General features: G+C 43.4%; 10 protein-coding genes across 16 annotated transcripts in view; 4 read left to right on the forward strand and 6 right to left on the reverse strand.

Moving 5' to 3' along the window:
- Positions 1–1,623: 1,623 nt before the first annotated feature.
- LOC114445667 (cornifelin homolog B-like) lies at positions 1,624–3,932 on the reverse strand. 2 transcript variants are annotated; one of them, XM_028420756.1, is made up of 4 exons: positions 3,563–3,932; positions 3,245–3,359; positions 2,845–3,005; positions 1,624–2,224 (listed from the first exon to the last, which is right to left on the reverse strand). In XM_028420756.1, exons 2-4 carry the CDS (start codon positions 3,348–3,350, stop codon positions 2,102–2,104), a joined length of 390 nt encoding a protein of 129 aa, XP_028276557.1. In that variant the 5' UTR covers positions 3,351–3,359; positions 3,563–3,932; the 3' UTR covers positions 1,624–2,101. The 2 variants fall into 2 exon arrangements, with proteins under 2 accessions (XP_028276557.1, XP_028276558.1); XM_028420757.1 differs by having other exon boundaries at positions 3,245–3,424; positions 3,563–3,772.
- Positions 3,933–5,018: 1,086 nt separating this feature from the next.
- On the forward strand, positions 5,019–8,138 carry LOC114446455 (uncharacterized). Its single transcript, XM_028422097.1, has 3 exons — positions 5,019–5,150; positions 7,387–7,482; positions 7,627–8,138. The coding sequence occupies exons 1-3, from the start codon at positions 5,039–5,041 to the stop codon at positions 8,136–8,138; spliced, it is 720 nt and encodes a 239-aa protein (XP_028277898.1). The 5' UTR covers positions 5,019–5,038.
- A 736-nt stretch (positions 8,139–8,874) lies between these two features.
- LOC114445663 (heterogeneous nuclear ribonucleoprotein A/B-like) lies at positions 8,875–12,777 on the reverse strand. The gene is made up of 9 exons (XM_028420752.1): positions 12,646–12,777; positions 11,626–11,870; positions 11,363–11,531; positions 11,092–11,250; positions 10,872–11,003; positions 10,628–10,730; positions 10,409–10,546; positions 10,078–10,167; positions 8,875–9,838 (listed from the first exon to the last, which is right to left on the reverse strand). The coding sequence occupies exons 2-8, from the start codon at positions 11,844–11,846 to the stop codon at positions 10,097–10,099; spliced, it is 993 nt and encodes a 330-aa protein (XP_028276553.1). The 5' UTR covers positions 11,847–11,870; positions 12,646–12,777; the 3' UTR covers positions 8,875–9,838; positions 10,078–10,096.
- A 2,577-nt stretch (positions 12,778–15,354) lies between these two features.
- On the reverse strand, positions 15,355–16,988 carry btg4 (B-cell translocation gene 4). Its single transcript, XM_028420755.1, has 4 exons — positions 16,594–16,988; positions 16,106–16,243; positions 15,727–16,006; positions 15,355–15,639 (listed from the first exon to the last, which is right to left on the reverse strand). The coding sequence occupies exons 1-4, from the start codon at positions 16,764–16,766 to the stop codon at positions 15,409–15,411; spliced, it is 822 nt and encodes a 273-aa protein (XP_028276556.1). The 5' UTR covers positions 16,767–16,988; the 3' UTR covers positions 15,355–15,408.
- A 1,350-nt stretch (positions 16,989–18,338) lies between these two features.
- Positions 18,339–28,471, reverse strand: slc25a14 (solute carrier family 25 member 14). 2 transcript variants are annotated; one of them, XM_028420754.1, is made up of 9 exons: positions 28,336–28,471; positions 27,624–27,731; positions 26,946–27,084; positions 26,435–26,529; positions 23,501–23,586; positions 23,320–23,415; positions 23,067–23,191; positions 22,767–22,980; positions 18,339–21,872 (listed from the first exon to the last, which is right to left on the reverse strand). In XM_028420754.1, the coding sequence occupies exons 2-9, from the start codon at positions 27,685–27,687 to the stop codon at positions 21,831–21,833; spliced, it is 861 nt and encodes a 286-aa protein (XP_028276555.1). In that variant the 5' UTR covers positions 27,688–27,731; positions 28,336–28,471; the 3' UTR covers positions 18,339–21,830. The 2 variants fall into 2 exon arrangements, with proteins under 2 accessions (XP_028276555.1, XP_028276554.1); XM_028420753.1 differs by lacking the exon at positions 28,336–28,471 and having other exon boundaries at positions 27,624–28,328.
- Positions 28,472–33,107: 4,636 nt separating this feature from the next.
- gpr119 (G protein-coupled receptor 119) lies at positions 33,108–34,468 on the forward strand. The gene is made up of 2 exons (XM_028421387.1): positions 33,108–33,555; positions 33,724–34,468. The coding sequence occupies exons 1-2, from the start codon at positions 33,108–33,110 to the stop codon at positions 34,395–34,397; spliced, it is 1,122 nt and encodes a 373-aa protein (XP_028277188.1). The 3' UTR covers positions 34,398–34,468.
- A 1,739-nt stretch (positions 34,469–36,207) lies between these two features.
- On the reverse strand, positions 36,208–44,422 carry LOC114446005 (dual specificity protein kinase CLK4-like). 2 transcript variants are annotated; one of them, XM_028421386.1, is made up of 13 exons: positions 44,379–44,422; positions 39,754–39,859; positions 39,583–39,671; positions 39,226–39,373; positions 38,863–38,929; positions 38,664–38,777; positions 38,414–38,580; positions 37,580–37,674; positions 37,376–37,505; positions 37,200–37,282; positions 37,021–37,100; positions 36,486–36,576; positions 36,208–36,396 (listed from the first exon to the last, which is right to left on the reverse strand). In XM_028421386.1, the coding sequence occupies exons 2-13, from the start codon at positions 39,782–39,784 to the stop codon at positions 36,232–36,234; spliced, it is 1,260 nt and encodes a 419-aa protein (XP_028277187.1). In that variant the 5' UTR covers positions 39,785–39,859; positions 44,379–44,422; the 3' UTR covers positions 36,208–36,231. The 2 variants fall into 2 exon arrangements, with proteins under 2 accessions (XP_028277187.1, XP_028277186.1); XM_028421385.1 differs by lacking the exon at positions 44,379–44,422 and adding an exon at positions 40,700–40,859.
- A 4,896-nt stretch (positions 44,423–49,318) lies between these two features.
- On the forward strand, positions 49,319–52,723 carry LOC114446513 (rho GTPase-activating protein 22-like). Its single transcript, XM_028422159.1, has 9 exons — positions 49,319–49,379; positions 49,979–50,092; positions 50,173–50,380; positions 50,461–50,593; positions 50,673–50,746; positions 50,927–51,048; positions 51,138–51,345; positions 51,474–52,406; positions 52,489–52,723. The coding sequence occupies exons 1-9, from the start codon at positions 49,328–49,330 to the stop codon at positions 52,721–52,723; spliced, it is 2,079 nt and encodes a 692-aa protein (XP_028277960.1). The 5' UTR covers positions 49,319–49,327.
- A 1,411-nt stretch (positions 52,724–54,134) lies between these two features.
- Positions 54,135–60,055, reverse strand: LOC114446697 (putative monooxygenase p33MONOX). Of its 2 annotated transcripts, none has more exons than XM_028422435.1 (9): positions 59,914–60,055; positions 59,060–59,161; positions 58,831–58,896; positions 57,403–57,578; positions 57,208–57,322; positions 56,921–57,048; positions 56,650–56,753; positions 56,384–56,568; positions 54,135–55,638 (listed from the first exon to the last, which is right to left on the reverse strand). In XM_028422435.1, the coding sequence occupies exons 3-9, from the start codon at positions 58,853–58,855 to the stop codon at positions 55,427–55,429; spliced, it is 945 nt and encodes a 314-aa protein (XP_028278236.1). In that variant the 5' UTR covers positions 58,856–58,896; positions 59,060–59,161; positions 59,914–60,055; the 3' UTR covers positions 54,135–55,426. The 2 variants fall into 2 exon arrangements, with proteins under 2 accessions (XP_028278236.1, XP_028278235.1); XM_028422434.1 differs by having other exon boundaries at positions 54,135–55,641.
- A 2,426-nt stretch (positions 60,056–62,481) lies between these two features.
- The window catches only part of pof1b (POF1B actin binding protein), an 18,038-nt gene continuing 12,771 nt past the window's right edge, over positions 62,482–67,748 (forward strand). For 2 of the 3 annotated variants that reach the window (XM_028421345.1, XM_028421346.1), the window contains exons 1-2: positions 62,482–63,133; positions 65,633–65,710. In XM_028421345.1, the coding sequence (XP_028277146.1) occupies positions 62,687–63,133; positions 65,633–65,710 (525 nt within the window). In that variant the 5' untranslated portion in view covers positions 62,482–62,686. The remainder of the gene's footprint in view (positions 63,134–65,632; positions 65,711–67,748) is intronic. The other variant, XM_028421347.1, reaches the window with a different exon arrangement.

Here is a 67,748-nt window from a genome sequence, read left to right on the forward strand (position 1 = left end):
CACAGCTGAGCACACTGACGACAAACTACATTTGTTAAGACTTGCTGGAAGACAAGAGCAGCTCGTCCCGACAGAGGCCGTCCATAAATTTAGACATATCTGAGAGTCACGTTATAAACAACAGTCTGAGCCAGTTCAGTAAGAACATTTCAGCTTATTAGCAAAATACTCCGATTGTTCCAAGATGACAGAAGAAAAAGCCCAGTAACAGTTCAATAAAATAAAAAAAAGACCAGGCCTCATAAAGTCAACAAAAAGCATAAAAGGATAAATCCACAATAAAACAATCATTATATTCTATGGTTCTGTTCGAATGGAGCTCATTTATTCAATATTTCAAACAATAAAAAACACCTCTCTGACAACCGTCTCCTCCTCATCTGGCTCGTCCGTGTGGCCAAAAAAAAAACTTGCGACAAAAATTACTCCCGCCAACACTGGATCAAACCCAGCAGGGAGGGGAGCGCCAACCACCTGATTAAGCAAACATGGAGGAAATGAGGGAAGCAAAGGGGTCCATTTTCTCCAGAAAGAATGGGAGGGGATGAACAGGGGGAGTTGTAGGTGGGATAAGTCGTGTACATATGTGTGGGTGTGCGGGGAGGTGGAGGCTGAGCAGAGTCACAGATTTTAAATCAGTTCTTTGGCCTTTAACGGGTGCAACAGAAGCCCAGTATGAGAGAGAGGAACAAAGAGGGCAGCAGTGGCCTCGACCAATTAACATTCCTGCAGCCTTTATGAGCCGCCTGGACCCGCCCCTTCACTCACACCTCATAAAAGTCACAAACATCAATTCTTGCAAACCATAACTGTCATTATAATCCCATTAAAAACAACCCACTGAGCAATTTACAGTGAACACCGGGGCCAAGTTTGCCAAGCAGCAGGGAAAGGATCGCCTCGTCTGGAAAACGCAAACCCGACTGAACAAGTGGGAAAGTTTATTGGGAGTAATTTGACAAAATATGACATGATAGTGACTCCACGAGCTCAGTGTCCAAGGTGAACCTCTTCTTCTCCGTCCTCTTTTACATCCAACAGGTCTCGGCAAAGATGCAGCTGACCGTACAACACATCCACTGACATTCCAGACTAAATCATGATATGACCACTAGAGGGCAGTAAAAACAAGCTGGCCGATACGTGCCTAAAATGCAGCCGGTAAAGCTTCTTTAGCTCCGTCAAAATATCTCACCAGGAAGCCGCTAACATGGCCGGTCGACTGTTTGATGGCAGAAAACATGAAGAGGGCATTCAGACGTTAGGGTTAAATTAAAAACATCAAACTAAAGTGCACACAACCTCCAATAACACTGCGGCTCAAAGACAAAATATATGTTATATGCTATGTTATACAGACTCTATATAATATTACTCCTAAAAAAAAATGGGGGAAATCATTTTGGTAAAATCTGCTAAATATCAGTTTGGTATTGGAAATGTTCTCTGTATTTGTTTAATTTGCACATTTTAAATTTGTGTCTATGCAAAGAGTTTTTACATAAATCAAAATTATTTGCTTGGAAGAGCAAATTCTGAAAACAAAAAGCCAAATTACTTTTCGAAAAAATTACTGAGAAAGAGGAAAAAAGCTTTACTGCTCAGACTTTTATATTTTAAATGTGTTTTTATTGTATTTTTTTTTCCTCATCCTGCCAGGAGCTACAGAAGCTCCGATCATTACCCACTATGACCTCTACTGTGACAAACCCATGACTTATTGTAAGAGTAGGACTCCCTCTAGTGGCTGTCGTGCTGTATTTCACGTGAATTACAGGTGCCTCTATGTGCCTATTGTTTTCTATACATTTGTTCTTTGCTATAAAATAATGAATAACATGATTAATTAAAAAAATTGTAACCTGTACATGTTTTATATTAAGATATAAAAAAAAGATAGAAGTTAGAATAATATAAAATCATAGATAACAGCAGTACTAAGCCACAAATCATCGTTATGAACAGTCAGTAATGTTATTAAAGCAGAACTACAGGCAGGAGATTTCAGTCATATTATTGTATTACTCTTCCCTAAAGGGCTTCAGACTGCAGACCCACTGACTGTGCCAGCCCTGGTGGGTGGAGGTGACTGTGAGTGAGGTCATGAGGTTTTGGCGCTGACCAGAACGATCTGGATGTTTCTTCTCTTCATCTCCCTGGACATCTGACACCAGGTGCAGGCTGTGCAGAAGGTGGAGTACACACAGTCCTTGCACATTGTGCCCTGCAGGACAAAAACAGCGACATCGGGCCGACAGGCGGCCAATCTGATCAGTTCTTTCAAGTTTTAAATAAGTTAAACAGGCTTATTAGATAAAAAGAGGAGAAAACGCTGTGTCTACAACAGAATGAGCTGATCCTTATTTAAGGATTACAGACTGAAAAATGAGAATTTATGAAACTGAAAAACTGAGTCTGCCTCTTATTTCCCTGCAAATAAAGGGTCTTGGTCCTGAACCGGTCACAGTTATGTCTGCAAAAGATTGTTTGAGAAACAGTGACTTAACCCTAATCCTAAACCAAACCACCCAAAGCAAACGTTTCTACATGTAAGGAGTAAAAAACCTGCCTGTCAGAGCTCTGAATCTGAACAAACACAGACATGATGAAGATGCTGGCATTTCAATTTGTACCAGACGCTGGCATCATGACAATAGAAATTTAGACTCAGTGCTGAATGTTGCTGGGTAGAAAGCTGCGAAGCTGCAAACCCTCATGTCAGGTTTGTATTGCTACTGATCAGAACTGTTGCTGAAGCAGATTATACTGATTCCCTACAATTCCCTATTTTAATCCAGATAAATCTTCCCTGGGGTCTGGACAGACAGGAAACCATGGCCTTACTTTGATGCCGTAGCGCTGTCGCATGGAGGCCCGCATAGACATGGTGACCGCTGGGGTTATGCCGGTGCGGAAAAGATCCAGCAGGGGGAGACAGAGACACTGGCCATAATCCTTGGAGGTTTTACAGGCGAAGCACCAGAAGCACCAGAAAGCAAAGCAACCTTCAATAAACAAACAAAAAAAACACGGAAATCAAATGATAGGCAGGACGCTACTGAGACGACACGCAACTACAAACATGACACAGTGTTGGCAAACACAAAAGAAGATATGAGGAAGTTTACACCTAACCAGTCACTGCTCTCTCCCATGACAGTTCTTGTGTGTGCTCGTTTTAGACTCAGCTAAAATCATGTTACATGTTTTAATTGTGTTTATCCTGTATGAGTAAGTAACTTACACTCAGGCGCATTTTCACAGCAGTCACAAATCCCAGACCCCCACTCGTCAGAGTCCTGGGAGACCATCACAGGCTGCGGCTGTCTGATGACCATTTTGGAAGACATGGTGGGATTCTACAGGAGGATGCCGGTGTGATTTATTAATGCACACACACTTTACTGCCAAGGATTCCCGATTTCTGTTTTAAGTTAAGCAAAAACAAGCAAACCAGCAACAAAACGGTCAAAACAAAGTGAATGGATTGTGAGTAACTACATTTTTCAAATGTATTTTCAGCATGTATTGAATATAACATTTACCATTATGAGTATCTCACCTTTGTGTTTGATGATGAACGAGCTCAGCGCTGTGCGTCCCATCGGCTGATGCCGCGCCGAGAATCTGTCATTTCTTCAGGGAGAAATAACTCCCGAGAAAACAAACTGGACGTACCAGTTCTCCCGGCAGTCGTCGTTGTTTTAACAAAGTGCGTTTATTTGTTTTTTTGAGCCAGCAGAAAGACAAAATGAGGGCGAGGCCTCGCAAGACGTCAAGATCTAATGTGGAAACAATTTTCAAAGGCTGTAGGTGAGGCAGGGTGTGTGAGGCCATGCTGTCACTCATTATCAGGCTGTTTGTGTGGCGGCAAGTGGCAACAATTTATAGTCATGGTTAGACAATTAAAGACGCATCAGATAAAGTAATTGTTTACACTTTTGTTCACTTCACTTCACTCTGTTTGCACCTGCATACAGATCTTTCTCTAATCCTGCAGATTATCATGATAATCTCAGGTAAACTCAGGCAGCACAACAATTCATCTTAGTCTGGAGCCCCTGTCTTATATAACATAGAAGCTACTGTATATGAAAAATGTAGATTTTTCCATTAGCAATAAACACAAAAGTAACATTTTCCCACAATATTCATAGAAAAATTTCCCAAATTTCCCCAAGGGACCTTCCCAAAGGGATTAATAAAGTATATTCTATTCTATTCTATTCTCTAAAATGGAAGAAGCCTCTAAATAAATCCAAGTGCAAGAGCTGTGTCTTCTGTCAACTAGTGAAACAACTCATCTTAGTTACAATACAATACAAGCCCTCACATGAAAAGTCTACTTTGTCTGTTGTTGGACTACAGGCCATCTTAAGTTACATCATAAAACCTGCTTTATGAGAATGGGAGTCACAAATATAAAAAAACTAACATTATGATGATGCACAACGGATGCCACAGTAAAGAGCTTAGCAAACAAACACACAATAATGGGAGGACATTCTAAATAAATTAACCATCAGACATTTAGAGCCTGGATCAAAGAGCGGAGCACAAAAGAAGCAAAGGTCAGAAGCCGCCGCTCCCCGCGTTCCTGTGGTTCCCAAAATATTCGCTTTACATCATCTCAAATACAACAAGTCAGGCAAACATTTCATCAGACTATTTTATGACCCAACTCATCATCGAGTCATCGTATCGTTCTTCACTTTACTGGGAGCAGTTGTGTTTGTCTGTCCACGGTCCGGTTCAACAAAACACGTGTCGATACACCGAAGGTCCGGATGACACAGCGGACGCCTCGCGTCTTATCGGCTGCGTCTTTCAGTTTGAGACTAAAACGCCAAGGAAGCAGCTTTTAATATATTTCAAAGCAACGGATTGGTCCCTTACTCTGAACTGGCCACCGATGTTTGGTGCTTCCCTTTTGGCTTCATGTCTCAGCTTAGTTTTGACATGACGGGGAATCTTTGAACTGTACTGTTGTTCCTTGCAGTGCAAACGCCTAACTTTTATGAATATAATACAAAGAGTCATGACCTCATTTTATGGCTCTCAAGCAATTCTTTCCTCTAGCTATAGCAGAAGTCAGCCAAACAGAAGTAAACAGCGACTTGATGCTGACGACTATTTTCTACAGGAGGATGGTGAGTGAAGGACTTTTAATATTGCACCTAATAGTTATAATAATGGACAGTTATATACCCCATTTAGCTTTAACTAAATACACAGAGAACCATAGAACCTGGCAGTTCTTAACACTGTAGCTACTGTACTGTGGTCCATTCCCATTACCTTTGACATACTGATGGCCACTATGAGCCAGCACAAACCGAGCAGGTTGACCTCGATCCTTTCGAACTTTGCTCCAGTGAGTTCTGTGAATGGATGGACGGAGCATGTGAACAGCAGCTTTCAGGGGCCAACGCTCACATGATTGAGTGAAATCCTTAAATATTTGAAATAGCAGTAACAACAGTCTCGTGCGCCTGACCTGGACTCACAGTTGTGCATGTGCAACATCTGGGAGGACGCTAACATGCAACAAACTGCATCTGGTTTTCTGTCAAATTCTCTCATTTGAGATTTTTTAGTCTCTTTTGTGTCTCACTTGCACAACCAGTGGTGGAAAGTAACTAAGTATTTGTACTTTGTTACTGTACTTAAGTACATTTGTATGTATTTCTACTTTACTTAAGTAAAAATAATAGTGCATACTGTAGCTTTACTCCACTACAAATTTTAAAATGTCTGTAGTTACTTGTGCATTTCTGAATACAGTTGTGTTCATACAGCTGTGCTGGACTGATGTGAGGTCAGACTCTGCATGGAGCTGGTGTCACGCTGCCAGCTGTGTTTCTATAATGAGCCTCAGTCATGATGCCGGTGCTCTGGCTCAGTTAGCTAACTAGTTAGCTGCTGTCTGCTAACACAGGTCCATCCATGAATGTCTGATGAACATGAATCATAACATGAATCTACAGCAGGAACACTGACACAGTAAACATGCTGAATGCCTGTTTGTTATCAGCAGCCTCTCTGTTCACTTGATGCCCACAGCCTGCCTCATGACACACAGACCTGTCCACAGCTGCTTCTGGACTGAACATGGACATTAACTACACATGCTCCATTTTACTTTGATTATTTTAACCTGTTCAGATCCTTTGCAATGGAAATCAATCATATATATTCAGTGTGAGTACTTTTACTTTTAATAATTTAAGTACATTTTAAAGTAACTTAAGACTTTTACTTAATTGCTGATGTAGCACTTCTACTTTTACTTAAGTACCAAGCTTCAGTACTTCCTCCACCACTGTGCACAACACAAGCTCTCTACTGCAGCTCTCTGCCTCAACGATTACAATACAGAAGTAAAGTCACTGACATATCATTGCATGCAGTCAGTAACATCCTGAACAGTTATTTTGTTTGTATTTTTCTGACAAATGACCGGTCCAGTGACACACGTTTTGAAAACTTGATGTCCATCCTCTCCCTGCTCTGTCTGCAGCAGATTAACTTACTGAACTCTGGGGTGAGGACCAGAGAGCAAACAGCCAGCACAGCAGCAGCCCTGCACACCAAAGGTTACAGTCCAACATCTGTCAATACATCCAAACCCCCCCCCCCAACACACACACACAAATAGTCTTTCCCAGGTGACCAAGTTCAGCAGCGAGTCAAACAAGTACAGAGGAAGATTAGTAGTTATGTTCTCAAAAAAACAACTGATCTGTTATTATGGATTATGGTATATTAATATTATTCATGTCACATTACACAAAATCAGTTCATCCACTGTTATTATAGAAATGTGCAACTTTGACTTTAATTAGGAGGTTTTACAATTTTAACTCTACATGTACTAGTTAAACATGGCCTCAGCTTTATTGGCTGTTAATACTGCATCTGGCCCATTTTCAGTTTTTGTACCTGATAATCTAACTTAAAATAAGCTGAAATACAGATGAGACAGAAGAACAGAGAAAGTGGGTCAGACACAGAGAGAGAGAGAGAGAGAGAGACTGACAAACAGTGGGTCAGACGGAGGGAGCGCAGTTAAGTGGAGTCAGTCCTGAGGGGAAGAGGAGAAGAGAGGAAGCAGTGAGAGAAATGAGGGGTGCCCACTGAAAGCAGGTATTACCCAAATCTACTGCAGTCACAGCTGTCTGCGTGATTTCCATTATGCACATATTTGTGCTTTTTGCTTATATGTTTTCAGAAAACGGCAATCACTGACCATTTTTAAATTACTTTAAAATAACATACTAGAGCATTTTATGTAATGCCTGAAACAGGTTAACACCAAGGTGCTGAGCTGAAACTTTTCCACTTTGTCTTCATTTTACGTTTGTTTTTCATTTTTTCTGCCATCAGGAGTCCCGGGTTTTATTTGCTACTGTGTGGCTGAGAGGGGCAGATCGTACTCCTGTCCACACCTTTGCTTCAGAACAACAGCTTCAGCAGCCACTGGTTAGTTTAACTAAGCTGGTTCATGAGCATTGCGTTGCAGAAGAGCTCTGCCTCCCTCAAGTGGAGGCCTCAGTGAATTATCGTAAGTCTTTTCATAGAGTCCAATGCTTTTAAAAATCTGCATCAGTACCTTCTATATTGCAGCAGCAGAGACGGTGACCCACAGGTACGGTGGGATGGAGGGCAGCAGAAATCCAGAGACCATGCCTGCGGTCCAGGCTGCGTCATCAGCCGTGTCTCTGCATTCAGACCATGAGACAGACTCTTTCCTCACCGCAGCCCGACTGCTCCGCGGGGGATGGCTGGGAGAAGGAAACAAAACAAAACAACAGTTTGTTTATTCCAACACCCCAGTGGGTCGCCCCAGCCGCTCCACATCAGGACAACATCTGGTTCTGAATTGTGCTGAGACTTTTCTCAGTGGCTCCAGGACCGGGCTAGTCCTGGTCACAAACAGCAAGAAGACGGCCAAGGACCACGAGACGGGCTCTGAAAAAAAGACAAGTGAACATAAGCCGACACCTGCAGGCACACTCTCAACTAAGAGACAAGCAGACAGGCGGACAGGCGTCCTGTGGACTTCTGGTTGTCGCAGCACATGTCAGCAAATCAGAAGATTTAAGGCCCCATTACTGCCAGCGATCGCTGAGATATAGACCCTGTTCAGTCCAATCACAGGTTTCCTTAAATAAAAGTTCAAATGGTTGTTAAACAACAAGTTTTTGTTTTGTGCATTATTGGGATCTTAAAAATTTGACACATACAAACTGGTAAATTCAATAAACTATTAAAGATTGCTTTTTGAATGTGGGAAAACTGACGGGCTCATTTGTGTCATATTAAATAAATGAAGTAAAACTCAAACAATAATATTGTTCACAGCACATAAAATATTTTTTAAAAAGACTTTGGTCCAACTCAACTTTCAAAATAGATTGTTAACTTCAGCTAGCTTTACCGTTGATTATGGAGGAAAAACAAATAAATTCGATAAATGTCAATGACGACGTTAGAAAACAAAAACATATCGAAAAACAATTTGACTAAACAACTCGGAATTTTTACATTTTCGTTCGTGACAAACACAAAAAGACACAAACACCTGAAAACAGCAGCACATGCTAGGTCCTCACCTGCCTTTGATTAGCATGATTCGCTTCTTCTACGCTTGACATTTCAGGTTAATCGAGCCTAAATTCAAACAGCGCCACATTCCTATTGAGATGCGTTTTGTGGCCAGAAAGGGTATTACATCATTTACCATATTAGAATGAAAATGTCCAAATAGGATTTAAACAAAACCTGAACACATGTGGATCCTCAAACACAACTCTATAGAGAATTTTCTACAAATGAAGCCTAATGCTTTTCGCAACACACTTTTTGAGTTTGGCAGATTGATACAATTCTTTATTGATCCCAAGGAGGGAAACAAAAAAAAAAAAACAGGATTCAGACTGCCATCCTGAGGTTTAAAATTGGACTTGTTTTTTTATGCTTTATGGTACATTGTATCAAACACTAAAAAGCCAGTTCTATTCTTTAAAAACTTAAATCATTAACTGTAACTTTAATTATTAATAATACAAAAATTAGTACAAACAAGAATGTTTTACCAGACACACCGTCTGGTGACAACAATCGTCTGTAAACTGTCTAGAAAACGGAAAAGACATTGACATTTAAAAAAAAAAAGAGGAAAAAAAAAAGAACCAGTGGCACTAACACTATAAACAACAATCTTTACCCCTCACCAATACATCATCAGTATGCCTTCAGATGTGAGCCAATAGAGCGGGCGTTTCAGACATGAAACTACAGCCTGGAGTCCTAAAACTAATCACACCAGACTTCATATAACAAGAAATAATAATCTGCTTAAATCCAAAAGTCTTTAATCCTAGAGCTATTCAACATGGTTTTTATATCTTCTACCCCAGAACCTGGAAGCATCAGAACAAAAAAAAATTACTGAAAACTGTTTTTATTTGTCAAAAAAGCTCATTTACAGGAACAAGATTTTCAACCTGTAAAGCCAGCAAACACGTAAAATACAACCCTTACAATACATTAGAATCAAAACAGGTACCAAAAAGTACAGTAAAAATTACACTTCCATTGGTGGAAATGTGAAGCGGGGGAAAAAAAAAAAAAAAAAAAAAAAAAACAAAAAAAACACCAAAGGGAAAATAAAACCTAAAAATGATAGGATAAAAAAAACAAAACAACGGAAAAACAAAAACATGGAAAAGTTACATTTTGGAGGTTTTCTGTACAAATGGTCGTCTGTCATAAAAGAGGTCGTGTCAGGCCCAGTGTCTCCGTCCAGCCGTCGGTCTCACTGGATCATGGAGTCCTGAGGAGTGAGAACACATTTGAATTATGGTAATACTTCCTACACCAAAGGCCAATTTTAAGAGACGTAAAAATGAATTTTTCTCGGTAGTTTCAAAATGAGTTCAGAGACTGAAGATGTAATCTTGATGTGATGTAAATAAGATTAAGGCAGACTTTTTAAACCTGCTGTCAGGTTTTGTGGAGCAGGTTGGTGAATTTCCACCCTGGGTTTATCTGTTCCACTCTTTCCCGACATACCTTTTTTTCCTGGTGATCATCAGTATGGCTTGTAGCTGGTTTGATGTGCCCCCCGTCTTGGGGTTTTCCCATAGTTGGCATTGCCTTGGTCTGTGGTGAAAAAAAAAAACACCAGTGTGGACAGGTTAGAAGCCGAGCTTTCCATCGAGACAGATCAGTGAGAACCATGTTAGCTCAGTGTTTAAGGAAGCCTTTAAAGAGCAAATCAGTCATGCTATGAAAACACATGTAGAGACTTTGGGGCTCGTGCTCCATACAATAACTCATATTGAACACAGGAGGTATCACAGGCTGCATCAGAGGTTTCAATTAACTAAACGCCTGTACGTACTGTAGTCATATCCAGGTCCATATCCATAGTAACCAGAATAGTAGTCATTTCCATAACCACTGTATCCACCGTAGCCTTGGTTACCGTATCCCTGGTTCCAGTAGTTTCCGTAGCCCTGGTTCCAGCCCTGGCTCTGACCTGAGACAGAGTTCACATAAAAATGGCTTGATGGCTTTGGGGAAACGACAAACAAAGGCAACATGCAGACCGCTCTCCTACCTCCACGAGGCCTGCTTCCCCGGCCTCCGTAGCCACCTCCACGTCCACCTCCGTACTGCTGCTGCTGGTACACCTCCTTCGGCTGAGCGATCTTCAGCTCACACTGAACAGGGGACAAACACTTTAGATCTTGATCTCACCGTTTAGACAGATATTTAAAGACAACGCAGGGATGGAACGACAGACACTTGATAAACTGTAACTAACAGAACAGACACCCAGGTGCATGAATCGGCACGCGTACCTTGCCACCGTGGATGGTGTGGTACTTCTTCTCCAGACACTTCTTCACACAGGCTTCCTCTTTGAATGTGATGAAGATGAAACCCCTCCTTTTCTTTGATTTGGGGTCGACAGGGAGCTCAATTGTTTCGATCTGGAAAGAGAGAGGGGTACAACTCACCCACTGTGTAAACTTAGGGCACCAAAGGTCACTTTTAAACTGCTACACCTGAGCTCCTAACCTCTCCAAAGGTGCTAAAATATTCCCTGATGGTATCCTCATCTGCCTCTGGGTTCAAACCGCCAACAAAGATCTTCTTTACGGGCTCCTTCTTCATGGCCATGGCCTTCTTTGGGTCGATCTGACGTCCGTCGAGTCTGTGCTCTTTCTGCTCCAGCACCTGCAGATCCACACGGATAACAAACGTACCGTGTGAACATCTCTTCTTTGAACAATAGATCAGTATCTCGTGCCGTCCTGTGTTGGCAGGACTACACATTAAAACAGCTGACCTTGTCAACGCTGGCGGCGTCTTTAAAGAGAACGAAGCCAAAGCCTCTGGATCGGCCGGTGGTGGAGTCCATCTTGATGGTGCAGTCTGACACCTCGCCGAATTTACTAAAGTAGTCCTTAAGATCCTTTTTACTCGTGTCCCAGCTAAGGCCACCAACGAACATTTTACTGCAAACCAAGAGAACACAACTCTGCTCATTTAGTTTGTGGCGTTTCATTGAGACTGGATTCAGGATGAGGCCGTCACCGCGACAACACTTACCCAGCATCTTCCTCTCCTTTGCTGGCATCAATCTTGCCCCCATCCGTATCTTCCTCTCCATACATCTGCTCTAGGTCCTGATCCTGATCCTGGTCCTGGTCCGGGTCCTGGTCAAGGTCATGGTCAAGCTCTTGCTCCTGCTCGGCTCCGTTCTGGTCCTCCTCTTCCTCGTTTCCGTTCTGCTCTGATGTCTCCATGAGCAGATTCTCAGCGTCTGCCATTCTGATGATGGGCTCTGCAAAAAACTGGACAGGGGACGAGAATTAAGTTTTAAAAAAAAATCTAAAACGTGCAATGGTTAGTAACCAGTAAGTTACTAAAGTAGCATTTTCCAAAAAGGAAAAGACACAACGAATAAACCCTGTAGCTTCTTTGTCTACTGAATCTTAAAGGTATTTCAATGTAGAAGCAACATGATAACAGATGCTAACGTTTTGATCGACAACAATTTAACAACTACTGATTGCAGGTCAGCTTGCCAGTATATAGATAGATCTGCATTTAATCGAGCCGTTAGATCCGTTAACATCAAATGGTAACCATGGCAAACATGATCGCTAGCAGCGCCACAGAGACGCTGCTAGCTAACAATAAGCAACAACCCCGCGTGAGTCTCCATGTTACCTCGGGTGTTCAAGCGGACCGCGCTTTGCTTTCTTACCGTTCCAGGGCAGTTTGAAGGCCCGGCTAAACTAGCTGCTAGGCAGCTTCACGACAATTAAAACCCGCGGCACAGTGCAACACACAGCAGCTAGTGAAATCTGTAAATAAACTCCGCCAACGCATAAAAGTTCAGGGATGACTTCATTGAAGAAACAAATGATTCATTCAGTGCAATTACCGCGTTAACGTGAATTAGCACAGTTGTTGCTAACAGGCTGCTAGCCGAGGCTAACGAGAAGCAACTTCACGCACAAAAGCGAAACAAAGAGAGGGTAACGCAGTTTACAAATGTCGGCGCCGAGTGCGACGTATGCACGCATATTTTTTAACGGTAAAAAACCAAAACAGGGTGCTTACTTTAAATGAATACACCGGGGACGCCGAATCGCTGCTCAAAATGGACACTCTCCAAATTCGCCGCTAACTCGTGGCACCATATATACGACCGGATGTGACCGACAGCAAAGGCCTGTTGTAATAATGACGCCTGCGATTGGACGAGAAGGTATCATGTGCGAATCAAGGCGTCACCTCATTGGCTGGCTGAGCGAGCGCTGCGACAAAAGGCAACACAGAGCAGCCAAGCGTATTTTCCTGCTTCCGGTCCTGAAGTGGTTTAAAGTGTAAATCCGCCGCTGACCGACAGGTGGCTCTGGTTTCAACTGACCCAGTTTTTCTCTTAAATAAGAGGGGGACCCTCAGGTTTATTTTACCAACGCTTGGTGATTTTAATTAACTTTATGTCATTTACTTGATTAAGCAGGACATTTGTAAATAATTCCTCTTATCTTTTTTTTTTTTACTGCACTGTATTCTATTTCATTCTATTTTATTTTATTCTATTTAATTCTTGCTCTGACTGTTGGTGTTGTAGTGCTGCTGGTACCCAAATTTCCCAGAGGGACCTTCCCAAAGGGATTAATAAAGTATATTCTATTCTATTCTATTCTATTCTACATGTATGATGATTCTCCAGTTTTAGTGCTGTAGATGTAGCATCCCCCCAACATGAATTACACAGATTCTTGCTTGTAGCTACTCAGTTAAAGCCTGATGAAAGTCACTCTTTGTCTTACTTAGATAAATATGTGTATATATATATGAATACTGACAGGGCCGGCCCAAGCCTTTTTGGGGGCCTAAGCAAAATTTCATACCACCACCTCAGCATCAGATGCTTCATCATCCTATAGGCTATAGGATACTATCATTACCCTACCATCTCGTTTGTATTAATCAATGTTATCTTTTAAAATATAAAATATATATTTTATCTTTTGGTGCTCTTGGGGGCCCTAAGCCACCGCATATTTCGCATATGCCTTGGGCCGGCCCTGAATACTGATAATAAAGTGTATAATTCCAGACCAGTCCATACGGACAAATTTTTTATATTTATCTTATTTTATTATATCTATCATAGCTTTTTTTAAAAATCAAGAGATGGCTCATGTAGACCTTTAGTGCCTCAGCATCAATATTTGTGTAACTGTTGGTGAAGTCCCGGGTCATTATGTCATTTAAAGTAACAATTTAAAATCTATTAAAACCTGCAGGATTCCATTGCATGTGTTTATCAAATTTTTTTATTTTTTTAAATTTCATATGTTGTTTTAATCTTATCTTTAATTTTTAAAAATGCTGTAAATATCATGTCAAACAGACGTGTACTTATTTTTCACGAACCCTCCAAAACAGTGATGCTTGTCTTCATTCATGCATACATGTCCAGTTTTGTCCATCATTTTTGTTGTGTCTCTGTCCTCCAACAGACACGTCTGTGAAACTGGCCGGTGTCTGCTCAGGGCGAGTGTTTACTGCTGCCACCAACTGCTTCACCCAGCAACATCCACCATACCAGCCAGGGCAAGTCGAGGCATGACCTGAGCTGTGGGCACACACACAGTGTACAGGGTAGCTGTGGAGACAGCCGTGTTTCCTCAGCAGTGGTCAACAGAACGCTGCAGCCACCACAGGTAAGAGCACAGCACAGCACACACATTTCAATCAGAGCGTGTCGACAGGCTGGATGTGGAGCAAAGGATCTCTAACATTTTCTTGTGTTTTGTAACATTCTTTTGTGCATTTTGTTCCAGAAATATAGACAGACAACCATCACGATTGTGGCTCAGATCGAGGTCAGGGCCATGGACAGGAGGACCGAAGAACGAGATGACAAGGTGACGCACAGTAGAGGTAAATGAGGACCTGAAGGGAAAAGTATGCCGGGCCGTGTGCTCCAGGAATGTGTCAGAAAATCCAGACGTCTTAGATGAGGTCAGTGGCAAGAAGCTAAGTGAGACCAAAGACAGAGAAACGTGTAACTTGTTTTCAGAGAGAGAACCCGCTATGAAACAGGAAGTACAGAGAGTAGAAGGTCACTGCTGTAGCTAACTTGGATCTCAGCCTGGGACCTGTAAAGCCGGACATGCACTCTGCTGTTTATTGAGCTCCATCTCCAGCCTATTGGCCAGATTTCAGCCTCACTGTGCAGTGTACAGGTGAGAACGAGCGCTCATCAACAGCTCCCAGACCACCGTTGGACACAAAATGTCCAAACTTTTGGACAAACCACTCAGTTCTGTCACAGTGGATGCAGCACCCTCCCCAAAGAATGAAGATCATATCTCAAACTGCATGTCCAGATTCAATTCCTGACATTTCTGCTTGTTGCCTGGCAACCACTTCAACAGTCCAGCAACAATGTAAATGGGGCGGCTGTATAGGCAGTGCTGTTAGCTGATTGTTCTTATACACCAATCACTAACCACACTACCAGTACAACCACCACACACACACCCTCTGAGGTGCATTAAGGATACATTTAAATGGAAAAATGAACACTTGAGATGAAGCAGCAAAGCTGAAATGGACGTATTTATTTCTTTTCAATGACAATTCAATGTTACTTTATTCACACCTGCTTTAATTTTAGATTAAAACACACATTGAGAAATTATTTAAAATTCTTGAATCTTTCAAAGATTAAAAACATGCTTAAACAGCATTACTTTAAACCAACAAACACAAATAAACTCATCCTTTAAAGATTTACAAACGGTCCTGAGAGTTTTGAGCAGTGACCAGATCCTGGCTCTGGCTTCGGAGGCTGGCTGTGCCCTAGGATCGGGTCTTGCTGACCCAGTGGTACTTGTCCACACGAGGTCCGGTGAAGGTGAACGTGGCTCGGTGATGGGGCTTGAAGCCTTTCTGGCTGGAGAACTGGGAAGTTGGAGCTCCATGAGGAGGCGGAGGAGCAGCAGCAGGGTGAGGCGGGAACGCGTCCACCATGAAGGCCTTCCGCTTGTCCCTCAGCCAGGTCTGCGGGGCGCCCGGAGAGAACTCGCTGAACTGAGGGGGGACAGGAGCAGAGCAGCATTAACTCAGAGACTTTACACTGAACGGATTCGGACAAAGACAGACAGGTTTGACACATACCCGGTAAACGCTGTTGGGGTTGCTGACAGTTGGGATGGTTTTGGGTTCAGTGGTGGTAGGGGGGACTGGAGCAGGCCACAGAGATGACAGACTGCTGCTACTGCTACTGCTGCTGCTGCTCATGCTCTTGTCCCCGTCCTCCTCATCCGAGGAGCTGCCTGATTGGATGTCGAGGCTCGCCCGCTCCACAGCATCGTGGATTCGGCGGGAAAATTCCCTATCTCCACGCCGGCAGCTGTCCACGGCTGAGACGCAGAAGGCCGAACTGTGTTCACCGTATCTGTGAGAAGAAAAAGAGGAGAACGATCTGTAGCTCCGATATAAACTGAGAGCTAGCATTAGCATACAGCTAACCTGAAACCCCCCCCCCCCCACCGACCTGCAGGACACCTCTCCAGGGTCAACCCACACCGTCAGCTCCTGAGGCAGGCCAAGATCCTCGTACCGCACCACGCTCCGCTCGCAGGCCTGCTGCAGCACCGGGTCCTGCAGCTGCACACGGTTCATCCTCAGACACCTGAAACACACACATTATCACTGCAAACAGCAGAAGAACATGATGAAGTCCAGGAAAAGATTTAAACTCATGGTTTCCAGATGCTAATCGGAGAGACGCTAATGTGCTGTTATGTGTAATAATTGGCCTCCATGCAGGCCTCAAGTCCCCGAAGTCCAAACCACAAGCCAGCTGCCATTTTTGAGGAGGATCCTGAGAGATTTCTGCAGCGGTTTGTAACCATTGGTGAGACTTTTGAGTCCACCAGCAACAAACCAAATCAGGTGCTGGCTGACCTGGAAGAGGGGCCCACTGTCACAGGGGTCCAGAGAGCCACTTATAAAGCACATTTTCCTCTCGGTGTCACAGACCTGTAGGCCTGTCCCTTGGTGGGTGCGTTTGGGTGCCAGTGGTTCTTGTAGTTCTCAAACAGGACGGAGGTGAGGGCAGCAGCGAAGCGCTCCCTGCTGTCGTTATCCAGACAGCCGTACCTCTTCACCAGCCGGGCCACGAAGAACACGGCAGCAGCGATCTCCTCCTTCATGGCTGCTTGGACCTCAAACACAGCGAGCCTGTACTGCTTAAAAAAAAAAAAACTCTCCAGGGAATAAAACAGGTGTAGGGTGATCCTACTCTGATAGAAAGAACAAATAAAAGTAGAAGCCAAACAACTCAAGCAAACATATTTGCTGCTGAAGCTCCACAGAGAGCTTTTATCTGGAACATGTGTCACCACATGAGTCTGAGTCTGTGCATGAAGCTTACATCTGATCCTCGGCACCTTCCCCTGCTCTGATAAAACCTCAGGCCAGCTGGAAGGTGAAGCAGCTACACCTGAAGCTGCTTCACCTAATGAGGCCGTGGACGTGTGTGGGTGGAGCAGAGGAGCAGCTGATCCAGCAGAGGATCTGATTCCATTCTTTATTTTATATGCATCTTTGAACTATTATAATTTATTATAAATTATTCACACTCATTTCAGGACACTGTGTGCGTGGCCTCTATCAGCCCGTTTAACACTGTTGTTCTTTGGACGATTAACATTAAATTGAACATGTATTTGACGTTTGAGTCCTTATGAAGGAGCCCGTCCACCTCCTGCTCATGCCACTGTGCTGCAGTTCACCCAGAGAGGGCGCTGTGAGGCTGTTTCCTATTCTTGTATTCATTGTATGTAAGTCAACAAACACACGTTTCACACAGTCCATCATAAATCCTCATGATCGGCTCTAAAGCTGCAACAATGATCAGTGAACGGAAGTTTGAACTGTTAGTCTGAACAGGGACATCTCCCCTGGTCTGTGCATCAAATGTCAGAACATTGTGGACAATCAATAATACAACCAATCATCAGATCTGGTAGGCTGCAGCATTCACATGTTGACACTGTGTGTGGTTTTTGTGCGTGAGCTGTTACAAAGTGACATTTAAATAAAGATTGATTGATGGTGTCTATTTACTTCTGGTCATCAGCAGGATGCTAATATAGAGAAACTACTAATCTATGGCAGCACAATGTAAACTCATCCAGAAACATTATCACCGACAGCACTCCGTCCATTTTATTAGACTTTTTGTGAATTTGAAAAAATAAAAATATAAATGTTCCTGCTCCAAATTATGCTGGTCAAACATTGCTTTTTTTAAAATGCATTTTACCTTTATAAATAAAAGAAAAACAAACATTTCAACTGAAGTTAAAGCAGTATTTAAAGTATTATTCCTGAAATTATGTTGTTCTCACATTAGAATCAAGTAGGTGCATTTTATTAACTCAACAAAATAAAACATTACAGCATATATTTGATTTGAGTGAACAGTGAATTTATATGAAGCCAAAGAAAAGAGCAGCACCATAAAAAAAAAAAAAACAGGCGAGAAGATCACAGGCGGCAGAGAGAGGCCGGAGAAACGTACAAAGATGTTTCTTCTCCACACAGATGATTCATCAACATGAGGCTGAAAGACAGAACGTGTTCAGGGGGAAGTGGCGTTTTGATTCTTTTTAAAGAGGAGCTCCATGCCCGTCATGTCTGCAGGTTAGCTAATCTTAGCTCTGCAGAAAGAGCAGATGCAGGAGGAAACGTCTACTTGTGAAGGTGGAATATTTAAAATAAATAACACTGTAAAATGCAAAGATAAACAAAATGCAATGGAGCACAAATCATTCCAACCATATGTTTACTTAAAACAGAGAAAACATATCAAATGTTAAAACGGCCCAGTCTGGACCTACTGGGCTCGGACAGGAAATATATATTTACAATACAGCTCATTACATTGTTTAATGTTCTGAAATAAAAACTTACTGCAAATATAAAAACCAAAACATTGGAGCCCAAAATGTGGAGCTGAAATGACAGAGCCCTGCAGCCACACACACGCCGATAAATCAATTTAAAGTATATATAAAATATATCTGCTTCTGGATTGGTTGGCTTGAATTACTAGGGGGCTAATGAAGAAAATAATAATTTGACACAGAAGAAGAAGAAGGGTTTGACGGCTGTTAACCAGGAAGCAAACAAAGAAACAAAGCCTGCTGTGAAGTACATTCTGTAGCATGGACGCAGACCTCCAGCACATTAAAGCTCCAGTGTTTACTTTATAAAAAGCCTCATAACTGGTCTGACCGCAGTTTACATGTACATTCACTCACAATGTGCAAACGAGCTTCCACAGCCAGACAAGACTTTTCCATCTGATAGATCTTCATTGATACAAAGCAAAGACAACGCTGCACGTTAAAAACCGAAGGTTTCCATGGATTTAATCGTGCAGCAGACATTTTTCATTTTCCGTTTTTCTACACACGGCTCAGTAAAGCATGTTTGCAGAGGTAACAAATCACAGCTCCTGGTGAAACCAGGAGAATTTGATGACTGTAACTAAAAAAAAAAGGCATTGCAGGAGCGTCAGCACGTGACACTGCTCCCTTTGGGTGTATTTACACCACATAGACACGATCAGAAACTTAAAGTGGCCTCTGAAGGCAGCAACACTGGGCTGGGGGGAGGGAGCAGCGAGAGAAGGGGACGACGTGACCGCCTGAATCCAACCTGCATCCCTGTGGTGAGGACAACAGCCACCTGCCACTAAACTCTGTACCTGTAAGTGTGCTAAACTTTAAAACGTACACCCTGTGGACAGCCAGCTACCAACTGTAAAGTCTGATGAAGGGTGGAAAGGTCAGGAGTCATCATCTAAATCCTCATTATCTGCTCTGAAGATCAGGACGTTTTCTCCTGGTTTATCCATAAAATGTCAGAATTGATTGATCATGGACAATCAATCATCAGATAGTAGAATGCAGCAGTAAGATTTACACCTTTACATGGTGTCCGTTTACTTTTGGTCACAGAGTGTGTCAATTTACATGAAGAACATTTCAGAGTCCAACCCAGAGAGAAGAAGAAGAAGAAGCCACCATGGCGACACACACTTGTTAAAGTCTGACACTAACAGTGAAGCTAAATGCAGAGCTGTGACGTGACATGAACGTTACACTGAAACACCAAGTACTCAGCAGTGCAAACAGGATCGATAAATAAGGAAGCTGCTCCAAAAAAAAAAAAAAAAAAAGTTATTGCAACGACTTCGACTCGAGCTCAGTGAGAGGAGAGGTGGATATTTGTTACTGATTGGAAGACAGTCTGAGGATTCTGCAGAGTGTGTGAGATGACGTCAGCTGCGACGACCACTGATTGATGTCAGGGCTTAAAGGACAGTGTGTGTGTTTATTCACAAAATTTAGATTAGGTTCAGATGATGCTGCGTTACTCCAGCAAAATACGTGGAAAAGAAGCTATTAGCGACAAGCTTAGCATGTGTCAGTTATTATATCTGCACACACAGAAAATGACCAAAAACACAAATTAAAAGTGTTTGTTGGGCGACAGAGGGAGGATTGGTCTGTTTTATACGAGCTCAGAGAGTTTGCTGCTGATCAGGCTGCACGGACACAGTAACTGTCACCCAGCATGGAGGAAACACATTTTTTTGGCACAATGTGGGGATAAAAGAGGAAAAACAGCACAAAAAAAGGCATCGTATGTACACATGGAGAAGATAAAATCCATCCGCCTCAGACATTTACATGTTACAGTAGGCCCGGATCAGGTCAGTGTGTATGAATGATGAATATGGCAGCAAGCCCAGCTCACAACCTACGACCTCCACACACTGATCCCTTCAGACTGGAGGTGGAGAAAGACACGGGACAAAAATAAGAACAACAAGAATTAGGAGTGAATGTTTGTTGTTGTTTGTTTTTAAATAAATAAATAAAAGCAGTGAATCAGAGAACGAATGCGTCTGATTGGAGGCTTTGGTTCAGAATTCTGATTGTAAAAACTCAAGTCTCAGCCAAAAATATAAATAATGAACAGTGTGTGTGCGTTTTCTTTTTCTGAACGTTATACAGAAGCAGACGTCAGCTCCAACACTCCGGTACGTTGAGATCGTCTCCTGGTTCTGCTGTTACTCCAGTGAAAAGCAAACGTCTTTATGAGTCATTATCGTACCCATATAAGATGCTTTTGTAACAGCACCTATGATTTCAGATCGTCTGTGAAATGTTCAGACAGCAGGTCACATTTAAGGTCATCAACTCAGTCGGAACCGGAAACACCACATTTACTGATGTTAGCTGATCACCACGGCGGTGGAGGGTGGAAAGTCATAAGACATGCAGTTATAACCATGAGGGGGCAGCAGATACAAACACAGTGTGGTTGTTTTCAGGCCTGGAAATATTGAGTTTATATTTTCTGCCTGATCTTGGGCCAGACTAACCTTCAAGTACACGGTGACAATCCGACAAAATGAGGATCAAAGCAAACACAGAACAGTACAAATGTAACGGCAAACCACTGTCTGCTGAGTGATCTGCAGAGTGTCAGTGACTCCAAATATATATCTGAGGAACCTAAATATTGGCAGGTACAAAGGACCTCTGTTCAGAAACTTTGGTTCTCTGGTGTGTTTTCAGACACACAAAAGTATAGACGGGTTTTCTCTGCACTTCCTGTCTGTCAGCGTGCACCTGTAACAGTCACTGAATCTCTTGAAACACCATGCACCTCCTCCTCGACAACAGCTGCAAACATGCCCTCTGAACACAGGCTTCCTACACGTCGAGCCGCGTGGCCATGCACGTCTGCACTAAAAACACATTTCACATGTTTGTGTAGGAATCCTGAGTGAATATTCACACGTGTCCTCTCTCTCTCTTTGTCTCAAATGAAAATCCAACACTCACCTAATCTCTCTCTCTCGCTCTCTCTCACTCTGTGGCTACAACCACACATTTAGCTGCCCCGGGGGAGGAGTGTCATCATCAACAGTCCTTTAAAACTGCACGAACACAGGAGCAATAACAATAAGAACAAAAGATGTGAATGGGCAGATCATTGATCCTGTGCTGTCTCGTCAGTTTCAAATAAAAACAAAAAGTGTGTCAATATACGGGTTAAAAAAAAAACTCCAGATGCTGCCATGCCCCCCCCCCCCCCCCCCCCACACACACACACACACACACACTCACACACACACACACACTCACACACACACGCGTCTCTTGCCACAGTCCAGTGCAGTCCTGCTCACGTTAAAACGGGAGCTTCTTCAGCTGCTCGAAGGTGATGAAGAACTGAGAGGTGTGTTAGGGACACAACAGGATTTTCACATGCAAATAACAGGATTTTAATAAGCGTCAACAAAAGGTATAGGTGGAGAGACCTGCGACGTCTTCCCCCGGATTTACACCGAACGCAAAAGCGCAGCGTGGCGCTTTACGGACGTAATACACCAGGAGCGTTTCAGAAGCCTCTGCCTCCACACTCTGTGAGATTCACAAAGTCCTCTCTATGTGTCAGGCTGGGTTACAGAGCAGTTACTGAAAACTCGGTTTACTCCCTCAACACACAGGGCAGCTCCTCACCTTCCACTCTGAGAACAGCTGCTGCTTCTCTCCCTGCCTTTTCCTTTCTGATGTCGTCCTTATAAAAACATGTTCTATCATATTAAAATGTCGTTTCTCTACTTTTCAAACTGAATCTTGAATCGGCCGGTGTAAATACTCTCATCGACTATAATGGAAGCGTTTCGCTGCGCTGCAGTTACGCTAACGCTTTGCATCCGGTGTAAATCGGGGGGTTACACACAAGACTCGATATGCACACTTCTCCACAGAGGTGTAATAAATAGGGAAATATTTGCATTTTAAAGCTACAACCTGCACAAAGTGCAGATCAGCCAAATGTTTAACTGAATTTTAGTCATGTGACTGCTGGTCACATGTGAAGCATCGTGGCTTCCTAGTTTTTAATTTTTTGGCCAGTCTTCTACTCGAGATATGTAGAGCAAAGTGGAGTTGATGAATTATAATAATATGATGCGTTGAAGTACAGTCGGAAAGTTTCTAATCGTACAATCGCCGTATAATGAGGCTATTTTTTTTTATTCCTTTCACGTAGCTGTAGGACATTAATGTGTAACTGGCTGCTGATTTAAATGAGAAACATTTGTTTTTTTAAAAGGATACAATAATGTTCCAAGGCCCCAGTCGCAGCCAGTTTGGCCAGAATCCCTTATACAGAGCGAAGAAGCCCTCGTTCTTCCAGGTTTTCATCACTCCGTCCAGCGTTCCTTTGTACATGGGGCTCCCAGACAAAACCCGCTGGTTCATCATCCGGGTCCGGACCACGTCTACGGGGTTGGAAGCCAGAGCCCCCGCCAAGCCGCACGTGAAACTTGAACTGTTGATACATACACACACACAGTTCATACACAGAATCCATCTTTGTTCTGGGGAAAAAAAGAGTTAAAAGAAGGAGAAACTCACATGAAATGAGTCAAAATGGTGTCTCCCATGACGCCGGAGCGAAGGAGGTGCTTCTTTGTGATGTCATAGACGGGTAGCTCCACCCCGACGACGATGGCCGCCCGCTGCGCTGTGGGGATGACACCCTGAGGAAGAGGAGGGTGACAGAAGTCAATGACTCGCTGCTGAGTGCTGAGCCAACAGACATACAGTACTGTAAAGTCCTTCTGGCTCCATCTTGTTTCATGAACACAGCAACAAATCCAAGCCTCACCCTCCACAGCCCCCTGGTGCCCTCAGTCTGGTAGATGTTGATGAAGTTGGACATCATGCTGCCTTGGAGCAGGCTGCCCTGCGCCTGCATTCTGATCTGAGACGCACAGAGACACAAAGACAGACGTGCTCAGAGAGAGCGGAATACTTCAGCACACAGGCCACCTGCTGTGTGGACTCACCTTCAGCACATCAGTAGGGTTGGCCAGGGAGGAGGACAGGACACCAGACACGACCCCGCAGAAGACGTTGATGACCATGGTCTCATCTGTCACAAAAGAGACCAAAAAAAAAAGATATTATTTAATGTAAAGCCAAAAAGCACACACACACACTCACACACACACGGTGCTACTAAGGTTAGCTGAACATTTGCTATAACAGAGTGTGTGTTATTCCATAACCTTCATAAACAAAGAAATTGTTAGCTCATTGATCTTGTTTGGGACAAAACAACAGTGCAATAAGAACTGAGACAGACCTGTAAACTACAGGAATTCTCTATTCTCTAATATCAGAGAAGGGTTAGTGCATGTGGGGGGTGTGTCACTCCTATTTTCAGTCAAATGTAAAGTTCTGCTGCTGAGTGGAAACGGCACACTCACGGCTACAAGCACAGAGAACTCCATCATGCCTCTCTGCAGTATAACAAAGTTGAATTAATGTCAATTATTGATTTAAATGTAATGTAAATGTAAATAAACTAAAGTCTGTATGTTCACTTTTCCACACAGGTGTCGCCAACAGTGGAAAAAAAAAACGTTTGCACTTTCACAGCTTCTACAAACCAGTTTTTCCACAACTCACATCATGTGACATGTAACAAACATGTGCTGAATGTGCTGTTGGTCACATGTGATTCAATAGTGGTTTACTACATGCACCAAAGATGCTGAATTTGTTTTTGTTTTTAACAAAATCATGTTGCAAAAAGTTTATTTTTGGTAAAATGCTTGATGAAAAAATAACACTCAGATTTTGGTTCTACTGTTGATTCTTAAAGGTACAGTACATAATGCTCCGACCCAAACAAGACACAAAGAAGACGTGTTGAAAATGACACATACAGAGACATATACGCCTCTCATGTTAGAGAGAGGAAGAGGAAGTTAGAACACAAACATTTTAGCCTATTTTTTTAGAAAAAGAAGACCGCAGACAGAGCTGTGTATTTATGCATCGACTGTGTAGGAGAGACGTTCCGTACACTGATCTGTTAGTGATTAGCCTCGGCAGAGTTTGTCAGTGTTAGCAAGTGGTGGATCTCATTAGTAGTAACCCAGTGTGGTGTCTACAATGGGGGAAGAAGAAGGAAAAAAAAAAAAAGAGGAGGAGGAGACGACATAAAAGTAATAATAATGGATTGAGTTTAGAACAATAGTTACAGGAATCTGACCAACAGTTAGTGTGGCGGTCCTGGCGCCGCTCATTTTTTGGGCAGGGGAACTGGCGTTTGGATCCCACCACAACCACAGGGCAAACCCAAGCCTGTATCAAAACAAGCATTCAATACACAGTGGCACCATGGCGGCACAGAGCATGCAGACTGGAGACCAGAAACAATCAACAGAGGCAAAGAGGAGCGCTTCGTATTTAAGGCAAAACACGGGAAAGGTGAGGACAGGCCTGAGGAGCAACAGGAGGAAAAAATCCCTCCATCACATCACTGCTTCGCTTCATTCTTACTTACACTGAGCCATTGGTGCCGTCACACTTAGTACACTACTCCTTTAACAACAATTCTCATGAGAGACAGAAACTTTGCACTGCTGTTCTGTTCAATCTCATGGTGCTTCTCTTCTTCTTCTTCTACTCTATTATTTATATTATAAATATTATGTGCACTAATTGATCATTAAATATTAAGGTGAGCAGAGAAAAGGAGAGAGAGAGAGAAACAAACAATGAGAATAAAGGGAAGCTTTAGAAGAACAGACACAATCAAAGGTTGAATATGACAAAATATTATGTGTTAATTAAAGTAGGAACACGGACATGGCTCCACTAAAGGCTGACGTGTTGGGCTTTCCGTTTGATCTGATCCGCCTCCCTTTCACTGTAAGTGTCTGAAGGTCGTTAATGTTGGAAAGAAATTAACATACTTTTGTGCTTCTGATCTGTAAAGGGAAGAAGGAGCACAGCGCCTGGCGTACTCTGCCACTTTCCACTCTCCCTTCCTTTCCTTCCAGCCTGGAAGCACTTTGCTTCTTATTTAGTTTGCAAATTAGTGCCGGCAGGTTAACGCACATCCCTGAGCCTCCAGGTGGTCCAGGTCAACACTGCGTTGACACATCTATTCTTTTGATTTGCCTTCCGGTGCCGCACTCAACGGCTTAACTGGGAGAAAATGTGAACGAATGTAACGGCACCAATGGTTAGACTGCTCATATTTACCATGATGGTCTTTACTGAATCATTAAGGCAAATAATCTGCAGCCACAACTAATAAAGGAGATTATCAACTCTTTTTTTTTTTTTTTTTTTTTTTAAATGCAGTGTGATCCAACGGACACCTAAACATTTGTACGCATGCAAAACATCCCAACATAAACAGAGAGGAAACAACAAGGGGTTTGTGGTGTGTGAGGCACAAACAGAGAAGGACACAGGCTCAGTCACACATGACTGGAGACAGTAAATAAACAAATGTTTCTACCACACAAAACGGATTTAAACCACTTTATAAACTATGTTAAGGACTATAATATCTATAATATCTACTATTATTATCCAGCAAAACAGCTTTTCAAACTACAGGGATCATTTAACCCTTCGGTTGTTATATGTTCTCTGCGCAGCAGCATCAGTATAACCAGTTAAATGCTGCTGCTAGCTTGGTGTTAATAAGGCAGTTAATGCTAATAAAATCAAGTGTGCATTTCAAGATCGGCCTGAAAGCAGTCAGAGGCCCTGCAGAAATATAACTCTAAATTTAATACGGTGTCAGTGTCGCTCGTCGTAACTCACAGCTTGGCCGGCTGCTGATTGTGTGGGAATGATTTTTGCAGACTGATAATGATGGTGAGGACACTAACATGTAGAGCTGCTGTAATCCTAATGAAGAAAAGAGCAGATAGAGGAAAAAAGGCAGGAGAGGCGGCCACGTTGACACCCACCTTCTGGACGACTGACAAACAGTCTCTTCAGCGAGTTGTAAGTTCCTATTTTGATTGTCCCGTAAGAGGCTTGCCTCAAAAGAGCGGGAGAAATCCTGCGAGGAGAGGTGGGAAAACATCCGTTAACCTTTTTGCACAGAAGAATCATTTATTTATTCACTAATTTATTCCAAAAAACTGTAGATGCAAACTGGACCAGAGCCCTGTGTTTACATTTTACAAGTATGTGTCAAGAAGAAGTAACTAAATTTAAACAGCACAGTGGAAATCTTGCCCCGAGGAACATATTCTAATTAGCATGTTAGCCCACAACACACAACAGCTTTTTAAGTGGAAAAGCAGGCATGAAGACTTCATGTACGGAAACTAAGGTGTGTCAAACATGGAGAAGAAGAAGTAGAAAAACCATCTGACTCCACAAATACACATTAGCCTCAGAGGTATCTGTCCATATTTGGTGTTCACTTTGAACCGTCTGTCCGGCCAAAAACCTAAAGAAGCACTTCCTTACCCGGAGTAGAGCGCTCGGATGCCTTCCTCCTTGCCGATCCTGAAGAGAGCATGAAACATGCCTCTGTAGCGCACCTCTGTGTACTGGGACTGACCCTGCACCTGCAGCCGGGTCTTAGTCAAATCAATGGGAAATGTGCCTGAAGATGCAAAAGAGAAGGAAGATCAATTAAAATCCAGAAAATGACCGAGTGAGGCATTCAGCATGACAAAAGGGAAAAATCCAGTCAGACAGGATTTACCTAGCTGAAACGTACATCTAAAAAAAATGCAAATTTTAGTCAGTATTTCCTCATATCCTCAGCTGTGGTCCTTTTCCTGCAATCTAAATATATTTCTCTATAAATAAAACTGCTGCCGAGCTCCGTGACTTTAATGTAACACCATCTGAGGAACACAAACTTGGCTAGACTAAGTGCCAGACTGCCATTTCCCCATCCAAGCAACCCGACTGGAATCCAGCTTGAAGTGTGTACTTCTGCAGGTGCAGGATCATGCACCACAGAGCATTTATATATTTATACAACTGCATGCATCGTTCCTGCTTTTTAAGTCGCTCCCTGTAATCTGGCAGCACATTTGCATAAAAAAAAACATGTGCAAATGCAGCATTACAGCGTTGGTAGCCACTGATAACACACGACAGCCAGCGTCTGCATGTTTGTGGTGCATCACGTACCGAACTCTGCGACAATCGAGGCCATCCCTCCGTAGATAAACGGTTTCCAGTTCAAGTTGGACATCTCCGTGGCGGCGGCGGCGGCTGCTTCAACCTGCTGCAGCCCCGCTAAAACCAAGAGCAGGCCCCCGACACAGAGGTCAATACAGTGCTGCAGCCTCACGCAATACAACATGTCGGTAAACATTGAGATCTTAGTGATGCTACAGATCAGCGAGGCTCCTCAGCATCAGCATCCCAGCGTACTGCGCCGGAAAGAGACGCCCGCTGAAGCCTACAAGGCGAGGACGGCCGTCATATGTGTTGCTGGCTTTCTATTGGCTGAAGGGCAAATCAATCAAACGTTCCTGTGATTCTATTGGCAAGTGTAAAAGGAAAAAAGGCGGGGCATAAAAAATAACAGCTTGGGGACAGCAACAGTGTCATGAGAAAGAAATTAAGTTATTTATTGTCTTCCAGGCTGGTCACACAAACAGCCCAAATTAGCCTTAATTAAAGAAGTAAAAAATCACATCATTTGATTTGTAGCTTTACTCACATAAAATGGTGCATTTTGATCGTCTTTATTACAGAGATGGCCGTCCAAACTGTTCGAAGCAGATGGCTCCAGCTTGGCTAGCGGCTAGTGTAGCTAACACTTCTGAGAATTACTAGCCCGCTAGGTGACCGGCTGATAACTAGTTACCGTTATTTGTTAGAAAATGTCACGTACCTGTGGGGTCGAGGAAATCCGCGACCTGCTATTTAACCCGACTTCTCATGGCTCAACGCATCATCGCGCCTTGACTTTACTAAATTGCAGGCAGAAAACTTCGTCTTCTGTTAGCTTCCGCTTTATGCTAATGTCAAGTGCAGCAGCAAAAACAAACAAACAGGATATCCGGTAAGACTTTCAAAATAAACCTCTGTGTGTTTGTAGCAAGCGAGCAAGGTCACCCTGGGTAATAATGTAAATAATACTAATAACCATTGAATTAAATGAAAATATATACATATAATATCATGCAAATTATAAATACTAGTGTGAAATAATAATTTTTCCCTACACAAAATTATATTCAGTTCAAAATGTTTTCATAATAATTTATGACCCAAGAACTAAATATTATAATATATTATAGATAGATATATGTATCTGCTTACAATAACTAGTCTCTATTAAGTATAAACTAAATAAATATACTTAGGAAAGGGACTTATAACACAAACACATGGAGTTTCAAAGTAAAAGCCTCACATAGAGTTTTATTGTGTCCGTTTTAAGACCTCCCTTTTAAGGATTTACACATTCACTCATTTCATACAAAAGTGCATAAAAGTGAACATTTCCAGGTAGCACAGAAAAACTATAGGCCATTCATGTAACTCAAACTTCCCCAAATGAGAAAAATCAGCTCTTTTACTGAACAGATTCCAGCTTTAATGTGACGGAAAATCAATTCTATAGCTGCAGCACTGCTTTAAATATGTTGCTATTGTATTGTAAGGAGCTTGTGATAATTTAAAGATAATTAAATCAGCCTCTGCTCATTCACTTCCACTTGCTTTCTCAGCCTTTTACTTCCTTCTTAAACCAACTTTTCCAACACCTTCGCAACTGTTCTCTCAGTTCTTCCCTCTTTGTTTCCTGAATCTCTGCTCTTTCATTCCCACTTCCTTACTTAGATCCTTTCCTGTAAAATCATGTGCTCCTCGGGTTCTTGCTGGTTTTTACACTCTGCTGCCAGCCACAGTGAAAAACAAAACAAAACTCAGTGAATAGTGGAGGGGAAGAGAGAGGCTGCACTTGCATCTTCACACAGTACAACAATATTCACAGTGTTTTCAACCAGAGCAGCCAACATCACATCAAAATGCACCGAAAAGAGGACTGTTAGTGTCCTTCCCACCTCACTCACATCTCACACGGCAAATACCCACAACGTTACCGGTAGAAAAATAGACATTTTTAGATCATCGTCTCCTCCACGTTTTAAATATAGTCAGTGAATATCAGCAGTGAACACAAGTCAGAGAAAACAGTGGAGCGATACGCCACAGTCCAGGAGTGCTTCCTCTGTTTGCTCTTCTTCTTCTTCTTTTTATGTGGTGATGCACTACAGGACGCCATGCTGGTGACAGCAACGGTGGCAGGACAGGTCCAGGGTTTGAATCACAGGGTGGTGCGCAGCAGCCGGATGACCCGCTGGTACAGCTGTTGGACAACCGAGGCCAGATTCCTAAGAGAGAGAGAGAGAACCATGAGAAGAGACTAAACATCCTCAAATCCAGTCAGTGAGGCCAACAGGAATCACAGAAAGTTCAGAGAAACTCACCGAGCTCCTAAAGAGAAGCAGTTGTTGCGGTTGGGATGGAGGCAGAAGAGCGAGGCCACGCAGTACACACAGCACAACAACATGGACAGCAGCCGCCTCTTTAAAGACATCTTCAGTCTGACAGGAACATAAAGGCGAATCAGCACAAAATACAGCAAGTTTATTTCCACAATAACATCCACGATTAATCCATCCATCGACGTAATGTGCCATTTTGTGGACACGTTCCTGTTTCCAGACTCCAGACCTGAGCCTTCATCACCCGACGGGACAGACGGAGAACCAGAAACATGGAGGCCATCACACATGTGGATGCTGTGTCCACGTATAGTAAAGCTTCACTTCCACTGTGTGAAGTATCCAACCCTCATATTTTGTGATTTGACCTTTTGTATTTATTAATTTATTTATTATTTCTGTCATTATTTTAATTTCGGTTTTTATTTAACTTTTAGCTGTTTAATGTCTCTTTAATATCAATAATAAAGTCATTTATAATATTAATCATTTCATTCAGGAACACAGAACAGGCACTTTTCCTGATAAAATTTTATTAATTAATTAGTTTTTTTTACCTGTATTTTTTTTTACAGTACTTACTATTCACATTTACCTTCCCAAAATCCTGTTGTGCTCACCCTCACCCTTTTCATTGCATCACTCACATGACACCATCATCATCATCATCATCATCATCATCATCATCATCATCATCATCACCATCACCTTAACAATCGTGTCCAGAAGAGCGCTTTCTTCACAGAACTGGAAAACTCCTTGCTTCAGTTAAAAACCCTCCTTCACAAAGACTCAGAGCCACAAGGATCCTGTCACGGGACGTGGGAGGATGGCAGAGGCGTAAACAGAGTGGGTGATGCTGGGCACTGGGTACAATTACTGCTGACCCACACTTTTGTTTTGAAAGGTCCTGAAAGGTCTAGCAGGGGTGAATAACATTCCTACATTGTGTGTCTGTTTGAGCTAGTTTGGTTTGTCGGAAGGGAGGGAGGGAGGGCGAGAGAGAGGGGATGCAGGGAGGGGTGTGTGTGTGTGAGATGGGATGAAAAGAAGATCTTTCATCTCTGGATTTTATTTTAGAAGAGTTCTGCTCAGGGACTGACCTACTGACCCGTCACTCTGGTCTGGCTTTGACAATCAGTGTCTGGATCAGTATTCTGGGTTTCGCTGTGGTTCAGATAGGGGGGGGGTGCGTGATCAGGGTCTGAAAGAGATGGTAGCATTTTAGCATCAGGGTTCAACAGGAAGGGTCAGATACGAGGCCAATAGAAGCCCTGCTGCCCATTTTTACAAATCAAGCTGTAATGTGGTGGGAGCTGTAACCATGGCAACCACCAAACAATGATGGCAAACAATGATTTTTAAAACAAACCCTGTAATTATTATTCCCTACACCTAAAGTTTCAATTTCAGAACAGTTCAATTTTCACGTGTGAATGGTCACATCCTGCTCGAACCACAAATCTTTGCCATGGAGCCGGTACGTGAGGAGGCGGGGTCGCTGCTCCTTATCAACCTGTTGCAAACATTGCTTCACTTCTCTTCGGTTTAGACATTAAAACCGCTCGGCTAGGTTTACAAAAAAACAGGTAATATTTTCGTTTGCATCTGCGAACTGCCTCTCCACCATTTTTCTGGGTGTCATGATCATTTAAAAGTGCACTGCTGTCCCCAACCACAGGAGGGCGCCAGACACATTAACACCGTTTGATTCAATGGCCTTGAAAAAAAAAATGACGTCAACTCTGCAGAGGCTGCTTTTTGGCTTGAATTTACAGTTATAGCTGAACATGCGTGTCCACTTCCTGATAAGGTTTTGATTTACAAAGTACATGAGACCAAAAATCTCACAAAACTGCTGAGACGCTATTCATTTTCAGGCAGTGGTCTCTTTTAAGAAGCTGGTGCGATGCCAGATAGCGTCTGCTGTGAGTGCTGAGAGGAAGCATCATTAGCCAGATTTATTTGTGTGTGAATCCTAGTGGAAAATGGTCCCGTCGTGCCAGATGTCTCTCCTGGGGCCAAAACAGGCTGTTGGCCAGCAGGGTTAGAGTTTAACTAGGCCCATCAGCCCTGCAGAGTGCATTCTCACTACCTGTACGTTCTGTCACTGAATGAGGTTTTACCAAAATTCCCTGTTTGAAAAGGAAAACAACCAATGAGCAGACTGAGTGTGGGGACCACTGACACACCGATCCTCCTGTTCTTTACCATTTAAAAGCAGCTTTGTAGATAAAACAGCATGTGGCCTTTCTTCATAGAAATAAAGCATCACGCTAATGGGATGAAATTATTTATACTTCCTGTCATCTAAATATAATTCTGAAAGTACAATGATGTCTGAATTTATATGCATTTACATTGTTTTCTATTGTATTTTATATTTAAAGAGTTAGCAGCTACATTTAGCATCACAGTTCTGTGACTCTTTAAAGGTTCGAGTCATACGTCCAGTGTTTAGTCTGCTTATTATGGAGTGATCATGTGACACAGATACAGGAAGTGAGCACTTAGTGAACTGTCTCATTTCATGAGAATGTTTGCTTCACACAGACCCTCACTTTATGACGTTAGAATCTCAGAGAATGTTTGTGGTAACTTTTTCTTTTCTTGGAATATTATCAGTGGAGATCATTTTTCCTCCTGTGTGTGATGTTCGGCTCAACATGAAGCTGTACTGAAGCATCTAAAAGGTTTCCAGGTTAGAAACATGAAGGCTGGAGGCTGGAGGCTCGGACAAGGGTCAGTCACAGAGAGGCAACGGATGAGCAGCACATATACATGTGTGTGTGTGTGTGTGTGTGTGTGTGAGGGGAGGGGATAAGAGAGTCCTGTTCATAATGCTGTGAGAGTTTCAGTCTTCCTGGCATTTGTTGGAGGGATTTTAAGGACACAGATGAGGCTGCTGAGATTAAAACACTGGATTACTATAAGATTTTTCCACCAAAAGTTTGATGTTTTTTCTTTGCCTTGTGTTGAGATGGCTGTTAGATGAAACTGCAGTAAGTATGTAGCCTAATGGCCGTGTGAATTTCACTTTAAAATGTCATATTTGACTGGACAAAGCAGCACCGAGCCGTCTGTGAGCATGACTTCTGACAGCATGGATTCCAACCCGCCACCAGCCCAGAGCGAGGTGAGGCCTGGAGTGATGGGCGTGATCCTCAGCATCGCCTCCTGCCTCATCATCTCCACCAACCTGCTGGTGGCCGCCGCTCTGCTCAAACTCCTGCTCAAGAAGAGCAGCCAGAGTTGGTGCTTTGTCCTCAACCTGGCGCTGGCGGACGCTCTGGTGGGCGTGGCCATCACCGGCCTGGCCACCGAGGACTTCACTCAGAACCAGCACAGCCACGATGCCGCCGATCTCCCTGCCAACGCCACCCCACCTGTCGGTCAGGGAAAGAACCGCTGTTTGATGCGCATGGCCTTTGTGATGTCACCTTGCACCGCATCCATCATGTCCATGTTCCTCATCTCACTCGACCGTTACGCAGCCATCAAGATGCCCCTGCGGTACTCACTGCTGGCCGGGAGGGGGACTGCAGCTGGGTTCTTGCTGGCTCTGTGGATCAGCGCCACCACGATAGGTTTTTTACCAGGTGAGACTTGACAATCGATTGCTTAGTTTTTTGAATGATCGTCTGGGGGTTTTTGTGTCTTTGGGGTCCAAAAGTTTGCCAAATTTTTGATTTGCCTGACCTGACTGCGGTGACTGCTTTATCCATATGTGCAGTAAAGTGAGATAACACGTGTCCTCTGCTCCTCAGTCATGGTGCAGCAGCTGCAAGCGGAGGGAGCCTACGAAGGCTTCTGCGCCTTCTTCTCCGTCATTCACAATGAGGGCATGATCGTTTTATTCAGCGTCTGCTTCTTCCCTATTCTCTCTCTCTTCGTCTACATCTACCTGGACATCCTAAAGATCGCTTGCAGCCACCAGAGGCAGATCTGCCGAGTGAGGCAAGCAAGCTCCAGGACTGCTGACCAACCCCAGCATTACCAGCAGCACCACCTGCAGCAGCTGAGGAGCGGCTACTGGAGCCACGTGAAGGCCTTGAGGACGGTGGCGGTGCTGGTGGGCTGCTTCTTAGTCCTCTGGTGCCCCTTCTTTGTGGTGTGCATAGTGCACATTCTATGTGAGAGCTGCAGACTCCAAGAGATTCTGGAGAATTATCTATGGCTGTTGGGGCTGTCCAACTCCCTCATCAACCCTCTGGTGTACGCTTTTTGGCAAACGGAGGTGCGGCTGCAGTTGGCAGCCATGTTCTCCTGCATCACAGGCAGGTCGACGGCTGCTGCACCACCCGGTGGATGTACTCCTCTGCCACCGCCTGCACAGACTCGAGCCTGTGTTTCTGGAGGAGACACACTCGGCCCTTCGTTGCTGCAGCCAAACGCCAGCGAGGCGCACGCTGCTCAGCCGTCTGCTACAACCAGCATGTAAAAGACATCTGAAGTCAAGGCTGACGAAGCTACTTCTTCATTCCACAGTTCCCCATGAAACTGGAGGGGTCAGAGGTCAGTGGCAGCAGGGGGAAGGAAGTCCCCCGGCTGACTTTTTATGCACACTTACTGGAAGCCTGACATCCCACAGAGACTCAGGGATAGATGTGTGCAGAAGAAACCTACAACAGTCTGGGTTATGATGCTTCAAATCAGGGATCAGTGACAGATTATGATTATTTTTGCAAAAGTGTACAACTCCTCTGTGTGTATTCCAACCAGGAGTGGTCCAACCGCAAGAAGATTGAAATGACACATATGTGCGCCCTCCTGTGGTCGTGTAAATAACTGCATGCAGAATCTTTTGGTCAGGACCATAGAGAGTAATGAAGAAGACCAGCATCCGAGTCCATGCAAAGTCCTGGTAAATCCAAATATAGGCAAAGATGTGGAGCACGAGCGTTGCCTGGAACCCAAACTGGTCATTTCTTCTGCTGAACTGGAGGTCTATGGGGACTGACTCACTTTCAGAGGTATTATTCCAGATTAAGGATGCAGCTGATGAACTTCCTGCCTCTGTGGCTACTCGTCCACCTCCGCTCCACGTGTTTGCCTATACTTGGATAACACAGGAGGACTTAGATGCTGCCAAGATCAGAGATCCAAAATGGCTCTTCAGAAACATGTAGATGGCCACAGATGACTCATCCAAAACCATTGAAAGGGTCTGTGTTCATGCAGGCCACATAAATGAATAATTATCTTGGATTAAAGCTTTTCTCTAATCTCTTAGCTTTAGGTCTGTTTTGCCTTTTCTGTGCAGAGTAAACTGGAGAAGCTCACAAACAACATGCCAAGCAAATGTCATGAGACAGGCTGGAACCACTGACATTACACATTTGCTCCCACTTTGTTTTCATCCTGCTTTATTACTCCGTGTAATTTAAACTAATGGCTCTTTGATAGCAGACAAGTCGGCTGTTTATCTGAGCGCAGCATGTAATGTTTTATACCTGGATAACTATTCAGTCATGGAAACTTCCTCGGCTGCTCGACTCTTGATGATTATCTGCACTTTATGTGTCAGCAGGCGGTTACAGGGTCGGACGTCGGGTCCGTCTGGGTGGGAGGGGGTCGGATAGCTAACATTTACTTTAGACTAATAGACCTGCAGTGTCTACATGGAGCCTAATCAGCTCAGCTGGAAACAGAGAGAGATAATTTACCTCTGGTTGCATCATCAGCATGTCATGCCATCCTGTACGGAACAGTCTGAGACCCAGCAGGATCATTCTGTTTTTTTTGTTTGTTTGGCCTCATTAAAGTCTTTGTCTTATCCTGTTTTGGCCTTAATTTGTAATTCTGAAATCAAAGTGACAAAAAAAGATCATATAGAAAACTTATTTCAATAAAAAAGTGAAGCAGAATAAAAACCACACAGCCACTCCCAATGGGTGAAGCATGAGGCCAATACACACAGCTAAAAACCTGCAGTTTCTTGAATGGCCACTTGAGGAATAAACATGTTTACAGTCTGGTACAAAAACTGTTTTGGTTTGCATTGATCAGTTCCCTTATTGTGATAACAGCGGTTGGATGACTAATAATTTAGAATAATATTAGACTGGGACCACTTTGACATGTGGATGACACGTCACACAGAAAACATTTATTAACAAGCCGCAGGCGGGAAAATCCGATCATAATGTGATAAATGTATATTAGATAGATAAACAGGAATGATAAACAAAATACCTCAAAACAGTTAAAGCCTGAGGTAGATATAGAGAGTGCATGTGTGTGTGTGTGTGTGTGTGTGTGTGTGTGTGCGTGTGCTAGCTGCGACACTGCTGCTGTGATTTCTGCGCCCTTAGCGGGGTGAAGAACGGGTGCCACAGCGCCTCCTCCAGGGTGATGCGCCGGCAGACGTCGTACTCCAGCATGCAGCCAAGCAGGTCGAACAGCTGCCTCTCCTCGTCCGTCTTCCTCACCATGTACTGCTGCACAGAGAGAGAGAGAGAGAGAGAGAGCCTGTTCACCTCCTGCAGCTTCGAGCTGCAGCTGATTGGCTAACGTGAGCGTGGTGTACCTTGAGAGGCAGACAGTGCTTCCTGATGTAGTTGTCGGTGGAGCTCTGCTCTTCCCGGTTCAGACGCCCGTTGTGCACGTAATGCTGCTTCCTGCACATGAACGTGGCGTCAAGAGGAAATCTACTGTTACCATGGAGACCAAGCTCAGCTGTTTTCTTATTGTTTTCTGCAATGTCTTGATTGCATCCAACTCATCATTCTGTGGCTTCTTTTGCAGGTCTTTGAAAACTTACCCTACAGCTGGCATTTTGCTGCATTTGCTGAACAGAAATTATAACACAGATAATTTTCTAAACATTACACAGGCTTCCAATTAAAACCTTTAATTTCTTCATTAACTTCTGGCCTGAATCTTTCGTTATTATTCATGAGACATCTCTGAAGCTGCCCAAACAAACTGTGCTCAGCGGCTGTTTGCTGTGGTTGTTTATCAGAGGCTCAGTTAGCAGTTAGCATATCTTTACCATCTTTATGTGCCCATTAAAAGGGAGTGTGTGTGTGTGTGTGTGTGTGTGGAGGTGTTTGTGTGCTTACCTGGTCTGCTTCAGTAGGTGTGTTGGTATTGGCCCCAGAACTTTTTCCATCATGGCCAGGTGTTCTTTACTGTCGTGGGTCTGAAGCAGCAACAACGACAACAACAATAAGGAAGGATTGAACAACTTCCTATTATTTTTATGTGTGTTTGTGTGTGTGTGTGTGTGTGTGTGCAGTACCGGGAAGAGCGTACGTCCAAGGTAAAACTCCATGAGAACACAGCCCAGACTCCAAACGTCACATGACTGGTTCCAGCCCAGATCTGAGCACAAACACACAGGCGACAAGGTGATGTGGGTCATTTAACAGCTCAAAGGTCCCGTTAGGTCATTCTTTTTGTGTGTGTGTAAGTTACCCAGTATAACCTCTGGCGCCCGGTAGTGGCGCGTCGACACCAAGGATTCGTGGTGTTCGTGGTCAAATGTGGCGGTGCCGAAGTCCACCACCTTCACGTCCATACTCCTCAACTTCTTCCCCTCACTCTTCTAACACACAAACGTACACATTTGTCAAGCATCTGTTTGACAACCGGTGAAATGACAGCACGGCGTGTCTTTACCGTCTCCTCGTTGTTCTGCGTGTCGTAGTCGGAGCAGACAAACAGGATGTTCTCTGGCTTCAGGTCGGTGTGCGTCAGCTTGTTACGATGCATGACTGGAAAAGGCATAAAAAACACACACTGTCATTGTGCACCACTTTACTTACTTCTTCGTCTGGTCACCATCTTGGCTACCAAGTGGAACATGAAGGGGTCCACTGTGGGAATTTTTAAGTTATAAATTACAAATATCCTCCACAAGTCATGTAAACACTTGTTACTGGCACATTGTGTGTTTTAAAGGTGAAAACAAAGACTCATGTTACAAAATTTAATCGACAGGGTTCTGGGAAATGTTTCCACCCACAGTGACCTCAGTGACTAAAATACATTTTATATAGAGATAGTATTTTATTAACTGAATCAGTGGTGGATTAAATCATGTTACATTTGATGCTGCTGTTGCTTTATTATGTAATATTCAGTGTAACTAACCACTAAGCCAGAAGCAATATTTTAGTCCATCTTAGAAAGAAAGAAATGTTACATAAACTGACAGAAAACATGATTAATTGCGCTTAGATAGGTATATAAGGGTCCTGGGTTAGGTTAGGACCCACATGCAACAAGTTTCCCACCATTTTCTTGTTTTGTGTGGTGACAAGTTTAAATTTCACAAGCACAATGTTAAAATTCTGCTGTTTAACTACTGTTTTTCTCCGGATGACAGGCTGATAAATGCACCATTATTATATTAAGAATACAGGAATCTACCAGAGAGTCATCATGTTATGATGCCAGGATCAGATGTCACAAACATTCCTAGAAAGCACTTGAAACCTTTGCTCCACTCACAGCAGACGGCCCTGAAGATCTGGAAGGCCATGTGTCTGATCTGCTCCACGTTGAAGGGCAGGAAGTCGTTCTGTCGCAGGAACTCAAAGGTGCTGAGGCCGAGCAGTTCGAACACGATGCAGATGTGGCCCTTGTGGTCGAACCAGTCCAGCATCCTCACACAGGCGCTGGCAAGAGAGAGAGACAGGAAAGGATAGATAAGTACCAGGACCTCTGCTAAAACTCTGATGCTATACAGCTACAAACTCACAATGTGTGGTCATCATCCAGGCTGTTGATCTCCTCCAGCACCGCAATCTCAGACCTCGCTACCTCACGGAAGCACTCGAGGTTCCTCACGATCTTTACAGCAACGTGTTCGTCTCTGTTCCACACACACACACACACACACACGGGTAAACAAACATGCAGCAGCACCAATAAATAGAAGTATCAGTGCGCATGCTTACCTGTGTCTGTCGATACATTTCACCACTTTTCCAAAGGCTCCTACTCCCAGTGTAGAGACCACCTCATCTGAGGGAGGACAGACATTTGGGTCAGCAGCAGCTGGAATCATTTTTATGTATAATATTCCAAACGTGGAGGCCCATGCCCTGAGATAACAACCCAAAATAAATATGTCCCACACACACACCAACTAATCAATCATCAAATCACTGCCCAAGGATTGACACGGTCCTAAACTTCGCCTCCAAACAGCCGACAAAGGAAGGTCACACTATAACAGAACTATTTCTGGAGTGAAGTGACACTGAAGCTTTGAAAAGGACAAAGGAAGGCAGCAGCAGAAGAAGGCAGCGTCTACGTACATCTGTCTTTCATCACCAGGCCGACGTGATACTCCAGGTGGCCCTCTTCATCGTCCTCGCCGCTCTCCCCCTTTTGACTCCTTTTCACTCCATCATCGCTGGCACTGACAGGGTTGTCACCAAGAAGTCGGAGTGAGGTGTCATCAGGCTGTGAAAGGTCGACAGGAGACGTTCAGTTCTGTCTGAGCTCAGGGGACATACATACATTTTTCTGTAAAGATCGTGTTAAAGTGAAAGAACCATAGCAGTAGTTAAGAGCAGGGATTGTGTTACATCACACCACTACATTATGTAACACTCTGTAACACTGAAATCATACAACCAGGTGAGAAGGACACAGGAAGTGAAGCGTCGTACCGGGCTGTAAATTTCCGGGCTGTTGTTTTGTGTGCTGCAGCCTTCCGTCTTTGTGTCAGAGCGGAGGTCAACTCTGGGGACCTCGCCGTCTACCAGAAAACAGACAGATGTTTACCCGCTGCGATAAAAACTCTTACTGCCAATCAATGTATCAAAAGATGATGATTTCACCTCTCCAGGAATCTTCGTCTTTCTTGCCCATAGCACTGTTGTCCTCACTTGCATCAGTCGCCCAAACACGTCCTCTTTTCTCCAGCCTCTGGAGATGAGCTTGTAACTGGACAGGACACAGCAAACATTTCAATCAAAGCAGTATTACGCAACCATGAACTGATACGTAGCTGGAGCCTGGGCAGTGGTGTGCATGCAGTGTCCCAGATCCTGTAGCTGCTATACGAGCCCAAATCATCAGTCCTCCACTGCCGTGCTTGACAGTGTGTATGAGGTGTTTCCACTGTAAGGTTTTCAGCAGACATGTTGGTGAACACCAAACAACTCCACTCTGGCCTCATCTGTTCCACAAGTGTTGTTCTTTGTTCAGATGCAGTTTTGTGAACCTGAGTCATGCTTCCATGAGCTTTTTAGACAGAAGTGTCTCCTGGTAACCCTTCATCAAACTGGACTTGTTCTTCTAAGTGTGCCATCAAGGACCACATCATCCTTCTCACTGTAGACCGCTGAACGTGGTTGGAAATGGTTTTGTAAGTCTTGCCAGTTTGATGAGCAGCAACAGTTGCTTCTCTAACACCATTGTTCATGTCTTTCCCTCTTGGTATTGTGTTAACACACACCCGAATGTTCCAGAGCAGCAAACAAAATATCTACATTTTATAGCTCAACTAATTAAATCCTATGGCAGCAGTAGGAGGGGACTTAGTATTCAACACATTTTTTTCTTTTTGGCTTCATTTATGCTGAAATAAATACAGTGAAAATATGTGTTGTCTGTCTGAAGTTGTATTTAACTAATATTCAGACCCACTATGACTTGTATTATAGTTTGACCTGTAACTTAAAGCGGGGTACCGACTTTCGATCATGACTGTAAAATACATTCCTTGATTATAATAAAACAATGAACCTCACACTGTGCTGATACAAACAGAATGACACTTACTAGATCCTTTTCTTCACCACGAGGTAAGACTTGTTTCCTACATTCAAAAACTCTCCAGTGTCTTCCTCTGTGACTCCCGCCCGCTGCGGTTCTGCTGCTCTTCATTAAGGTGTTTCAATCTTTAATCTGTGAAGTCACGTTTGGCTGCAGAGCGAGGCGCTGGAACTTCACAGCTCTCTTCACACCGCGTTGACTGACATTCAAACCCTCCTTCACAGCTCTTGATGTACCTTTCCCTCAACGCCTGGTGCCCTCTTCTCTGTTTTCAAGTCTATACATAGCGTTACAGTGATCCAGCTATTGGTGCTGTTTCCAGGGCTTTCCCTGGCCTTTTGGAAGAGGGCAGAGTTACGACCCCCTGTGCAGAAAGGCGGCTTCCCAAAGGGGTGTGGTGATAACATGACACCATAATGGCTCCCTTTGGGGAAGCAGAGCAGCAAAGATATATGGCTACATAATATTGTGTTTTTAATGTATGGAGGCAGCACACAGCATGTGAGAGTGGCTCAAAATACAGTAAGTGTTTTTGAGGGGCTCAATTACGGATGACTCTGCAACAAGCACAGCCCTTAAAAAAACATGGAGGCCACTTTTGTACGATTTTTAGTGTAAGAATGTGAAATGCTGGGAAGATGTGACACCTTTGATATTCGGCCAAAGCCATCTATGTGTTCAACTTCAGCATCCTACTCAGCTCGGCACAGACCGTAGCCTCGCATAATACCACAGGACCATGCTATGAATGCTAATGTAGGATCCTGCTGTCAGTGCAAATAACTGGAACTATATCTGACTCTAGAAAGTTTATTGTCTTTCAAAGAGACTGATGGTTTTTTTGTTGGTATTACAGCTCATCACATGATGTAGTTATCTAAGTGTAGCTCCACCAGGGTCCCTCTAATAAAGTGGGTCTTTTGCTAAATCTGGAGGTGACTGACATTTTGACAACAGCACGTTCACAAGCTTACACTTTGCAGTGGCAAATGGGATGGCATGTACATTCATTGCACTTCAGCGTTTCACCTGTCAGTGCTCCTGTATCTCACTGTCCCTCTTCCACGAATAGCAGACGTACCATTCACAGTGGGGGGGTGTGGGGTTTCCTGTTCCTTCCGTTATTTCTCACTCACTCATTTCGTCACCTCCTCGTTCACTCCTGCTTTTTTTGAATGTTTGAAACTTTAACTTTAGTAACCTTTAACCTTTTCGGTTAAAGGTTCTACCTCCCAAAACTGTTTTACTTTCAAAAGTCTTTGACCATGCGCTCCTGAAATATGTATATGTTTTGGTTGACGGACCTACGAGATGCCAAGGGGCTTTGCTTTTTATAGCCAACAAAGTGAGGGAGTGTTAGTCATTCCCGCCTCTTCCGCCTCTTCCCCCCCCCCTCTCAGAGAAACAGATCTGACCCTCCTTGCCACCCGGCTCAGCTGTCTCTGGCTGACTATAAATCCACGGCGAGGAGGACGACTCACTCCATGCTGACAACATGCAGGACCGTTGTCACTCACTTAAGATCCGCTAGCTCTCACTACTCAGCAGCCACTGTCAGGAACATAGACGGTGTCAGTCTGCTTACAGTTTGATAGGCGGAACAAGGCTCTAATCCAGCTGTGGATAGGAGCCCAACTGCAGCCGCTGTGACTTTATGGATGTAAAATCAGGCTAGTTTACTCAAAAACGCTCTGAAAATGGGGCTGCCCCACATGGAGTCAGCAAGGAGCAAAAATCACATTTAAATAACTCAAAACCACAAAACAAAACATCTGTTCCCGTTGGGTTAGTATAAGTACAAGTATTTGTAGGATTGTAAGGAGTATTATCTAAACATTCAGATATCTGTGATGGTATCAACACACAGACACTTCTATGTGCACAGATGGAAAGCCTAAGGCAGGTACACCCCACCTCCACCTGAAAATGGACGCTTATATTGTTCTATATAACTTATAAACAAACGTTTGTGTCAGTTGCGTTGAGGACAGATGCTGAAAGTTTTGGCTCAGCCGTTTGACCTTATGCAACATCGGATCAAATTTAAACTGGATGGCTGAGAAAGGTGAGTGACCGCTATAATTGAAGAGGATTATCCAGCCCTATCACTTATACTTTAACTGTTCATCTGATACGGCTGAAATCTTAACAACAGCTCTAAACTCTGAAAGCTGACCGGCCCACACAGCCCCAACAATGAGCACTATGCCGGCTAACCACAACCGTGTCCATTCATTTGGCATACTCAGGATACAGATTCAGTCTTATCACACTGTGTGCAAAAGTAAAGTGTTAATTAAATGTCTTAACACTATGGCTAGAAAAGGAAGCGACCTTAACGCAGACCTGGGCAAAGTACGGACCGTGCACACAATATTAAACAAAGGCAGCAAAAGTCAGCTGTTGAGCACGGCATTACCGGTCTTTCCAATCCTCATTGTCTCTTCCACGCTGCTGTACTGCATCATCCCATCTACTCTCTGGAGAGACATGGTTGCGCTGTCTACACTTTAAAAATGCGGCAGGACTATGCTGAAATGTACGGTAACACACACAGAAACTCCACGATGCATTCAGATGTTACCGCGGGGCTGCAGCCGACATATTTCATATGCTCTTAAAAAGCTCAGATCTTGCCCGACTTTCAGAACTCTGGGATTTGCTACTTTAACTTTTACTTCTTCTGTAAAAATATCTTCACATCATCTGTCCTCTGTGTGTGGACACACACAGAGGACAGAGGAGGGACCAGTGAATGACAGCAAAAGATTCTTACAATGATGAAAATGTAACAGGAGCATATTTATAAAGGTAGATACTGTGCCAATGGTCTCCGATTTATATTATTATTTATGAAAAAATGTGGCCCTTTGCTTTTCTTATGGAAGTCTATGTGGCCCTCGCAAAAAAATAATTGCCCTTCCCTGGTCTAGAGGGACATTTCCCCCCTAAAATCAATTATTGCTTTTCCCGTGGCCTGCAGTGCTGTTTATTCATCTACATCGTTGTCTACATTGTTTTGGAGAGTGTCTCTTCTCTAAAGACTCTCTATCAGTGGCTGGGTGTAGTTAAGTTAAAGATAGTTCTTATTTGAAATGGACATTCTTAATGCAATTTTAAATTGCATTGCACAGCTGCTAGATTCTTATAAGACTGACAAAATCACAATCTAGGCTGTATGCTACAGTATGTGTTTGTGTTGACCACCACAACAATTGGCACCTGTTGACTGCTGCACATGTTGAAGGGGCTTAGTTTTAGAACTTGACATACCCAGCAAACTGCACTAAATCAACACTAATTCCCTGTTGATGGAAGTTAAAATTAATGTCAGTTTTTGGCAGGTTCATACCCAGAAATAATGTTATTTTATGATACAAATGATACAAAAGGCTTCTCTGTGTCCATTTTGAACCACCTTTCTGCAATGAAATATTTCAGGGTACATGTTAGAAAGTGATGATCATGATGGATTATCAATTTAGAACGTCTTTTTTGGAATTCTACAGAAATGTCCAGCACATTATGTGTTAAAATGCAGATGCTCCACTATGGCAATGCTGTGGAGAAACCTGTTGGTGCTGTTGAAAAAGTTGCACTGTTACTCTGTGGTATCAGCTTTGTTGTATCACCTTCTCTTATGATAAGCATCGCTGTGTTCAGTGAAAGTGATCATTCTACTCACCAGTCTTTGTTATCGGAGCTGTGGTGTCTCCTGCTTCCCCTCTCACTGCTGTTTGGTCTGAGCAACTCTGCTTCTCTTCTTCTCTTTTAGCTTCCGCCTTCAAGCCCCCCTCTCCACTGCAGGCGCAATACAAACACTTGTTGCGACGCTGCATGGCTGCCAAACAAGGAGAGGCAGAAATGGCGCCCCTGGTGCAGCAATAAAACATGATGTCCTTCAGAAAATCAAGCCATGGACATTCCTGTGTACTTCTAGGTAGTAAAATCCTCAGCCAGCTGCAGTGAAAAGCTACACGGGGAGCTGCTCCTGCCTCGACCCTTGGCCTAGACCTGCTGGGAGGTCTCCTCTTTCATTCTGCAGGAGAAAACATAGTGTCCCGTATCCGATCTGGAACTGTTGATGCAGGATGATGCAGGAGGTTGTGTGATGTGCTGGAGCACTTGCCGCATGCTCAACATGCACCTCATACTGGCTGCATGCATCCTGATAAAAAATTGTTGTTCGGACAGTCGTGTTAGCCCAGGCAATGGTGGAAAATCTTCCTGCAGATGTGAGAATTTAATCAACAGCACATAAAGATGTAAGAGCTGTGACATTATGCCTCAGGCATATTGAAGGATCTAGTGAGTATCATCTAGTTTGCCCCTAGATCAACAAGAGGAAAAAGCCAAACCAAACCAAAGCAGTGGTTCAAGCCAACCTTTGAACACACGGTGTTCCTCAGAGCTTAATTCTAGGCCCCCTGATTTCTTTTTTTTGATGAAATAAAAACCTTACAGATTGCTTTTCTGATTTGCTATAACTGACCGGCCTGTAATCGCTTGCGTCTCCATGTTAAAGGTCCTGTTTTCACTATAAAACATTTCAAGACACTATCTTTAGTTTTACGACCTGTAACGCTAACAACAATACTTAAATAACATCAAAACATCATGGCTGAGTGAAACGGCACACCTACACAAACACACTCATTAAATATGTTCAGAATTTTTCATTATAGCTGCTGAAGTTCAGAGTTCATGTAGTGGCGCCGGTTCAGGATGCTGCCAGAAGTGAAGCAGAACACTGTCTCATGTGATTTAAATGTCATTATATAATAATAAAATACTTTTTAATACAATTTCAGCTGTATATTTATATAGCACTTTTTTCCCTACCTACTCAAAGGTACTCAAAGCGCTTGTGAGCAACTTTGGGTTAAGGCGGGATTGAACCGCCAACCTTGCGCTGCTCTCTAATTGGTATCAATTAGTATACAAAAATCTATCTTAAATCCAATTCATCTTTCTAAATATTTGGCATACAATCAACAAATGTTTCAATGCAGTTTAGTATAAAGACATGAAATGTGACATATACAATGTTTACTGTGTGCTTTGACGCAAATTCACCACCACCAGCACAGGCTTGTGTTTCCTTCCTAAACATAAAAATTAAAAATATCCCCACCTTTAACAACTAGCATAGCTGAAATTCCACAACTAGAACATGACGCATGACAAGCACAAGTGGCCTTCTCACCTGACAAAGTGACAAGTTCTTTGGACTATTTAATATGAATGGGCTTTTCTGAGATATAGTTGTTTTCTTATTACATAATACTAAATGTGTCCAGTCATTGTTTCTCACAGAGAAGACTTCAACGTGTACTTGTTGCATTGGATCACATGGGGGAGCTGCTGCAGCTGCTGCTCTGTAGAAGATTCCAGCAACGAGGTCAGAGACAGATGAAGGAAGGCCTCCTCCTGGTTAGCAATATTTCCATGCCTGTGATTAATTACAGACATGCAGTCAAAGGGAGGAGGAAAGGAGGTGACAAATTTCATTTAAGGGAGAGCCTCGCATACACACATTCACACACAGCACTTGATGAAGAGTGTGCTGTCCATTGCCAGTTGTATTGACAGATGTGAAAGCTCTCAGCTGTGATTAGAGTTCAGGCAGACACACAAAGCAGCAGATGTACAGAATATATGTATGAAGATGAGTTGTGAGTCTGCTGCACTTAAAAATGACCTTTTCTAATTTACAGCTGTCTTCTGGTTATTTATGTGTATTGCTAGGCTGCGAAATGTTTGATACAGAGACTGAATCATGTCTCCCATCAGCAGTCAGAACTCATTTAATCAATATTTCCTTGTTCTGAGTTATTATCACACTTCTTACTTACTTGTCCATCACCTTTGCTAGCTTGTCCATCAAACATCCAGGATAAGCAGCCAACATGGAAGTCCCACAAACTGCAGTTTCTGGAGAGACCACTTGAGGCTGACTCCAAAAGTGAGTCAATCCTCGTTGACCTCTATGTTGTTTCCAGCTTCACAGCATTGAAGTTCAATATTTGGCTCTCTAAACACTATTGTTATTACCACAGACTGTAAATAAATATGGACGACCTGACAGCTCTCCAAAAGTAAGTCCTAAACATCTGGATTGCCCCTGGTGGCTGACTGGCTTTACTAAAAACTAAGAGCTTCTAAAAACTAAGTTTATGGCTTCTCTCTGTGTTCAAATTCTCATTTGTCATATCCATATTTAGCTATTTATTGTTGGCTAAATAACAGAAGCAATGTCACAGGTCTGCAGCTAATGGAGCAGCCAAGCTACACAAAAAGCTGAGGGAGGAAGTGGGCCTGTGTTGGAGTGGAACAGTGGCGATACAGCTTCACCTCTCCACCTCTACAGAGTAGACAAGATATTTTGGCTTCACTTGTGTACAATAGGTGGAGACAGAGACACATCATCCATCTGTATACACAGCCAATGGTTTATATCAACATTAGCCATTTGAACTACTTAGGTTCACCATGGTGACAACAACAACTGACAAACAACAGGAGGGTGTCAGACACTTGAACAGTGGGTATCCCTCAGGCTTTGAAGTATTGACCCTGTTTTACATTATCCTGATGAAGATGGAATGTTTGCTACCATAGTATTTGATTTGGACTGTTTTATATGTATTTTTATGCCAGGCCAAGGTCCACCACCCAACATCCACCCATGTCACAGGTGTTCTGGAGCAAATCTGGTCTCCAAATCTTATGGAAAGTCTGAGGGCAACAGATTAACACTGATTGCTTTTATTGATGCATTTGCAATGCACTGTATACTGTACTGTAGTCCATGCCAATGAGGCTTATTGAATTGGACTCTAAGAGAGAGAGAGAGAGAGAGCGAGAGAGGGCGGGTCCTCATACTTTAATTGAGTTCAAAAGTTGACTGAGCCGACCAGCCTCTCTCACTTTTATGTCCACTTGAATCACGGTGACTCTGCATGTGTGTGTGTGTGTGTGTGTGTGTGTGCTGCAGAAGGCCATACCTCAGCAGCAGTATTCGAGCCAGATCATCTCTCTCTCTCTCTCTCTTCCTCTTTCTGTTTCTTTCTCTGACGCTCTGTCTCTCTCCCTCTCTCGCCATCAGCTGTGATTACTTTGGTAAAACAGCACTGCGTCGCAGAGAACCAATTTTCCTAATGCACAGCCTTCACACACACACACACACACACACACAGCATGGTTATTGATGAGGTAAATGGGGAGGGGGGCAACAGGGGCACACACAACACTGCTGGGAAATGGAGAGAGAGAGAGAGAAAGAGAGAGAGAGATAGAGAGGGAGGGAGGATAGTTGGAGCAAGACAGAAGGACAAGTGAGACGGGGACAAAGGGAGGGACAGTTGGGGAGACAGACAGAACGAGATGGAATGAAGGAGGTGAGGAGGAAGAGGGACAGGGAAGATGTGGACGTTAAGATGGGCAGCATTCTGGAAATGGAGCAGGACATCCAGTTAAAGAGCCAATAAAGGAAAGGACAGAGAGAGGGTGACAAGGAAGGATGCAGGAAGAATAACGAATAAGACCGCATCTTTCCATATGGAGGATGGAGTAGTCTGATTCACTGGACGGAAGGGGGGGGGAATTTCTCACACACCGTCTGTGTCTCAGACAGCGTGGTGGTCCAAAGGCAGGAAGTAAGACTCCTGATGCAATAGCGGACTGGACATAAGACTAGTCCCCTTTAAAGCACACAAAGAACAGAAATGAAGAATGGGCATCTATGGACAAATGATTTGGATCCAGAGCGACCAGCACATCCTGTCCGAAGAAGTTCCTCCAACATTTTGATTTGTAAGGATTATTATGGGATGTTTTCAGTGGCACATGTGGGGGATGCTGGAAACACGACATGCTGACTGAAGATCTCTGCATCTGAGACCGATGAGAAGAGTAGTCTGCAGAGTTTGGCAAGTTTGGGAAAGATATCTTACAGTGCACTTTATCATGAGACCCTGAAAGAAGAAGTGACATCACCCAGGAACTGCTAAACCATCCACCACCTGAAGGTGTCAACCTGTATCCCAAGATCACCTTTGAAGACTTAACAACAATCAGATACTCCAATTAGGACTTCTGTCACTTTTAATAAAATGAAACCTGCTAAAAGCCTCCAGGAAACAACCTTCAATATCTCCTCCAAGCATCCTGGATTAAGCTTTTTGAGGAGAAAACTTTGTCTTACATGTCTTGACAACATTTAGACATAAATGTGAAACCTACATTTTCATATCCACATAGGGTTTCTCTCTTTTAAAGGGTCTCTGACCAGCCCAGCAGGAAACCTACTATATAAAGTCCACTTGTGACTCCATCTCATTAAGGTAATACCAAAACATTTTCCTCCCATAAGGAGATTCCTGCAATTCTATCCAGCAAAAAGACGTTAAGCCATTTTTTTTAATGGAAAATAACAAAGGCTGTTTTCAAGCTTGTCGATTTTCAAAGGCTTTTACACTGGGATGTTAAACACCAAGCCCTTCTCAATAAATAGCCAAAGTGAAGGAGACACAGGACAGAACGTCTGATCTCTCCCATGCTTCAAGTCTTCCATACATCACGCAAAAACATAAAATTTGCACCTGCATCCAGGCCAAGGAGGAGTGCTGCAGCATGGGACTCAGCTGCTTCAAGTCCTGGAAAAATGACAGTACAGGCCACAAGGGTGAGACACACACACACCATCAGCATATTACCTGTTAATCCCTCTAATCATGTTTAACTGTGTGTTGCCCTTGAGTGACACCTGTTTTAATGCTGAGTCAGGGTAATGGATCTGAGGTGACAGTGTGCATGTGCTTCATAGATGTGTCTGGTGTGACTTTGAGGAGGTGAGTGAGCAAAGCATGATGGGATATGATGAGAGTAAACTGATCCTCATGATGCATTCTCAGGAAAAAAAAACGTGCGTTTATGGGCTGCAGTAGTGTTGTGCTGTTGATTGAAGGCAGTCTACAAATGCATTTTTTAAAGTATGCAGCTCCCGAATTGAGACACAGCTACTTAAGAATCTATAACACAAGCTTTACAGCTCTACAGCCTCCCGGTCACAGCCACATGTGGTGCTAGTGGTTAACAAGTTAGCTAGTTACTATGTGAGAACAGAAAGAACAAAACATAAAGAAAAAGAAAACATACATGTGTTTATGTGAGCTGGATTGTTTACTTATGGGGTGATATGCAGCAAGGTGGTCATCATCCTGGGATACCAGAGTCTTGGAATACCAGATCTGTATGTTTCCTACAATGTTTGTGTATTTACAGGTAACAGAGATGTGTTGGCCAGCCCAGGCTCCTACTTCTTTCTGTCAAACAGCGCCGGTCAGGGTGATGAGTGGTTAAAGAGCCTCAACAAGGGAGTCTGGATTCCTTTTACAGGTATAGACATCTCAGGTCATGTTTTCAAATATGTGGATGTAGGTGAAATGGAATCTGGAAATTTCGTTTTGCTTTTGCAGGTGTCTTTGGTCAGCGTCTGGAGGAGACAGTTCTGTATGAACGACGTTACGGGATCCGCTTGGTTCCTCTGGTGGTGGAGCAGTGTGTCGCCTTCATACGGGAGCGGGGCATGCACGAAGTGGGCTTGTTCCGCCAGCCAGGACAAGCAAGTCTGGTCAAAGAGCTGCAGGAGGCTTTTGATTCCGGGGAGAGACCTTCCTTTGACAGGTGCAACCTACTCTACCTTGTCCCTGCACAGTTTTCTTATTGCATTACATTCTTAGTTTGCCTGTTCGCTTTGCTTGCAGTAGCACAGACGTTCATACAGTGGCGTCACTGTTGAAGCTCTACCTGAGACAGCTGCCAGAACCTCTGGTTCCATATGGTCGCTACCAGGACTTCCTGCTTTGCAGTCAGAAGCTATCAAATGACCGAATGCTGGTAACTGCGCCGCATGAAACTACACCTCACATAATTAACTACAATTACTCATGTCCTCAAATTCTTCTCATCGTTTTAGGGTTTGGGGGACCTGAGGAATCTTCTTCATGAGTTACCGGTTGCAAACTTCAACCTACTCAACTTTATCTGCCAGTAAGACATCTTTAACACTAAATAAACAGCATAACTTTCATCGATGTGACCTTTGTGGTATACAAACGACACACTTCCATGTCTTTTAACTCCTAAGTTAAAAGTCCTAAAAAAGATAAAGAGTCTGAAAGATAGTATGGAGGTTTTGGTAAGCTTGTCTTTGAATCTCTGCGTGTGCAGGTTTCTCAATGAGGTCCAGACTTACTCCAGCAGTAACAAGATGAGTGTCCAGAACTTGGCCACTGTGTTTGGGCCAAATATCCTTCGAGCCAAAGCTGAAGACCCTCAAAGCATCATGGGAGGTAGACTGGCATCAAAGATTGAAGTAAAAGCAACCAATTGCTTTGTATGACTCATTTACCGTTCTTTGAAATCTCTATATGTGTTCCAGGTGCATCCCTGGTCCAGGTGCTGATGTTAGAGCTGATCAGAGAACACGAGTCTCTTTTTGCAAGAATCCCTCCAGCCATCTTTGCCCGTCCACCTAGAAGTTTACACTCATCACCAAGTGCTTTAAAACAGTCTCATCTCCAGCCACTGCCCTGCCTTCGCCAGCTGTCCCTGCCTCTTATTGCAGAGCGGTCCAGAGAACCAGGACAGCCCAGTGCAGATGCAGACAACCCCAGGTAAACTACATCACAACTAAAGATGCTGTACTACCAAACCCATTAAGAGCAAAGAATTAACAATTCTAATATCCCCTTCCTTGTTTTTTTGTCTTTTGTAGTGGTGCCTCTGCTGCTGCCAAATCAGACCGTTCCTCTGGCAAAAAACAACATCTTGGCCATCGCTACACCTCCTCCCACCCTGAGAACTGCTTCTACCCCCTGCCCTCATCCAGTCAGGCCATTAAGCACCACTCTGACATAGATTATCACCAGCATCATGCTGGTCAAGAACCATCCGCTGCAGATTTTCAAGCCTCCACATCCAGTCTCCAGCTTCAAGATCGATTGCCAGACACCTCAAAGCCCAGGCCAAGGCTCATGGGCTGGGCAAAAGCTTGGCCAAGCCCCGAAAAGGAAAGCTGTGGTTTCTGGAGTTCTGTGAGTGGCGAGGGAGATAGTGGCATGCCAGAAACAGCCAGTGGGGGCAGCAGTGAGGCTCAGGAGGACAGCACTCCGTCTGCCTATGACAACTTAGATAAATTGTCATTACGTCAGACTACAGAGGATGTCCCTGATGGACATTTTGAAACTAATTCTCCAGAAGGCCATATTGGAGCTTGTGAAGAAGAGGCAGAGGAAGAAGAGGTGGTGCAGACAAGGGACTCATTCTCTTCTTGGTCCTCCTGTGAGGTTTTACCATTGGAAGAGAATAGTGATGCTGCAGAGGCAGCTAGTCCTGGTATTTCACCAAAGAAACCTGATGGATTACCTTCGGAACAGGTAGCAGGCGAGGAAGATGGTGATAAGGTGAAGATAGACGATCATGAAGTTAAAGATGGAGATGAAGATCATCCTAACTCCATTGCCTCCTGTTCTGTATTCAGTGACAGTCCTCTCAGTACAGGTAGTTCAGAGGTGTTCCTCCCCTCTGGGCCTCAAGAGCAGCAGGGATCTGAGCCTCAGTTGCAGCCCAGGGACACTCACACACTTCTGGCTGAGTTGCGACAGCAGATGGTCCAGCAGAAGACAGAGTACCAAGCCAGGATACAGAGGTAAGAGATAACGTCAATCAAATCTAATGCTACTGGTCTATAGCTAGCGTGTGCTTCACATACGTGTATGTGTGTGCTACAGGTTGGAGCGCTGTAATTACATCCTTGAGCGGCAGGTGGCAGTACTGCAGGATAGCCTGGAGCAGCAGAAGCGCAGCCAAAGCGTGGCTGAGATCAGGATTCGCAACATGGAGAGAGCCAAAGCTGACGCAGACCGCCGAAATTTCACAATGCAGAGGGAGATGGAGTTGTTCATCCAGATGTATGGAGAAATCAAAAGAAGAGGTGGAGAGGAAGGAGGGAGAGGGAGCATCTGAAGATGGATAGAAGGAGGGAGGATTTGATCTAATCGAGTTTTCTTTGGGACACCAAAAACCAGGATGTAGAACTGGATGTTAAAATCAGTCCTCTTGTCGACCCTTGTATCCAGATGTTATGGAAGGCATGTTGGAGCGTTTTATTGACCCTCTTATTGGGTAATGTTGATCCTTATTAACTCCAAAGATGAATTTGCAAGTGAACTCTTGCAGTTACCAAGTTAGCTGGAACAGCTGGATATTCCCAATGTCTATATTTGTTGTTTTTTTCCCGCCTCAACTCAGGACCCAAATCAGTAAGAACTGCAGACCCCATGCAGCATCACCTCCTGTTGTTTCACTGTGATAAATCAAGAGACTTGATCTCCAGATGAACACTGGCTCCCCATCAGGCTATGGTAGCACTGTATGGACTGGATTCTATATTAAACAACATTTTAACAACAAACAAACGAGTAATGTTCACGTTGCATGAAGACATTTTTCCAAGAACTCATTAAAATTTTACATATATTGGATTTTATTGCCTGTGAATGACTTCAATCCTGCTTGTGGTGAACAGAGTCTCTCTAGAGGCTACAATAAATTAGTGGAGATCCACAAAGAATATAACAGAAGTGTATTGATTTCACTTAAAAAATAGCATTTTGTCTGATTCATCAAAAATCTAAAAAATGTCAGTACTTCAGTCAAAATGACCATAATATATTTATCCTTGTCTACAGGTCTCCAAGGTCAGTGATAGCATACACAAACACACCTGTACTGTACGGGGGAGGAGTCAACAGATGTGCAGCCTGGGATGTAGGTGTGACTTTATGCTAATTAAAGGCAATACATTATCTTGTCATACAGCATCTTAATTATACATCTAAAGTCGTCAATACCTGTATGATAATAATCGTCCACAGCTGCAATAAAACACACGAAGCAACATGGAACATTTGTTTTTCCAACAAAAATGTTGTTTAAATCCGGTTTATGTGGTCGAAGCGTTTAATATATAATATAATCGGTTTTCCACTCTAATAGAAAATGTGACTTTTAATAAACTATCCACTTGATTATTACGTTGCCTTGCTAGTAGCGGCTAACTGATCACTGACAGGTGCTAGCTGCATCGCGACGGAGGGAGATGCGACGTGTTGACGTCATCTATGAACATGCGCACTGTGTTGTCAGCGTCGTACCGGAAGTTCACTTAGTTATTTTCGATAAAACACTAACAAAAAATAAATTAAAACAGAAATAATTACATTGTTTTTTCAAGTTCAAGTTCAAGTTTTCCAAGATTGTTATCTTGATAATTTAGGAAAACTGAGCCTGGTCATTATCTAAATGAACTGATCCACTTTGTCATGAGGTACCATTCCAAACAATGTTTTTTAAATCACAAATAATAAACTGACTCTTGTTTGAGTGATGAGAACATTTATTCTCAAATAGTTCTTTCAAAATAAAATAACTGTACAGAGCTATTAATCAAAGGAAATAACTCACAATTGATTCAGTCACTACAGAGTTGCACACACATACAGAGGAGATTCAGTGGTAATGTTCAGTCAGGGAGAGAATTAAAGGGAACAGCGCCACACTTAAACAACAAACTAAGGAACAGTCCTATTCATTTAACAGTGTGTATTCTACAGTGTGTCAAAGCAGAGTTCCAGGTGGAAAATAACTTGCACTTGAAATTTCACCTTAAAAAACAACAACCAGACTTCATTAACAGATTGAATCGAAATATCACCAAATAGACTGTTTCAACTTCAAAATAAAAGTGCAAAAAAATGATCAGCCAGGAGCTACATTTCATTTGACAGTGGAATCGCAGAGCTCACTGAACAACACAACGCTTCAAACTCTTGTATACAACATCAAGTATTTGTAAACTGGAATTGTAGACATGTGTTTTACCTCTACACCGAGTTCCCAACATAAAACTACACTAAATCAATCTCATGGTAAGGCCACGTTGTTTTCTGTGCCGACTGAAGATACATCAAACACAAAAGTCTCACGTTTTCTGCAAGATGCCACCGAATGCATGCACCATCTCTCTCTTTCTTCAGTCAAAGTGCACACAACAGCTTTCACGCACCCCGACTTCTATCATACACAGGAAGCCTTCGTCTTTATCTGACATGCTAACGAAGCTCACACACCGGAAGCTTCTTCCTCACTCTTGCATGTTGATGTGTGAGTCTTGGTCAAAGTGCGGTGCAGATTTGCACACACGCACATTTTCTTCATGAATAAAATCTGTAGTGATCTATACACGAGAAATAATTATTGCAAAAGAAACAGGTGGAGCATTTCAGTGAGCAGGAGCCTGCCGATTTTCCTGAGACTTTTGTTACAGTATATTTTTGTTCTGTTAATTTAATACTAAACTACACTTGGTTAGATGTTTTTCCCCCTTCTTCCTGCTTAGTGAAACATTTTCAGAGAAACTTGTATCTGTATCACAGGTAAGACAGTGAACTGAACTAGTGACGATAGTGGGGATAAAGTGCATTTACATTTTTAAACCAAGATCACAGTCACAATCTTCGAATCTAGCAACATATTTGTTGGTCTGAAATGAATGTAACGGCCAATAAACACAGTAAACGCCTGACTTTTTGTTTTGGTGACAAAGATGGTTGACAGAATAGTGGTTATGTTTAACCCGTCGGCGTGATGCAGCCTGGGCCGTCTTTCCTAGAAGCCGGAGGGCGTCAGGATGTTCATGTCTCTGGGTTTGAGCTTGTGTGGACGCCCTCCCTGCCTCCGACCCTCCACAGTGGGAATCTCCATCTTTGGCGGGGACACCTTCTGGATGGCGGGGTTGTCGGAAAGCCGGGTAGTCTGTGACTTCATTACCTCCATAGGTGATGGCTTCTGGGCACCACGGTACGCCTGCAAAGCAAAGCCTGCTGGGAACACCAGCATAAGGCACTCAATTTAAATGGCACAACCAGCATGGACTTTAGTTATCTCAGGTGTAAGACTGCTAACTGCAGCTTTATGAGACACACGATGACAACTTCACACACAGCCAGGAAACTTTGTCAGATTACAAAATAAAGCACTTGTCATCATTATTATACTTCTAACTTAAATATAATAAGTATAATTGGCTGGAAATGAAGCTCACGTATTCATGTCTGATAAAAAAAATTCAAATATTTGTCTGCATTGTAGTGATTATTAACCTATTTATGCATTAAATATAAACAAATACACAAACTTTCATTTTCACAGCATGTTTACATGACGTCAATAAACCTTTCCAAGTAACTTTAAAAAAGTATTTTGGACTAAATTTGACCTATTACCTACCCAACGTCATCCTGGAAGAATGATTTTAAAGTCTCCACTTCAGAGGTAACCATGCTAGACACAGAAATGATCTGTTTTGCTCCAAGTTTTATATTGGAGGGACGTGGGACATCTCTGACTGACTGTTCGTAAACGCCAATGAGTGAAAAGACCTGGGAGCGTCAGCCCTGAATATGTTTACCGCCAGTCTGAAGGTCATTCATTCATCCATTAACCCAAATCCTGGACATTTCTATGTGATATCACGTAAATCACCTTTCACCAAGTTCTTGTTTACGCCTGACATGCTAAGGGGAGAGCAGTGTTCTCTGCTTGTTGTTAGGATGATGTTGTTACCTGCGGGCGTGGGGTCCGATCCCAAGTCCGAGGTCGACTTCTGGATGTGTGGCCGAGGCCCGAACACGCCCCACCGTTCAACCACACCTCCCCCCGCTGCCATGTCTCCTCCTACCATGTCCACGCTGCTGCTGCTGCTGGACGAGCTGATGCTGACCTCTGAACTTGTACTGCTGAACCAGCTCCTACACACACACAGATCATGTTATGGATTTTTCTATACTATTTGTAGGATAGAAAAGATTCGGACTGCTCTGTGTTTGTACCTGCGCTGTGGTTTTGGAGAGCTGTGTGGGGTGTTGGAGGGGGTGGACTGAGCGGAGGAGTTTTGTCGCTCATCCCTGGCCTCCATGGTCTGGATCTGCAGTTTCTAAACACAACAAGAAACATTTGGGTTTTTACAGAAACTGCAAATAAAGTAGAACCATCAGAAAGTTACAAGTGTGACCAGTATTTTGCAGTTTCTGGCTGTGCCTGTTTTGGGGTTTTAAGATGACTGACTGTCCATGTATTAATGTTGTAATATGCAGGACTGACCTGGAGGGACTCAGGTATGCGATGATGGTGTCTTGTCTCCTCCGCGGTGAGGCCTTTGTGGGGAGTGTAGCTGGTGTCAGTCAGCCCGGCCCTCTGCTCAAACTTGTACACGCTATCTTGAGTTTGTTCTGAAAAAAAGAGACGAGTACAAGAATACATGTGTATAGTTTGATTATGACCTGAACAAGACTGAGATAAATATGCAAAAATAAAGATAAACTACTTCAACACACACTTGAATAAAATAAAATAAGTAAAAGTGAAAATAAAAAGAAAATCTTCAGTACTGGTGATGAGGGAATTCATGATGATAGAAGAAGCCTTGGTTTTCACGACACTTGGTGACCTAGAGGGGGCGCTGTCTTGCACTGTAGTCTGACTGACTGTACCATTCTCATCCTCCTGAAAAGAACAAATACCAATAAGAGTAAAAATATGAGCAACCTAACGGTAAATGTGCGTGTGTTTTCCGGACGTCTCACCTCAGCCAGATGTGAGAACTTCCTCTCCGGTATAATGGGTCGTCTCCACAGTTTGTTGATGCTAATGTCGTGCGGCGGCGTGGACATGGGGGCCTCCAGGTTATCGTCATAGCTGAGGGCTCGTCGGGTCATCCCGATGGGAAGCTTCATCCCTCCCATCCCTGAGCCCTCGATGGCTGCAGAGACACAAACAGTGATGGTAACAGCTTTCCCAAAAAAGTTTTTAAAGGGTTTTTTTCAGCAAGCTATTAAACTAATAACAGTATTTCTACACGTGCATTAAGGGATCAGTGCGCAGCAGTGTTAATTTTGGCAGCAATTTCTGATTTAGTTTTTATTTTAGTCTTGTGACTAAAATGTCATTTGATTTTAGTCACATTTTAGTCATCGACATTTTTGAACTTTTAGTCTAGTTTTAGTCGACTAAATATCAAAGAATTTTAGTCGACTAAATCTGCCGTGGATTTAGTCGACTAAAATTCTTTGATATATATTTTTTCATGAAATAATTAAGGTTTGAAGTGCAATAAAAACAGGCACAGCTTTAACTTGTGTTTGAAACAAACACCTCTTTATTTAATTGCTATGACCTTTTCACAAAGAACCAGTGAACAGTGAGCTGCTCTCCCTGAACACACTGTTCAGTCATGACCTTCTTCATGAATCCTCCATAACTGCAGCAAAATACTTCAGTGACAACTTAGAAACAGGTCACATGCTGTAAAACCATCAGCAGCGGTGTCTTCATTTATAGATTTTGTCACGTGTATCTTTGAACGGAAGTTAAAATGACTCGATGTCGCTTCAGGTTTGTTGTGTTTTTCACGTGGTTTGCAAACCGTCCTGTTTGTCTTGACATCAAACGTGTCCGTGTGTCTGTTCTCCTCCTGTGTTGTGTTACCATGCATGAGGACGCCTTCTTCCAGCATCGCGGGGTAACGTCCTTACGCAGAGAGATCACTTCTGATTGGCTCTCTGCCGCCGTCTCCTGACTCGTCCATCCCTTCCACAGTCAAAATTTGCTCTGATTGGATCTCGTCTCCATCAATAATTTTGTCTCGTTTTTATTCGCTGACGAAAGTGTCGATACATTTTGTCTTCGTTTTTGGCAACGTGCGTTTTTATTTAGTTATCGTCTCATTTTTATCAGCAAAAAAAGGTCGTTAACGAAAACTATGACGAAAATGATTCGTCAACAAAATTAACACTGGTGCGCAGGATGTGTAGCATTCATGATAATATTTTTATTACTGTATAATTAACATCACTTATGGTTGCACATGTCATGCAGGGGTATAATATAAATGATTATTTTTACACATAATATTTTTTTTCCATACAGATTTACATGTCCCACTCTTTACAACTGACACAAAAACGTTGCTGTGTGCTGTCATTGTTGTGAAAAAAAGAGCAGTTTGTCCTCACCTGGTAAGTCGCCAGAACCAGACATGATTACAGGAAGACAAGGGGCAACAAAAACCAGGACAGAACCTGAAAAAAAGGAGACATTCACATTTATGTGTCGCACTAACTGACAATGACATTCTGCTCTGGCAGAGGTTGACACAAACAAACACATTTCCCCCTGCAGCCTCCTTATCCGGCACATTTTTACATAAACACTGTATTTGTTGGCTGGCACCCACCTACCTACCTACTACTGATGTGGAGTAAGTGTGGTGGTGGTGGTGGCAACGGTTACATCGGCCTGCCTGACACAATGAAAAGCCTCTGGCAGTGCATTGTAGGGAAGCAGCTGTAGAAGAAAGCAGAGGTCAAAGGTTAAACTGATGAGTCTCTGAATAGATGTGTGCATTCTTTTTTTTTAGTGGTTTTTGTTGTTGTTTTGTTCATAGTGCACTTTAACGATCAAACAACATCAGGCTGAATTTGCAAGTGCAGCCTGATGTTTAGCTTCACACAGTCATGGTGGGAAACTGACAGCTGTGTGCAGTTTAAGAAGATACAGAGAAATGAGTGTTAAAAGCAGCATATCCTGTTATAAAAGAGGTTTTAAGCAGTGTTCGGCTGCAGGATTACTCCAGAGAATGATGGAAGACAGGCTGGATTACGTAACTGCAGTGCTGCAGCACCAAGGTGCATTTCAAAATAAAAGCTCATCAAGTAAACCCTTTAATTTAAATTGCATTAAAAAAAACTCGTTAAAAAAATGTATATCACTAATAATACATTTCTAAATATATTCTGAATACAACACGAGAATATCACAGCAAATACACGTATACACAATTATACATTTTTTTATCGACAAAATAAATATATTTGTCAGAATGTTATGGCAAAATTCAGCATCACATATGTCCACATTTACTTGAATGGATAATATACAAGGTTGTGTCCTTCATTTGTGTGTGTGTGTGTGTTTTTTAAATGTAGCTCGGTAAGCTAGCGGAACCAGTCTGAACTGGACGAGATACCAACAAAACCGCTGGCGGCTAACAAGGGTTAAACAGCGGTGAAAATCAACTATGTCTTATTTTCTCTTACCGGAGGTTAACGGCGGCTTCACAGCGACGACTGGAACATTAGTGACCCTCTAATGTCGACTGGCAGAGGAGAACAGCAGAGTTGTTGGGTCGCAGCCATTATTGTGTTCGGTGACTGACGCTTCCTCGATGGACACGGTACTTCCGCCTGATCTCGCAGAATATCGCGAGACTTTACCTGTCCGCCTGTTTCTTTGGATTATTTGATCATTTTCTCATTAAATAATGATTATAATTAATGAAAAATAATATTTTATATAATATAATAATAGTTGAGTTGTCCTTCATCCGGTTATTTTATCCTGCAGTGCAATTTTTTAGGTTTATATTTTTTCAGGACTGAAACAACATTATTATTTTTTTATTATTGATCAATTCACATCTGTATTAAGTATTTTTAAACTCCAACATCATTTTATATATATATATGTGTGTGTGTTTTGTATGTAATACAAAATACTTGCAAGCAATATCCACAGCAATCTAGCACAGATTTTTATTAAAATTATTAAAAATATAGCATATTGTGGTGGTGTTGAAACACAAGGGGACTTCAAATTACACCAGTCAATCAATCAAACATGCGATCCATCAATCAAAACTATAGAAATGTCTACATTTCCAGCAGCGATCATGTCTCATTGGCGACTGTTTGTCGCCATCTAGCGGCTGATTCGGGAGCTTCTTTACCTTCTGACTGAATTCCTGCCTTTAAATCGAGTCAAATATACACTCAACAAAAATATAAACGCAACACTTTTGTTTTTGCTCCCATGTTTCATGAGATGGACTTGAAGATCTAAACTTTATTCCAGATACACAATATTACCATTCCTCTCAAACATTGTTCACAAATCTGTCTAAATGTGTGATAGTGAGCACTTCTGCTTTGCTGAGATAATCCATCCCACCTCACAGGTGTGCCACATCAAGATGCTGATCTGACATCATGATTAGTGCACAGGTGTACCTCAAACTGCCCACAATAAAAGGCCACCCTGAAATGTGCATTTTGTTTCTGCTTTATTGGCGGTCTGGGGACTCAGAACCAGTCAGTATCTGGTGTGACCACCATTTGCCTCATGCAGTGCAACACATCTTCTTCGCATAGAGTTTATCAGATTGTCTATTGTGGCCTGTGGAATGTTGGTCCACTCCTCTTCAATGGCTGTGCGAAGTTGCTGGATATTAGTGGGAACTGGTGCACGCTGTCGTATACGCCGGTCAAGCACATCCCAAACATGTTCAATGGGTGACATGTCCGGTGAGTATGCTGGCCATGCAAGAACTGGGACATTTTCAGCTTCCAAGAATTGTGTACAGATCCTTGCAACATGGGGCCGTGCATTATCTTGCTGAAACATGAGGTGATGTTCATGGATGTATGGCACAACAATGGGCCTCAGGATCTCATCACGGTATCTCTGTGCATTCAAAATGCCATCAATAAAATGCACCTGTGTTCTTCGTCCATAACAGATGCCTGCCCATACCATGACCCCACCACCACCATGGGCCACTCGATCCACAACATTGACATCAGCAAAGCGCTCACCCACACGACGCCACACACGCTGTCTGCCATCTGCCCTGAACAATGTAAACCGAGATTCATCCGTGAAGAGAACACCTCTCCAACGTGCTAGACGCCATCGAATGTGAGCATTTGCCCACTCAAGTCTGTTACGGCGACGATCTGGAGTCAGGTTAAGACCCCGATGAGGACGACGAGCATGCAGTTGAGCTTCCCTGAGACGGTTTCTGACAGTTTGTGCAGAAATTGTTTGGTTATGCAAACCAATTGTTTCAGCAGCTGTCTGAGTGGCTGGTCTCAGACGATCTCGGAGGTGAACCTGCTGGATGTGGAGGTCCTGGGCTGGTGTGGTTACTCGTGGTCTGCGGTTGTGAGGCCGGTTGGATGTACTGCCATATTCTCTGAAACGCCTTTGGAGACGGCTTATGGTGGAGAAATGAACATTCAATGCACGAGCAACAGATCTGGTTGACATTCCTGCTGTCAGCATGCCAATTGCACGCTCCCTCAATGCTTGTGGCATCTGTGGCATTTTGCTGTGAGACAAAACTGCACATTTCAGGGTGGCCTTTTATTGTGGGCAGTTTGAGGTACACCTGTGCACTAATCATGATGTCAGATCAGCATCTTGATGTGGCACACCTGTGAGGTGGGATGGATTATCTCAGCAAAGCAGAAGTGCTCACTATCACACATTTAGACAGATTTGTGAACAATGTTTGAGAGGAATGGTTATATTGTGTATCTGGAATGAAGTTTAGATCTTCAAGTCCATCTCATGAAACATGGGAGCAAAAACAAAAGTGTTGCGTTTATATTTTTGTTGAGTGTATATATGTGAGGTCAAAGGAAATAGTCAATGTATATGTTTTGTTTATGTAAATACGGAAACCCACACAGCTCACAAACCTGTTATTATGCGTAATTACGCATATAAACCTGAGTTGGAACATTTTGAACTTTGAGCCCTCCCACCCTCTGATGCCCTGAGTAGAATTTGCATACAGAGGAGCAGAGCGCCTCCCTCTCCGGTTATGTTTTCCTTTCTGTGTAAGTATACTCCTCCAACCGGACTTTCCTCTCTAGTGTGCCCAGCAGATGAGGAAGTTAGACTGGGGTGGATCCGCTCTCCCCTCAGACCTGCGTGCTTTGAATCCCACTTCCCAACTTTCTGCGGCTGTTTTTAGTCTTTCTTCTTTCTCTCGGTTTTGTGCCTGTGTGGAGGGGGGTTCCGATCAAGATGTCTGTCCAGACCAGCCAGAAAAGAACGACCACGACCTACCGGACGGTGAGGTTGGCCTCTGACGAGCCGGTGCCCGGCACGCTGATCTCGGAGAGGACCGGGTCTCCGGTTCAGCCCGTTGCGCAGGTGTCGCAGGTATCACAGATGGCGACGCTGCCGTACGCGATGAACGGCTCGTATGAAACGGTCCGGTACCTGGTGCCGATGCAGCAGCAGCAGCAGCAGCAGCAACAGCAGCAATACGTCTTCATGCAGCAGCCTATGATGCAGGTGCAGCAGCCTATGATGCAGGTGCAGCAGCCTATGATGCAGGTGCAGCAGCCTATGATACCGATACAGCAGCCTCTGATGCAGCAGATGGTGTCACCGATGTACCTCCAGACTCTGCCGCGCCTGAGCGTCAGCAGCCAGGGGTCCGACCTGCTGTACCAGCAGCAGGTAGAGGTGAGCGCAGCTCTGCCTTTTTAATCCAATGAATGCGCAAAAATGCGCAGGTTCATTTGCGGTTTTATAAAGAAACATAAAGTTGATTGTTTACATAGCTCGTCTGCTCCAACATGGCTTCATAAGCTGACTTATTATGACACATGATGAGATGTGGAGTCAACAGACAAACAGCCACCAGTGGAACCAGCAGCCCTGTGAACTCCCTGTGGCGTCAGCTTCTCATTTCTCACACAGTGCCTTGAGTTTTCACAGCTTGTGATCTCATATAAGATAATGTGATGGGTGGGAGGCTGCGGCTGATGCTGCATTGTTGTGTACTTGTGATCACCTGGAACCCTGCAAACTCCAAGCAGTCTGATTATTTGATTATTAAAGTTTATAGAAACAGCACATTCATTGTTATGGGTGGACAGAGCTCAAAACACAAAACAGTATAACACAACTATGAAGACAAAAAGCCAAAGTTAAAGTAATAAATGAAGTAATACATGTGAATTTCTTTGAGTTTTGTTTGTACAAAAATGTAAATAAGTGGAATTACTATGCACAATATTTTTCAATGTGTCCACACTATATAAAAAAAAATAAAAATGCTTAAATATTCTAAATATTTAAGCATTTTTACAGCCTCTACAAACAAGTTCTACTTTGTAATGCACGTTAACCTGCAGATTAACCCAAAACTCGCTGAATTTTTGCCATGTGTCTCCTGGTCACATCTGAGTCAAACATGGCTTCCTGATTGCGCAGATGAGTGTAAAATTTTTTGTTTGTCACAGAATTGTGTTAGTAATAAATCTTTTATTTTTGGCCATTTTTTTTGTTAGGATATAATTTGAGCCTGTAGAATGAGGTCAGCTTTCTTGTGAAAGGTCCCAGGATGTGCTGTCAGGTATGAAATGTCCGGTCAGATTCATCGGTTGTTTGTTCATTAGTAAAGAAAAACTTCCTGATTCCAGGTGAACGTTTTAACATTCCTGCTGTGTTTCAGTGTGTCACTGCCAACATCTCATGTGATGACTCTTTTGTACGAGGCTGCGGAAGTCCTGCCCTCTGAATGTGTTGGCCTCTGTGAATGGTCAGAGCTGAATCCTGATCATTAATCGATCAATGCTGTTGCATTTGGAGCTGTTAGCTCATAGCGTGTTGGATAAAAAAGGTGTGCCGCCGCACCCCGCCTGGCTCTGCTGCGGCGGTGGCACACCTTCACTGTGTGTTTGAAGACATTGTGCCACCAGGCTGGGTTATGTATGGTGGAACAGATCGTCTACTTTTGACTGTCTTTGATATATATGTACTTCCTGATTGGCTGGAGGGTTCAGAGTTTCATTAAACCAGCCTGTCACTGTTCAGGATTGGCTGATTTGGTTTCCTTGAAATGAGAGCCTTAGCCTCCCGCTCTGTGTTTCGTTTGGCCTGCCTCAGGTTGTCTCACCTCGTGGGAATTTATTTGGCTGTTAGTGGCTCGGATTCAATTTTCGGTTTTGATGATGCCTTCTGAGTGATGTCAGGACCAAAAAACAAGTACTAACATCCTTTTTTATGAAGGACTGCCGTTTGAAACCGATCAACATACGAGAGTACAGGATTTAAAATGGATCTGTGGCTCATTTTTACAGTGTAGGTTTACTACATACTCGCTGTGGAGGCTTTCAGCTTTGATTTATTTGGGCTGAAGGCTCAGGCTAGACCAAAATGAAGGCTTCTGGTTTGGATCTTGGTTGCCATGGTGATGACAAACCTTGTCCAGTTGCTGGATCTTGAGATCCTAACCATACACAAGTCCACCTTCCGAGGTTTTGAGCCTCTGTATGTGGTCCAGAACAGTCAGCGTCCCTTAGAGTAGCAGCTTTGGGTTGTTTTAGCTATGACAGTCCACAGACATGCTAAGCTGCTACTTGCATGGATTCAGAGATCCTCAGTGGGTTGTCGTGTTTTCCCTTTAGTGGTTCTTTGATCCGATTAGTCTATGATTAGTGATGTCTGACTTCTTTGAGGGAGTATTATTGGCGGTTTTGGGCATATTTTGGTTCAGACGAGTGCTCGTGAAGATGAACGGCTGAAGCTACTCTTTGCTTTTAATGCTCACAAACATGGTCAAACATGGTTCTGTTGTTAGTTTGAAGCTAGATGAAGAGTAACATCATGGTTCAAGATAATGCTTCAAAGGCAGATTCTTACACCCATTTCATCACATATAGCTACTTCGTCAGGTTTCCTCTTCTACCAGCTCTGTTGTCACCACGGTAACTGCTAACCTGCTAGCGCAGCTGCTGGATTTTCACGAAATATTGCACACAAATAAATCCTGTCAGGGTTCAAGGTGGTTCAGACCAATCATAAGCCTTTGAGGGAGTATTTGGTGCCACTGCTAGTGATGGAAAAGATCTGTGTCTTCCTGGTTCAAACTGCACCTACAGTCGTGTTAACGCGCTTCGTGTTCCAAGATGTTTCTTTGCTTCTTCTTATTTTCGCCTTTTTTGTTGCACATTTCAGAGTGTCAGCGGGAAGTCTTCTGTGTTCAGCCAGTCATCCAGTCCCATCAAGAGCCCTGAGCCGAGCGTGGAGGAGGAGGCAAGGACACACACACACACACACACACAAAACCTTCACCGTAGGCCAGGTTGTTTTTTCTTGTTCACAAAAGACATATTCAAACACTCATATCGGCACACAACTACAAATTTGAACTCCACACACAGGCGTTATCATTAAAAGGCAAATGATCCAGCCACTTGTTGCAACAAGTTGTGTGTGAACCTACTGTTTTAAAACGTCATTTAACTTCTGACAGAAAAGAAGCAGCCACACCCTTCAGCATGAAGCCAAATCCCAGAAACAATGAGAGCAGGCGGTGTTAGAGTACAGCAGCAAAGCAAGTGTTTTCTTTCAAATCTTCCCAGTTCAGCTGGGGGCAGTTCACCGCGCTGCACCTACGCCCTGCTCCCACATCCACACTGTTACAACAACACATTGTTCACAATCACAGGGCCTGAAACTGTCACAGCGCTGGCGCAGGGCGGGTGTACAGTCGAGGTGTGTCGGGCCTGTGCTGTTAGGTGCATTCCTGGGATTTGAACCTGTGGCGTCATGTAGTCAAGACGGGAAGGTTCCTCTGATGTGTGTGTTGGCACAATCTGACTGAAAGGTGCAATTTGTCATGCTGACACACATCCTGAGAAAAACACCAGGTGATTATTTGTAGCATTGGTTTTAGTGCGTTATTGTCAATTTTTCAATCAATCGATCAATAATAGATGAGCTGTTTTTTCCCTGTTTGCATAATACAGGTGACTTGAATACACGGGTTTTGTGGCAATATTAGCTTAACGTTACACTCAATACAAGTCCATAGAGGAACTGTTACATTTAAGATAATAGATAAAGAAAGTAAATAAACTTTATATTGCACTAAAGTGCAGATTTTGAAGTCAGCTATTTATTTATGGACCACCTCCACCTAACTCTTGTGAGTACAGAGGACAAAGGTCAAGAGGAGTTGACTTTGCAGCGGTGTCTTTTTGACATTTTCTTCCTTCCTCCTCTTTTGTTTTTGAATGAAAACGTGTGATATAAAAGGCAAAGTTTGCACTTACGCTCTGAGGTTTCCACATGTGTACGTCATCTGCAGCGGGAGCCACCCCCTATCTGAACTCTGCTGTCCCTCTGCATGAGTTTATTCTTGTCAGCGGCGTCTTCAGAAAATAATTTGGGCTGTCAGGCTTCAGGCTCTGATCCACTAAGCAGCTTTCCTCGGGCCTAGTCGGGGGAATCTTTTGATGGTGGATGCATTGTTTTGCTTAAGTCAAAGTCAGATGAGACTTTTTTTATATTGTGAAACTGAATTCTTGTCTAGAATGTGGGAAAAAAGCTTCTTGACTCACAACATGTGGTTGTAATTAAAAATAGACCCCGTGGTGGAGCTGCTTGTACGTGTCTGTCTGTGTGTGTGTGTTTGTGTGTTTGTGTGTGGGATAATAGGTTAAAAAAACACTGCATTACTGGAAGTGTTGCTAAGACTTTGGGAAACTTTACTGTTTGACCTCTGCTGTTGGTTGACTGACACTGAGTGTGTGTAATGGACGTACACACCCTTTACTGACAGACTGATTATTTACCCTCAGCGTATCCACCTTTGCTCACATCGCGAATCATCATCGTCTGATACAAAGTTTCTGATACAAACTTTGAATAAAGTCCTCTATTCATGCCTTTGACAGCAAAGAAAGAAAGGAACATGTTGCCAAAACTAACACAACATGACATGATTAACAGTGAGGATGAGTGAATGGAAGGTGTGGTTCAGCAGCAAACGCCTGCACACACACTAACAGGCGGCTCTCAGACTCTCATAGGTCAGGACCGACCCTGCAGCCAGTTCTCTGAAAACATGGCAAGTTTTGAAAATGTCCACTACAGCTTACCACTTTGTGTGTGATAAACACCAATGTTTATCACATACACACACACACAGAGCGGGAGGCATCCCTGAAGTCTCTTAAGAGTTTCACTCGTTTAGTAAATTAAGCAGCGACACACCCACATTCCACACACCACAGCGTTCTGTGTGTCTGCAGGTTCATACAGGAGCCCGAAGTGCCCCATACATGTT

This window comes from Parambassis ranga, chromosome 14, assembly GCF_900634625.1.
Source record: "Parambassis ranga chromosome 14, fParRan2.1, whole genome shotgun sequence".
NCBI lineage: Eukaryota > Metazoa > Chordata > Actinopteri > Ambassidae > Parambassis > Parambassis ranga.

Bases quoted from the DNA above. Each gene is read 5' to 3' on its own strand.
- LOC114445663 (XM_028420752.1), bottom strand. From the start codon at position 11,846: ATGGCAGACGCTGAGAATCTGCTCATGGAGACATCAGAGCAGAACGGA. The intron at 11,532-11,625 runs GTAAGTGTTGTC...CTTGGTTTGCAG, and splicing joins AAAGGAGAGGAAGATGCTGG to TAAAATGTTCGTTGGTGGCC. The intron at 10,731-10,871 runs GTACGCGTGCCG...TCCCCTGTTCAG, and splicing joins ACACCATCCACGGTGGCAAG to TGTGAGCTGAAGATCGCTCA.
- slc25a14 (XM_028420753.1), bottom strand. From the start codon at position 27,810: ATGTTTACCGACATGTTGTATTGCGTGAGGCTGCAGCACTGTATTGAC. The intron at 27,085-27,623 runs GTACGTGATGCA...TTGCATCTTCAG, and splicing joins CTCGATTGTCGCAGAGTTCG to GCACATTTCCCATTGATTTG. The intron at 22,981-23,066 runs GTGAGTTTCTCC...ATGTATCAACAG, and splicing joins ACCATTTTGACTCATTTCAT to TTCAAGTTTCACGTGCGGCT.
- btg4 (XM_028420755.1), bottom strand. From the start codon at position 16,766: ATGAAGGAGGAGATCGCTGCTGCCGTGTTCTTCGTGGCCCGGCTGGTG. The intron at 16,007-16,105 runs GTCGGTGGGGGG...TTCTTCTCACAG, and splicing joins CCTGGAGAGGTGTCCTGCAG to ATACGGTGAACACAGTTCGG. The intron at 15,640-15,726 runs GTATGTGTCAAA...GTCCCCCCTCAG, and splicing joins ACCCCAACAGCGTTTACCGG to TTCAGCGAGTTCTCTCCGGG.
- LOC114446513 (XM_028422159.1), top strand. From the start codon at position 49,328: ATGGGACTCAGCTGCTTCAAGTCCTGGAAAAATGACAGTACAGGCCAC. The intron at 51,049-51,137 runs GTAGACTGGCAT...TATGTGTTCCAG, and splicing joins CCCTCAAAGCATCATGGGAG to GTGCATCCCTGGTCCAGGTG. The intron at 52,407-52,488 runs GTAAGAGATAAC...TGTGTGCTACAG, and splicing joins TACCAAGCCAGGATACAGAG to GTTGGAGCGCTGTAATTACA.
- LOC114446455 (XM_028422097.1), top strand. From the start codon at position 5,039: ATGACCTCATTTTATGGCTCTCAAGCAATTCTTTCCTCTAGCTATAGC. The intron at 5,151-7,386 runs GTGAGTGAAGGA...TTCTGCCATCAG, and splicing joins CTATTTTCTACAGGAGGATG to GAGTCCCGGGTTTTATTTGC. The intron at 7,483-7,626 runs GTTAGTTTAACT...TCTATATTGCAG, and splicing joins AACAGCTTCAGCAGCCACTG to CAGCAGAGACGGTGACCCAC.
- LOC114445667 (XM_028420756.1), bottom strand. From the start codon at position 3,350: ATGTCTTCCAAAATGGTCATCAGACAGCCGCAGCCTGTGATGGTCTCC. The intron at 3,006-3,244 runs GTAAGTTACTTA...TGTTTATTGAAG, and splicing joins CTGTGAAAATGCGCCTGAGT to GTTGCTTTGCTTTCTGGTGC. The intron at 2,225-2,844 runs GTAAGGCCATGG...TTTGTCCTGCAG, and splicing joins GACAGCGCTACGGCATCAAA to GGCACAATGTGCAAGGACTG.
- LOC114446697 (XM_028422434.1), bottom strand. From the start codon at position 58,855: ATGTCTGGTTCTGGCGACTTACCAG. The intron at 56,754-56,920 runs GTCAGTCCTGCA...TGTTGTGTTTAG, and splicing joins GCATACCTGAGTCCCTCCAG to AAACTGCAGATCCAGACCAT. The intron at 55,642-56,383 runs GTAACAACATCA...TGGTGTTCCCAG, and splicing joins ATCGGACCCCACGCCCGCAG to CAGGCTTTGCTTTGCAGGCG.
- LOC114446005 (XM_028421385.1), bottom strand. From the start codon at position 40,804: ATGAAGAGCAGCAGAACCGCAGCGGGCGGGAGTCACAGAGGAAGACAC. The intron at 37,675-38,413 runs GTGAGTGGAGCA...TGCCTTTTCCAG, and splicing joins GATCTTCAGGGCCGTCTGCT to TCATGCATCGTAACAAGCTG. The intron at 37,506-37,579 runs GTAAAGACACGC...TTTGTGTGTTAG, and splicing joins CGCAGAACAACGAGGAGACG to AAGAGTGAGGGGAAGAAGTT.
- gpr119 (XM_028421387.1), top strand. From the start codon at position 33,108: ATGGGCGTGATCCTCAGCATCGCCTCCTGCCTCATCATCTCCACCAAC. The intron at 33,556-33,723 runs GTGAGACTTGAC...TCTGCTCCTCAG, and splicing joins CACGATAGGTTTTTTACCAG to TCATGGTGCAGCAGCTGCAA.